The sequence below is a fragment of the Gossypium raimondii genome, chromosome 2 (genome assembly GCF_025698545.1).
Source record: "Gossypium raimondii isolate GPD5lz chromosome 2, ASM2569854v1, whole genome shotgun sequence".
NCBI lineage: Eukaryota > Viridiplantae > Streptophyta > Magnoliopsida > Malvales > Malvaceae > Gossypium > Gossypium raimondii.
Window position 1 is genome coordinate 5275178 of NC_068566.1, and position 57030 is coordinate 5332207.

At 32.1% G+C, this 57030-nt stretch overlaps 1 protein-coding gene and 1 long non-coding RNA gene across 3 annotated transcripts in view; one reads left to right on the forward strand and one right to left on the reverse strand.

Moving 5' to 3' along the window:
- LOC105787829 (mitochondrial uncoupling protein 5) overlaps positions 1 to 2337 on the reverse strand; it is a 4912-nt gene extending 2575 nt beyond the window's left edge. Inside the window, exon 1 of one of the 2 annotated variants that reach the window (XR_008191927.1) lies at positions 1051 to 2334. Coding sequence is in view for 1 of the 2 variants with exons in the window: in XM_012614389.2 (XP_012469843.2) it covers positions 1051 to 1992 (942 nt within the window). In the remaining variant the exon portion in view is untranslated. Of the gene's footprint in view, positions 1 to 1050 lie in introns of both variants that reach the window. The other variant, XM_012614389.2, reaches the window with a different exon arrangement.
- Positions 2338 to 32820: 30483 nt separating this feature from the next.
- On the forward strand, positions 32821 to 34312 carry LOC128034615 (uncharacterized). Its single transcript, XR_008190718.1, has 3 exons — positions 32821 to 33114; positions 33896 to 34025; positions 34127 to 34312. It is a non-coding gene; the product is annotated as an uncharacterized LOC128034615 (long non-coding RNA).
- The last annotated feature ends 22718 nt before the right edge of the window (positions 34313 to 57030 follow it).

A 57030-nucleotide genomic window follows, 5' to 3' on the forward strand; every position in this document is an offset into this window, starting at 1 on the left:
AAAAATGATAAAAATAAAATAAATAAAAGTTAAAAATTATTAAATTTTAATAAAATATAATTTTTATAATTTATTAATTAGAAATAAATTTATAAAAATAGTAAAAAATTATAAAATATAGAAAAAAATTATAAAAATTATGAAGTCGTAATAAAATTATAAAAAAGGTAAAGAAATATAAAATTTATAAAAAAGTTATAAAAGTTATCATACCAAAAGAAGCATTTTATAATTTTTCTATAAATTTTATTGATTTTTTTATCATTTTTCGCCACATGTCACGTTGTGTTGCGACACGTGATGGCTTTAACTAAAAAAAATTAGAAGTCGTTAACTTTAACGGTCAACAGTTAAAGCTAATGGTTAAAGGAACTTTTTGATGCATTTTATAGTTTTTTTAATGGTTTTTACAAAATTTACAATTTTTTTATGATTTTTTTACAATTTTTTATATTTTTTTCTAATTTTTAATAAATTATATTTTATTAAAATTTCATAATTTTATAAATTTTATTGATTTTTATAGTTAATGGTCGTAGGGTCATTTTAATTCATTTTGACAGTTTAAGTAACTAATTAAGTGCAAATAAAAAGTAAAAATTGAATTTTAAAAGAATTTGAAGACATTTGTTATACATTTTAAAATTCAAATACTCAATTAAATATAAAAAAATGGTTTATTTTTAATTGAAGGACTTTCGAAATAAAATTTAAACTCAAACAAAGAAGGAATGAGACATAGATTAAAAGTGAAAGTGTTATGTTGGTTAAAAACAAATATATAGTTCCATTCATTCACGTCTTCCCATAACTTAAATTGGAAGAAATAGAATAAATTGAAAGTATTGAGTGGTGCATTGGAATTATTTGGTGATATAATAGAGAAAATAATATATGATGATGAAAATTGCAGATTTCAAAATTTTCTTACAATCTGAAGCAAAGACACAAACTCTTGCTTCCAGATTCCATGGAAAACTTTATTATTTCATTCTACTTAAAACATTGTCGTCGTAAAATAGTTTAGAAATTCTTAAGCAACTTTCGTACCTGTTCCAACGTAACGAAAAGCACCACCGTGAACGGCCCTTGTCTGGAGATGGTAGGTATAAACCCTTTATACAAAGCCATCGGCCCTTCCGCCTTCACTGTTTTCATAGCACAATCCAAAGCTCCGGTATACGGTGGCCTTTGACCAGGCACCACCTTCATGTTCATTACCCTTGTCTTGATTACGTCAACGGGATTCGATACCACCGCCGCCACAAATCCAGCCGAGAAACTCGCCACCACGTGTGTACAGAGCCCATCTTTCATCCACCCTTTTGCCAAAATCGTTTCTTTGATTTGATCGTAGGAAGCCAACTGCGACGCCGTCACCAGCATGGCTCGGTTCACCGTCATCGATGAGCCACGCCACAAGGAAGTAATGCCTTCTTGTTTGGTCATGCGAGCGAGGGCGTCAACGACGCTGGTGTAGTTACGGCGTTGAGATAAAGGGAGGCGTCCGTCAGCTTGCATACGAACCATTGCAACATCGGCTGGGTTCCCGACGGCAGCGCCGATACCCCCGGCTATTAACCCAGCGAGGATTTTGCTGGCGAGAGGCATGGTATTCGTTTCCTTATCGGTCCATTTATGCTTCAGGATGTCATAGATTCCCATCCGGGTGGTGGAATAAAGGGTCTGGCGGAGTACGGTGGCGGAAACACCTGAGAAAAGAGCTCTGAAGCCTTCGGTTTTAAAGATCCGAATCCCAGTAGCCAGAGGTCCAATACGCGCCGCCGTGGCTTGTCTGAGGCGTACAGTAGAGGAGGGGGTGCTGTTGGTCTGGAAAGCTAAAGAAGGGCGGAGATTTTGAGCAGCCGCGTTAGGGCCCTGGGCTTCACCTTGAAGCTGCATTCGAACTTTGATTAAATCCAGTGGGTGGGTTGAACAACCAGCGACAATTGATGCAATGCCTCCTTCAATGAAACTTTTGACTCCTCCCATTTTTTTTAAAAATTCTCTCAAAAACAAAAATCTAAAAACTTTCAAAGAATGAACAAAATTGATCAAGAAAAAAAAAAAAAGGTCTGAAATATAACTAAAGACTCCAAATGGAATTAGGGTTCATATCACTAGAAACCAGGAAATGGGAATGAAGATCAAATGCTAATGAACAAGAGTGAGGAACGGTAGGCCTTTGAGACATATGCTGGGGAGATTTACAAGCTTCTTTTTTTGGTAAATATAGCAAAGCAAATGTATGGATGATTTATTTGCCATATGAGGGAATGAGTATTTATAGCAGCGCACGAGCTTGGTCGCGTGGGGGATTCACCCAATGCCAATTCTTCATCGCTTAATCAATAGTGGTTTTTTTTTTTTTTTTCCTTTAATTTTGCTTTCCATCCTTTGTTTATAGTTCAATAATTAAATCCAATAAATAAGACTGTCAAAATAATTTTATTAAATTGGAATATTTATTATTTTTAATATTTTTAAATTTAAAAAAATTATTTATGTGACCAATAATTACATAAGTGGAAAACAAAATAAACAAATAAAAATGTTCAATCTAGAGCTACAAGGTTTCCAGTTTTGAATATGGACACTACACCAAAATAGGTTTTTAGCGGCGTTTTTTTAAGCCTTTAGCGGCGCTTATCAGTGCCACTAAAAGTATTAGCGACGCTTCCTAAAGCGCCGCTAAAATTGCCGCTATTGACAACGCCACTAACATTTGCGGCGTTTATCTTTAAAAACGCCGCTAAAGGTCATGTTCTTTAGCGGCGCTTTATACACAAACGCCGCTAAAGATCATGTTCTTTAGCGGCGCTTTATACACAAACGCCGCTAAAGATCATGTTCTTTAGCGCTTTTTGCACAAACGCCGCTAAAGCTCATGTTCTTTTGCGGTGCTTTTTACATAAACGCCGCTAAAGTTCATGTTCTTTAGCGGCGTTTTTTACACAAACGCCGCTAAAGATCATGTTCTTTAGCGGCAATTTTTCACAAACGCCGCTATTTGTTTGGTTGCTTTTAGCGGCGCTTTTTTAAAAAACGCCACTAAATTTGGGGTTTTTGAAAAATTAATTTTTTTCAGCCCTCCTGTAGCAACAAATCAAAAGTAATCAAATCTAAACCAGCCAATAGCAATAAATATTTATATAATATTTCAAATTAAACGAATATTATAATATTAATATCAATATTTTATTATTTTCACAAAAATGCTAAAATGATAAAATATTTATACAATACACTATGACGACGGAGGTTGGGAGTCTTGAAACATCTTCATCATACTCTGTCGTTGTTGGAGTTCGTCGTACTTTCTTACTCGCTCTGCTTCTCTCGCCGCACCTCTGCTTCTCTGGATGCCGATCGACTTTAAGTTGTCATTGGAGTTCTTCATATTTCTTTTGAACCTCTGCTTCTCTCGCTGCCGCATCTGCTTTAAGTTGTAGCTGGAGTTCTTCATATTTCTTTTGAACCTCAACTGTGGTCGCTTGCATCTGAGCCATCTGGTCTTTTAACCTCTGAACTTCAGCTTGAGCCTGACTCCCTGAAGGCATGTATTGCTGCGAGCTGGATCCAAAATATTGTGTTAGGCTAACAAAAGATCCTTGAAATCGAACCCGGCCATACCTTTCAGGACCCATAACTTCAGTAATAATCCGGTTATCAATGTCTTCAAGATGAACAGAACTATCACTAGAAGCAATCACTTCGTACTCTGCCTTTTTATTCTTTAGTTTCTCCTAATAAATAAATCACATATTTAAGAACACAATATATATGAAAAAAACAAATGCAACACAAGTTAACAATAGTAGCATTACAAGCAATGAATTAAACTATTAGAAAATCGTATTAAGTAAACGTACCATTATTTCTGCAGCTTCAGGAGTCATAGGAGATCCATCTTTCTTCTTATGTGTAATCTCAAAAAGTTGAAGGCTTCCAACTTTTTGATCGGACGACTGCTTCCTACAATATAGTAGTAAAAATATTATTTAATGGAAAGTAACACATATTTGACAAGATTAAAAATTAAAATACCTCACCTCAACTACACAAGCAAAACTTTTCGACCTTACTGTAATGCGTGAATTTTGTTTCTCCTCTTGTTTTTTCCAACCCGTTCACGATCCTACGTTATGAAATTATTAGTACGTAAATAGTAAATACAATAAACCAAAATAATTACAAGAGTTTAGAAGTACATCATACCTCGCCTTTCTTCGAATGCCAAAATCTAATCGCATCTTCCCATTGGTACCTCGGCATACCCGTGGGACATTTTGCAATTTCTCATCGAGGTTGTTTTACCTTATAATAATCTCTCTTAAAGTACTTTTATGGTCTCTCCATCTTTTTCCCAATGCCTTCTTTACATAGGCATCCGAGACCTTTAAGGCAAACCTCGCCTACAAAAAACACAAGAAAGTAAATATAAGTGAAACTAATTCCCAAGTATTTCAGATGACATTAACGTTTTGTTACCTTAATATTATCGAGGGCTTGATTTTTGTTACTATCGAGAATTTGATGCCATGACTCGTAGTTGATAGGCAACATATTTGCATTTCGTGCTAAAATGCCCAAGTATCCTGCTAATAGTCGAGCTTCTGTTCCAACAGGCTGACCAAAACTGTTTCTGCATACTTTGACACGCTCGACTGGATCTAACTAGTACAACTCGCTAAGTAGCGTACGACCTCGACCTCTGCGCGTCCCACCATTTTCAGCTGAAAAATGATATATTATAATATAAGATTTTAAAAAATAAACCAACTACAAGTCAACACGTATGTAAATTAAATGTAAATTACTTTGAACTTCTGTAGGATCGTCGGGTATAATCGGAACATTCGAAGATCCAATTCCTGTCTGTTCTTCACTATTTGTTTCTACCGAGTTTGGAGCATTTTGAACAATGCTTACCTCTCGCATTTTTCTTCTAGGCATTTTTTCTGCAATACATATAAAATGGTTGAAAACTTAGTAACTAATTACAATAATAACAGCGAATATAAAATAGTTGAAATATTTAATAAGATCAAGATTTAAATTATGATATTACATATAATTAAACAATCGTATATTCTTACTACATCATTATTCGTAAATATCTTCATCTGTATCCTGGTGAACCCATTGAAATTGCGTACTAGTACTAGGGATATTTTCATTTAAGTGTTGTTCCGGAAAGGGAAAAGTTTCTGATCTATCATCGATATTATCTCTACTTCCACTGCTCATGTCAAACAAGTCTCTAGGGATGTTACGAAGTACAACGTACCAACCCTCGTCGGTTGGATCTTTTGAGTAAAAAACTTGTCTGACTTGATATGAGAATACATACGGCTCATCTATCAGTTCTTGTCCTGTGTGAATCAATCGAGCGAAGTTGACCATTGTAAAACCAAATTGATCTTGCTTAATTCCACGAGCAGTATTAACATCGGCCCAATCACCTCGAAATAAGACAACTTTCCATTTGCCGTAGTAATCTAACTTAATTATGTCAGTAAGAAGTCCGAAATATTCCACATTTCCCTCGACAGAATTATTGTCCCTAGCACTAGCATAGATTGTAATTGAGGAATTAACACCTATTCCATAATTTTGCGTTCTCCTCAATCTCTCGTGATATTTGGTATGAAATCTGAATCCGTTGATGAGGAACGCACTATAGGAAAGCCATTTAACTTTTTCATTGACATTCTTCCCACTCCAAACCTATTGAATGGAAAGTAAACTGAGTAATTAAAAATGTAATGAGAAAACATTATTATTTTTAAATGAAGCCCTCCAATTACATACCGTTTGGCTTAACCATTCATGAAAAGTTTCTGTGAACAACTTATTGATATCTCGATGTTGTGTTCTTCGGGAGTGCGAACGGATCTCAATATTTGTTTGTACTCACTATGTTAAAAAAATGTTCACTTTGTTAAAAGATAAACAATTTTGGATTGATGAATATTTATCAAATTTCTACAACTTACTTCCGTAATGGTTCCATTGATTCATGGTGAAACAGAACATATCGATGTGCTTGTACCCACGATAAATCATCTAATTCTGCAATATCAACTTTGCCGATTGGTTCTCCAAAACTTTGGAACAGATAAGTATCGGCAGAGTTATGTTCCGTGAGTCCAGCATTTCTACTTGGTCTGTTCAACCTTGTTTCAACATTTTCCAAATATCTTGAACAAAAGGTCATACATTCTTCTGCCAAGTAGCCTTCAGCAATCGATCCTTCTGGATAACGCTTGTTGCGGCAATAAGACTTTAATTTGGATAGGAACCTAAACACAATACACAAATTTTCAAAAGTTGTAACTAAAACAACTATAGGTGAATGAGGAAAAATTTTAAAAATAAATTAAGACCTTTCTATGGGATACATCCATCGATAGAAAACGGGTCCGCTGAGAATTGCTTCATACGGGAGATGGATTATTAAGTGAACCATAATAGTGAAGAAGGAAGGTGGGAAGATTTTCTCCAAGTTGCATAAAGTCAAAGCAGCTCGATCTTTTACCTTCTGAAGTTCTTGAACATCCAAAAATTTGTCACAAATGGCTTTCATTATATTGGATAGTTCAATTATACAAGACGTTACCTTCTTCGACATACAACATCGTAGAGCAACTGGCAGTAAATCTTGCATCAAGATGTGATAGTCATGTGATTTTAGCGAATATAGTCTTCGATCTTTAACACTAACACATCGAGATATATTTGATGCATACGCATCTGGAACCTTTATATCCTTCAACACCATGCAAAATAGTTCTTTCTCTGTCTTGGACATTGAGAAAATTGAAGGCGGCAACCGATATTTCCCATTCGGAAGTGGATTCGGATGAAGATCAGGTCGAATTCCCATCTGAACTAAATCAAGTCGACTCTGAAGATTGTCTTTTGATTTTCCGTCTACATTTAAAATTGTACCGACAACGTTCTCGCAGACATTTTTCTCAATATGCATAACATCAAGATTGTGTCGTAATAGGTGGTGCTCCCAATAAGGCAACTCAAAAAAAATACTTCTTTTTTTCCACAAGTCCGCCTCATTAGGATCATCCTCTTCATCGGATTCATCATCAGTTTCATCATTTGATCTTTTATTTCTTTGCGTGTTTGCCGGTTGGTTCATCTTCCCATAACTAAAATTCATATCTTCCAACATTAACAAGATTTCAGATCCAGTTGTCTGCGAAGGAGCTTCTCTGAACTCTTGATGATCAAATCTGAACTTTGAAATCTAAATCTATGATCTTCCGGTAACCACCGACGATGCCCCATGTAAGAGAACTTCTTACCATTGTATAACCATTGAGAACATGTTTGTGCAGCACAACAAGGACATGCATAACGACCCTTGGTACTCCAACCGGATAAATTAGCATAAGCGGGGAAGTCATTAATGGTCCACATCAAAGCTGCACGTAAATTAAAGTTCTCCTTTCTGAGGACATCGTATGTCTCAACACCAGCCCATAATTGTTTTAACTTTTCAATAAGAGGCTGTAAATAAATGTCGATATCATTCCCGGGTCCTTTCTCTCCAGGGATAATCATAGATAAGATAAGAGAAGATTGCTTCATGCAAATCCACGAGGCATATTAAGGAACAAGCACTCTTGGCCAAGTCTTCGCACGCAGTGCTCATGATCTTGTAAGGATTAAATCCATCAGATGCTAGCCCAAGCCTCACACTCATAGGATCGTTTGCAAAGCTTGGAAATTTATTGTCAAATGATTTCCAAGCTAAAGAATCTGTCGGATGCCTTAGTAATCCATCATCAGTTCGTCCATCATGGTGCCACGTCATAGACTCCGCTGTCTTCGACGACATGAAAAGCCTTTGAAGCCTCGGTATCAGCAGAAAATACCGTAAAATCTTTACTGGCTTCTTTCTTGACTGTGCATCATTTTCATCGTCATTATCATCCTCTTTGTTTTTATTTATCCAACGGGATTGGCCGCATACATGACAGAACTGTTGGTTTCTCCGATCGCCCCAATACAACATACAGTCATTCGGGCAACTATGGATTTTGGTGTACCCAAGGCCTAAACTTTTATCATTTTCTTCATATCTTTGCATGATCGAGGGATTTTTGCAAACGGAAACATATCTCTCAAAAACTCTAACAGCATTGTTAAAGAGTTCCCGGTCCACCCTCCCAAACATTTTAACTGAAAAAGACGAATACAGAAAGACATTTTTGAGAATTTTGATCCCTCATACAGTTCTTCGTTCATGTCATTAAGTAGTGCGTAGAACTTCACCGCTTCTCCATTCGGCTCTTCATGAGGTACACTTCTTCTCTATTCGGTAAAAGCATTTCCACCGAGATTACAATCATCAGATGCCACAAAGTCGGCTGGGAATGACTGCAAACCATGATTATGCATATTAAATGTATCCCGCAACATCCCTTCCATGTCATCCCCTCTTAAAGACTGATGGTAATGCTTACCATCATAAGATACATCCATCCTTGAAGAGAAGTACTAGGCGGGCATTCTCCATGAAAAAGCCATTGTTTATAACCCCGAACAAAACCATCAACAATTAGATGCTCGTATACAACTTCATGATAATGCCAGTTTATGTTCACACACTTCTTACACGGGCAAAGAATCATGTTCTCTTGGCTTGCATATTGAAATGCAAAATTTAGAAAAGTCTGTACTCCATTTCGATAACCGTCGCTTACCCTTGACAAATTCATCCAAGAGCGATCCATTTCTTAATTATGTATGTCTGACATTGATAATAAATTGCACGGGTTTAGGATTTAGGAATAAGTGTAATTAAGGTATGTACGTTATTATTTAAGTTAAGGTATAATATATATCACGGTAACTTATATAAGTTATGTATTTAACTTATTTGAGTTCCACCACATAAGGGATATTTATGAAAGTTATGTAAGTTATGTATTAAGTAAATTATGTAAGTTATGTATTATGTAAATTATGTAAGTTATGTATTAAGTAGGTTATGTAAGTTATGTAAGTTTTGTGTATTATGTAACTTTTTAATTTATGTAGGTTATGTATTGTTATATAAGTTATTATGTAGGTTATTATGTAAGTCATTATGTTGGTTATGTAAGTTGTGGATTGATGAATATTTATGTATGTAAGTTATGATATGATTGATAAATTTAAGTTATATAAGTTGTGTATTATCACGTAAGTTATTATGTAGGATATTATGTAAGTTAGGTAAGTTTTGTAAGTTATTATGTAGGATATTAAGTAAGTTAGGATATTATGTAGGATATATAATTTTAAAATTATATGGATTAAAACTATATATAAATATTAATAAGTTATGTAAGTTATGTATTATAAATTTAAATTTTGTAAATTATGAATTATGTAAATTATGTAAAATACGTAAGTTATGAAATTTGAACTTTAAAAAATTAAATATTTTAAAAATTTGTGATTAAAATAAAATAAAATATTTAAAATATAACTTTAAATACAATTTATTTAATTAGGTAAATTAAAAATAAAAGAGAATAAACCAAAATATATTTTTCCTAATTAAAATAGCATAAAATAAAATAAAAAGAAACTGAAAAAGGAAAACATATAAATATTTTAATAGCTTGGACCAATTTATTTATCCATGTTAATATTAGTTACACATTTAAAATGGGATTTTGGAAATGAATTACTTGAGAAATGGAAGAAGATTTAAGCAGGTATCATAATTGATATGAATGAAAGTTAAATGTGAAAAGAAATTAGTTGGAAAAGGATACTGTCAATTTTATACAATTATGTAATTTAATTATTTATTTTATTTGGGTCCTCTGAATCCTATCAAGATGGCGATCTTTGTAATTAACGGCAATGGTGATGGCAGGACACATGAAAACATTATATTTAGATTCCTTTAGTAAAAGTATCATCAATTAGTCCCTATACATTAATATACAAAATCTATACAAAATAAAATCAAATATTCCACATTATACTACTGTCTAAATTTGCTCCATTATCTGAGACATTTTTTCTAAAAATATTTATGGATTTGGGTGAATTAATTAAATGTGCATTCTTTCTTTAAATAAATTAAATAGAGACATTTAAAATAGATGAAAGATTTTTAATTAAAAAAGAAGCGGCAGCAGCAGCATGCACCACCATAATACCACCATATCAATTAGCCCCAATATTTGAAAGGAAATCCAGCAATTAAATCTATACATAATCGGAGCCCCAAAAGATTAAATTTTCAGAAATCATCATGATAAAACTATTATTGATTAAAATTTTGAACTAAAAGGTACCTTAATAATTTCAACAACCTGGTCTACTCCACTCTCACTAGCAAACAGAGGCTGCAGTCAGAAAAATGGTATTTGTTAAGTAATTTAAAGGGAAAATGCATATAAATAAGCAAATAAATTTTGCAACGAATCATGTACCTGCCCAAGCAATATTAATTCAGGTGTATTCGGTTGCACCAAATATTAATTCAGTGCTCGATAGTACCTAGAACGAGATGTAAGATTATAAAATTAGGACCAAATATTATGTAAGTCATTGAGCCAAATATAAAACTTTATCAATATCACTACCATATATTAATTGAAGATTAAATGGCGCTTCAGTTGAACCAATATAGTTGCGGAGAAGCGAGCAAGAATGGCGATTAAATGCAAGAGAGGGTCACGACAATTCCACAAGTCGAATATATACAAGAATAAAAATAATATAGAGGATAAAACTTAGTCAAATCTAAGGGTGAAAACTACTAAGATAAAACTTTGGCTTTAGCATATGAACCAAAATAGTATTTGTTTTCGTTAGTTCGATTGCATCAACAACAACAAATTCAATAATAATTCCCATTAACATATAAAATAGACATACATACGAATGGCTCTAGTTTTATGATATACTTAGACCTACACATGTTAAATAACAATAACAAATAACAAATAACAATAACAATGAGAAATAACAATAACAAATAAACAGTTCTACGATTTCCAAAATACAAAATACAATTAGAATATATAAACAAAAGTTTTTAAAAGATGGAATCCAAATTCATAGTTTATCATTATGGCAACCCAAAGCCGCACTCCTGCAGTAACTGTTGACTGTTCTTTTTTATAAATAGAACCAACAATTTCCTTAAACATCAGCAAAATAATTACATTAAAGCAGAAAGCAAGGCACCATGCTCTCACTACTTAAACCTTTCTTATTTGTCATTTTACCAAAAATTAAATATAAAAGGGTTGACTTTTGTCCACAAAAGCTTATAAGTGTTTCTAAGGTGTTTTTAAAATTAAAAAAAAATCAAATTACAATTCAATTTTTAAGTCGTAAAAGTATTAGGTTTTTGATAAAATTTACGCAAAATTGATCTACGTCTTAACCTGCTCTAAAGTTATAATATTAGATGAACTATATTTTTCAATGCAATAAAAATAAACTTTTAATATGAAAGGATTGTTGTAGATAATAATTTAATTAAGTACAACATTTAACTAAATAACTGCAACCAATATTTATAACAGAGAAGGGATTATTATAATGATAATACTAATTCAACAAAAATTTTAATTTAAAATTCTATACTACCGGGAAAAAGAAGGAAGAACACTTACACCCCAAAATCGAGAATACGCAAGGGGTCGAATGCTCTTGCAGGAACCAGAATAGAGTAACGGCGTTGTTCCTGTCTTGTATGCGACGCAGTTCCAACACCTTCGGGTTAAAGAATCGAGCTTTACGGTGGATTGGGAGCTTCAATTTTGAAAGGAAACAGTTTCAGTTTGGGAGAAAATGGAAGTAGCATGGACGAACCGGATAAGAAATAATGGGATTTGGGAATTGGGGGTTTGGATCACAATGGGATTACAAGTTTCGGGATTGGGGAAAAAATTTGGAGAAGAATATCCTAGGGAAATTTAGGGAAAACAGCGAAAGGAAATTGGGGAACTGCAGTCGATCGGGGAAATCTCACATGGGGGAAAGTAAAGGAATTCGGGGTTAATAAAACGATGCCGTTTAGGTTAGTTTAATTAAATTTTGTGGCGTTTCTTAATAAGCGCCACTAAAGCATAGGAAAAAAACGGCACCGTTTAGAAAACTATTAAAACCTATTTGTGGCGTTTTCTGCTAAAGCGCCACTAAAGCATAGTCCTTTTACGGCGTTTTACAAAAAATGCCACTAAAATTTTGCATCAAAACGTACCGTTTCGTAGTATCAAGCACAAATTTTACGGCGCAATATAAAAAAACGCCACTAATTTCTATCCTTTTGCGGCGTTTTGTAAAAACGCCACTAAGAACACAGATCAAAACGCAGTGTTTTGCCATTTCTGAAACAAAGTTGCGGCGTATTTTATAAACGCCACTAGTAACAAAAAAATAAAACGTCATCGTTTTGCATACTGTGACATATTTGTGGCGTTTTTTACTAAAACGCCACTAATGCATAAACACTAAAATAAAATCAATTCCACATGTCATTTTAATTATTTCTAAAAAAAGGGAAATTATAAAAATACGTATATAAATTGGTTTTTCTGTAGAAATTCAAATAATTCCTTGTGAAATCTAAAAATTTCTCATTTTACTGGAAAAAACTAAAAGTAATCCCAAGAAAGGAAAAGAAATGAAAATGTTTTCATTTTAAACTTAAACTTAAACTTAAACTAGATTCAGTATACATATATAAATACAAAACAACTTTTAAAATCACTCTCCATATATTCAAACAAGCAGTGAACTTTCAAAATCGGGGAAATCTGACATGGGGGAAACTAAAGGAAATTCGGGGTTAATAAAACGACGCCGTTTATTTTAGTTTTAATTAAATTTTGTGGCGTTTCTTAATAAGCGCCACTAAAAGCATAGGAAAAAACGGCACCGTTTGAGAAACTATTAAAACCTATTTGTGGCGTTTTCTGCTAAATCGCCACTAAAGCATAGTCCTTTTACGGCGTTTTACAAGAAACGTCACTAAAATTTTGCATCAAAACGTACCGTTTTGCAGTATCAGGCACAAATTTTGTGGCGCAATTTAAAAAAATGCCACTAATTTCTATCCTTTTGCGGCGTTTGGTAGAAAACACCACTAAGAACACAGATCAAAACGCAACATTTTGCCATTTCTGAAACAAAATTGCGGCGTTTTTTATAAACGCCACTAGAAACACAAAATAAAACATCATCGTTTTGTATACTGTGACATATTTGTGGCATTTTTTACTAAAACGCCACTAATGCATAAACACTAAAATAAAATGAATTTTTGTCATTTTTTATAAACCTTAAACCGTTAGAGCCATAAACAATAAGACACTAACAATTAAAAACAATACCATAAACCAAACCCTAAATCGTAAACCCTAAATCCAAATAACAAACATTAACCACTGAACCTAAAATACTAAACATTAAATGTACCCTAACACCCTAAACTTTAAACCATAAATATATATTATAAGTTACAATTAAAAGTAATTAAAAAGAATCTTATTGCTTGTTTGAACCCTAAAATAACTTTATATTTTTTATCAAAATCCCTAACCCTTAAACCCTAATACCCTAACCGGCCCTTAAAACCATAATTAAACACTAAGACTCTGACTATAAAAACTAAACTCCAAACAACAATCTTTAAAACACTAAATCACAAACCCAATATAACAAACCCTAAACCATAAACTTAAAATTATAGTAAACATTAAACCTTAAACTATAAAACCCTTAAACTACATACTATAGTCCTTAAACCACCAATTAAACCCTAAACCCCAAAATTTTTAATCAATATTAAGTACTGCTTCCACAATTTTTTATAAACATATATAACCTTTTACATTAATATATATATCTATGTATATACATGTACATCATGTTTATAAACATATATAAGCTTTTACATTAATATATTTTTTTGAAATTTTTAAGGGTTTAGGGTTTTAAGAATTATAAATTTAGGGTTAAAGGGTTTTGAGAAAGCCATATGGCCGGCGTCGATTTTAACAGCTTAATGGTAACTTAAATGAAAACTTCTAATTTTAATTAATATAAATAAATCAATTAAATAATAAATAGGTAAATAATTTTTTGCGGCGCTTTTTAAAAAATGCCACTAAATGAAGAGCATTAGCGGCGTTTTTTAAAAAAGCACCGCTAAAGGCCTGAGAATTAGCAGTGCATCCATAAAAACGCCGCTAAATCCCAGAATATTAGCGGCGCATAAATAAAAACACCGCTAAAGCCCAGAACATTAGCGGCGCTTACATAAAAACGCCGCTAAAGCACAGAACATTAGCGGCACTTCCATAAAATCGCCGCTAAAGCCCACGAAAAGTCAGAAAACGGCGTCGTTGGGTTTCGATTTTTGCGGCATTTTTTTGAAAAACGCCACTAATTATATTTTTTGCGGCGTTTTATCTAAAGCGCCGTTAATTCTCGATTTTTAGCGGCGTTTTCTCTCTAAACGCCGCAAAATGTGCCGCTAAAAGCCTATTTTAGTGTAGTGGGAGTTATAAAGTTCTTTAATAATATTTTTAGAGAAAAAGAGGGGAAGTTGGTAGGTTTTTTTTTTCTTACATAACTTTTTAAGAAATTTTAAATTGACCACCTCTGTAAAAAAAATTTTAAATGTAATATAATAAAAAGAAATTTAAAATTCTATTACAGTAGCATCCATTCAACTTGAATTATTAAATCAAAATAGTAGAGAGATTAAAATATTGAAATTAAAAGTAAATAAATTAAATTTTAAGTATAAAATAAGTATAGGGATTGGGAAAATTCTTTATTTAACGTAGGCTCAAGCCTGCCATAAGTCTACTAGGTACAGGTGGATCCGAGGACAAAACAAGAAGTTTCGTTTAAAATTGATGGACTATGTGACCATGGTGGTGTTGAGCTGAGTTTAGGTTGTGCCAAATTATTGTATTTAGATTAATTTTTTAAGTTTGGGTCGAGTTTGATTTTAAAAATAAGTTTACTTTTTTTCTTAACCAAGTTTAATTCAATTTAAGAAAGGTAATTTTACGTCCGATCTAACTCGTTTATATTTGATTTTTTAAAATATAATACATTAAATGCACTAAAAAGGCTAAAATAAAATTTTCTAACACAATAAAAATATTAATATTAAAACCACTACCATAAATATATTAAATATTTTATTATATTAAAAAATAAATAAAATAAATGTTTTATTGTATTAAATATAATATTTAAAATTTTTATATTTTGGGTTGGGTTATTTCGTTGGGTAATTTTTTTTTTGGTACTGGGATTAATTGTTATTGGGTTAGTGATTTAAAATAAATATAAATATAATTATTATTTAACATATATAATTAATATAATTTTTTTATAATATAATATAATATTCGGGCTAGGCTCAGGCCAAAAATCTTGCTCAAGGCCTGACCCATATAAAAAATGGGTCTTAAATTTTACTCAACTCTATTTTTTAGGTCTCATATTTTGTCCAAACCCTCTCATTTTTTGGGCGAGATTTTGGACCTAGGTTGGTGGCCCAACCCATGAGTAAGTCTAGTATGAACCGTTTTCATTTTTGGTTTTTTATATATACACACGTATATGCCTTGTAAATATTTTTCTGGTATTGTTGATTTATATTTATTGTATTAATGTTGGTAAAAGTACAACGAAGACCTTGGTAGTAGGAGTCGGATTGCATTTTGCCCCTCTACTTAAAAAATGGGCAATTAGTCCATGTACATCAGATCAAATAGTAAACTAATCATTCTATTAAAAATTTCATCTATTCCTACTGTTAAAAACTAGTCCCTATGCATCTAAATAAGGTACACGTGGCATGCAGTATTTAACAATGGAAATTGATGAAAATTTTAACAAAAAGGATCAATTTGCTTTTTGATCTAATGTACAGGGACTAATTTTGTAACAAACCAGTTTCCAATGGTGTCGAAAAATGAGGTTTTGAGACCTTATTTCCACAAATCTACGGAGTTGTTATAAAAATATATTGAAACTCGGTTAAGCAATTTAGCCGAAAAATTGATTAATTAAGGCTCAGGGACTAAATTATAAAAGTCCAATCACTATACAGAGTTTTAATTAAAAAAAAGGCTTGAGAACCTAGATAACAATTATCTAAGGGACTAAAATGATTAGTAAACCAATTTGAAATAGATGTTAATGGAATGTGACAATGGATTTTGTAACACCCCAAAAATCGGGTTAGAAGAAATTGGGTTTTGAAATCAAAAGTGGTCATCCCTCATTTTTGAGTTTAAACTTTGGAAATTTTTGTTAAGGAAATTGTTCTGGTTCAGTGGTTAAGTATTCTAGTTCTGTGTGTGAGGTTCTGGGTTAGAATCCTATTTCTGGAAATTTGGTTATTTTGCTTAAACCCTTACTCTGGAATTGTGGTTTATAAGTTAATTGTGTGCAATTAATATAAAAAATGAGCCTATTGGTTAAGTGGTAAGGCCTTAGCTTACCCTTTGGCCTTGTGTTCAAGTCTCAGTAAAAGTTATGGAGATGTTTTTATTGAATTGCCTTATGGGATAGTTTATTTTAGTTAAAATTTCCCCAAAACAAAAACTTCCTTTACTGTTCATGGTTCTCATTTTGTTTTTTATTTTATTTTATTTTCTAACGTTACTTTTGGCTTCTTTCTGCACTGTTTCAAGTTTATTTCTTTTTGCTATGTTACATTACGTTGATTCTATACGAGATATGACTTCTCATTTTAGTTTAATTCGTTGGCTGGTAAGTTTGATTTAAGTTCTGGTGTTGAAAGTTCTTCAACGTAACTTCAATTTTAGAATGTTAGTTTTTAGCGATTTGACTGTGAGTTAACTTTTTGTTGGACAATTGCTTGTTGTTTAGAGACGAGAAATCATTTTTGTTGCTCCTACATCGAGTCCGTATTAGGTGGGTGCCAAAACCCTTTTTTTTGCATTTTCAGTCGTCGAGAAACGAGACTGTCGATGCCACATAGCCAAGGACATGGGCGTGTGCCCAGGCCGTGTGAGTCACACGGGTAAGGACATGGGTGTGTGCCCAAGTCGTGTGAGCCTCACGGGTAAGGACATGGATGTGTGCCCAGGCCATGTGAGCCACATGGGCAAGGACATGTGCATGTGTTCAGGTCGTGTAACTCACTATTTATGTTTTAGAACCACACGGTCAGGGACATGGGCATGTGCCCAGGTCGTATGAGCCACACGGGCAAGGACATGGGCGTATGGCCAGGCTGTGTGGCATATGAATAGGATCCAAATCTTATTTTAGAGGCCATGAGTGTTGCCCAACACAAGCACTGACCTCCACAATGTATTTATGATTTAAATTTATTCGTAAGAGGACTATCTGATGCTCTAAGACTGATATATGGATAATATATGTAGTATCTGAACATGTTAGACTGATGATGAACAACTTGTGATCTGTACGTGTATCTGTTATGTTTCAACCTAAGTGAGTAGGATCCATCAGAACGTAGTGTGCTATTGTCAATGTGTGTGAATTATCAGGTATGATCCGTATTCTATTAAGTTTGTTGGTACGCCTTTGCATTACTCTGTTGATGAAGAATATGCGATATCTGAACATGTTAGACAGATTGTTACTGATTCTGTTTTATAATCATACACGTGACTTCATGACAAATCTGATATGACCTGTTATGGTTCAAAAAGTCTATTTTACAAAACATGGATTCTCATGGTTACTGATTCTGTTATTGAAAGACAATGCTCATTAGTCTAATTCTACATATACATGCCATGATACAATGTATGAGACTTGGGTTGATATTAAAGGAGGAAGTTTGTACTTGCAATTAATGATTTGTGTAATTAGTGGCTTGACCACATATATTTGATTAGTAGTTTAACTGCATATTGATAAGCCATCATTGTCGGGCAACCAGAGGTGGCGGGTCATCGTTGCTGGGCAACCTGGGATGACTTTATTAGTGTGTTATGGATGGATGAGTTCGGGGGAGAACTCTATTTTGGTGTGTAACAAAGTTTGAAAATACTGTTTTTGATAAATCTGCATTCTGATTTGTTTGAAAAATACTGCATTTGCATAAACATACATGCTCTATTTTGCTATATTATATTCTGCTCTACTCTGTTCCATCCTACTCTGCGCCGTTCTATTCTGTTTTATTTTGTTCTACTCTGCTCTGTACCATTCAGTTTTATTCTACTATATTATGTTTTTCTTTGATCCGTTGTACTACCTTTGATTAAATCTCTGTAAGACTCTAGAATTGTTCGTACTAGTTATACAACTATCCTTAAGTTCTTTGATTTGCTACAAATTATGTAGTATGCTCTGCCTATTTGTATTGAGTCTGGTTATACGCAGTGATTGGTAACTCGCCCTTTGTCTTACCTTTATCTGTTCAAGAAAACATCAGTTTTAGGGTTAGACGATGTACGAGAGTTTAGATTTCTTGCACTGTAATAAATGTGATTTGATCTTTTGGGTTTGTAAATTGTCTTTGGGTTTGCCTTGTTTTCCTTTTGATAATCTCGTCCGTATTAGTTAATTTCTAACATGAAACTATAAAATCACTTAAACCGACAAAAATGAATTTCTGGTTTTCAAAGTTAAAATCTCGAAAAGAAATAAGTTTTCAATGCATTGGTGTAACTCATCCAAGTTCGACCTAAACTTCTAGGCCTGGTTTGTGGTGTTACAGATTTCACTTAAACTAAATTAATAGCTAAAAATGAATTAATTAATGACTTAATTAAAATAAAGTAAGGTTAATAAACCATTAATCTACATATATATAACAAAATTTATGGAAGATGATAAAAGCTCATCTTCTTCCCAAAAGTTGATCGTCCATTAAAGGTGAAAAAGAAAGGAAACACCATTTTTGAGTTAATATTCGACCACTAATTGTAAGTAAGTCCCTAAGTTACTTTTTTTAGTTTTATTAGATTTGTGATCATGTAAGCTTAATTTAGATAGTCAATGTATCAATTTTTTAATTTTGAAATTTTGATAAGTGTCATTATTGAGAAATTGAAGAATTAGGCTTGAAATTGATATAAATTAAGCTTAGATTATGAAAAGGACTAAATTGTAAAGTTTAATAAGCTTAGTTGTTAATTTTGTTACGTTAGAGACCAAATTGAATAAAATGAAAATCTATTATGAAATTATGGTAGGAATAGAAAGTATAGGGTCTCTAAATAAATGTGAAATCGGATTTTAATCCAAAGGTATATATCAAATGTTACACTTGTCCCAAATGTGGGGACTAAATTAAATAAAATGCAAAATATGCTTGACTTTGTATTCAAATGTGAATTGGATAACAATTGATATTGCTTATCTATTGTATGATTGTACGTAGCTAAAGACGACGTTAAATCGTCGAGAGGAAAAGGAAAAAAAGAGTTTTCGACGAGTGACGCGAGATTTCGATTTGTACCTTTATGATTCGGGATCAATTTATTTTCTTGCTATAAATGTTAATTATATGGTTTAGTATCAAGGTGAGTATATAATGGTCGTATGAATTGATTCGTTAAGATTGATATGGAAAAGTGAGATAGTAGAAATTAAAATCCAATAAATAACACGGTCAAAATAATTTTATTAAATTAGAATATTTATTATTTTTAAATTAAAAAATTATTTATGTGACCAATAATTACATAAGTGGAAAGCAAAATAAACAAATAAAATGTTCAATCTAGAGCTACAAAGTTTCCGATTTGAATATGGAGTTATAAGGTTTCTAAATCTAAATCATAGATTATAAAGTTGTTGAATAATATTTTTAGAGAAAGAGTGAAAGTTGGTAGTTTTTTTTTCTTACATAACTTTTAAGAAATTTTAAATTGACCACCTCAGTAATTTTTAATTAAAAATGTCACATAAAATTTATTTTTAAAATTCTATCACATCGTATCCATTGAACTTTAACTATTAAATCAAAATAGTAGAGAGATTAAACTCTTAAAATTAAAAATAGATAGATTAAATTTTAAGTATGATGTAACAGCCCGATTTTGACCCTAATCGGAATAGTGGTTTCGGGACCACAAATCTGATTCTGAAAAATATTTTAATATTATTTTATGTGTTAATTATGTGTGAATTTACATGTGTGAAAGTTTTGTGAAATAATTTTATTATTTGTGTGTTTAATTTGAGAAAATGGCTTAATTGCGTAAAGTGAAAATTCGACGGTTAAATATGAAAGTGCTTAATTGTTGTTGTCTTTATAAAATGGAGGTTTTATGTGGCAATTAGGCCATTTTAATGATAGTGGGCGGCAATGGTCAAAAGTAGCCTTAAATTATATGTTTTATATATTTATTATTATAGGTTAATTTAATAAAATAATAAAATGTTAATATATGTTAAAATAAAACAAAAATAAGCCATTATCATCATCTTTTTACACCGAAACTAAAGAAAGAAAAATAGAAGAAAGCTTGGCTAGGTTTCGGCACTTGTTCATCTTGATTAAGGTTAGTTTTTGTTTCGATTATTGATAATTTTTACGTTTTTAAGATCGTTGCTTCATGTTCTTCAAAACCCATGCTTCAATTTTGTGAATTGATGATGATTTTGAAAAGTGCAATTGATGAATGTTTGAGTTTTATGATATTAGTTGATGAAATATGAAATATATGTGTTAGATTAACATGTTTTGTCTTTGAATTTTTGGTGAATTTGAGTAATTAGCGCAAAATTGTGAAAATAAATTTTTAGGGACTAAAATGCAAAATAAATGAAACGTGTGGACTTGTATGAAGACTATGAACATTCGGCCCTAGCATGATGTGTGCAAATTTTGTGTATTTTGTGTTTTATGCAATAGGGACTACATTGCAAAAAGTGTAAAATGCCAGGGGCAAAATGGTAATTTATCCATTTATGTGTTTTTGGATAAAATTGAATGATTTGATGATTAAAAGGGTTAAATTTGAATATGTTTAGATCGAGAACCGAAGAAAACGGAATTAGACCGGGGGAAGTCAAAAGTAGTCGATTAGTTGATTTCATCCATCGATATCTGAGGTAAGTCAATAAGCATTTAAATGTTGTTGAATTCAAGAATATATAAATGATATGTGATAAATTGAATTATTTGATTTGTTATATGCCTTGGCCGAATGTGAATGTTGAGATAGAGATTTTGTTTCGAGTTCGATTCGATCGATAATCATTGTCTAAAACCCCGTACGAACCCTAGGAATAGATAGGATACTTATGTCATGACATAGGTTGTCGATATGTGTTTCCGTGTAAGACCACGTCTGGGACGTTGCCATCGATTTGTGTTTATGTGTAAGACCCTGTCCGGGACAGTGGCATTGATATGCGATTACATGTAAGACCACGTCTGGGCCGTTGGCATTGTACGAGTGTTCTAACTATCCGCGTATCCTTTTTAATTCCGAACGGTTCAACGGGCAATGTTAAGTGAAGACGAAATGAGAAATCGAATTAAAAGGGCTCAGGTATGTACTTATATCAAGTTATGAAAATAAGGTAAGTTAGTTATTAAGTTGATTATATAAATGTTAAAGTTATAAATGTGAACTATGTGTATACATATGTGGTTGTGTATATTTGACCAAATGTAGTATATGTGATTTTAATATTGAGATTTGAGTAAGTTCATGTTTATGTGTACAATTAGCCATATGGTATGTGTGTGATAGATCTAAATGATAACCTTGCACTAGAGAATATGTATATTCAGTTTTGGTTAACTTGGTGATAATGTATATTTTTGCTTATGACTTACTAAGCTCCAAATAGCTTACTGTGTGTGTAACACCCTAACACGTATCCTTCTCCAGAATAGGGTTATAGAGTATTACCGGAGTTTACAAATTAATTTTCAAACATTTCATTTCATCAAGCATTCATATTTATGACCAATTAAAATCGAAACATTTATGAGCTAACATTAACCAATTTAACTTATACAAGTCATTATAACCAGAATCAAATCATCCAAAATTACCAATAGAACCAATGGATAATGTGATATATCTCCAACAAGCTTCCAACCCAATCGAGCTTCCGGTAATCATTTAAATGCATCAAATAATTATACATATTACCAATAATAATTTGATTCCAATAATAAAACACACACACATATATATAATATTCATTACCAAATAGCAGTCACTTCAATTAAAATTATATAGAATATAGCTCATATGAGCTCACTGGACTAAATTGCAGAAATACCAAAATTCAAGGACATTTTGGAAATTTTCTATTTTTCTCATATTTCCACCCAATATTGTTCTAAATTTCATTCAATTTTGTAATTTAGATAAATAACCAATCCATTTCATGCAATTTGGTCACTTTTTGACATTTTACAAATTTACCCTTAAAGTTTCACATTTGTTCAATTTAGTCCCTGGACCTAAAACATGTAAATTGGTCATTTTTAATGAAAACTCATGCTATATAAATAATCATATATTTTCCTCCTCCTCATCTCCATTCCACATCCTTAATGTATATAACATGCTTATAGGTAACATTATCTATAATTTCACCATTTACTTATATATATTCATTCGAGTTGTCTACTTAAATCATAGTCACTAAATTATTTATATCTTGAGATACAGAACTGCAAATTAAGATCCGTAAATTTTATCTGAAACTAGACTCACATATGTTCTTGCCATAAAATTTTTAGAATTTTTGGCTTAGCCAATAAGTACAGTTTATTCTTTAAAGTCATCCTTATTCTCCTATCTAACAGTTCCGGCCCTTCTTCACTAAAAATTAATTATCTCCTCGTACAGAATTCTAATGATGTTCCTGTTTGTTTCTATTGAAAATTGAATAATTAAGGATTTAAAATATAAATTTAAGCCTCTAATTATTTTTCTCCAATTTTGATGATTTCCAAAGTCGATCTGGGAACCCGAAATCATTCGACATTGTCTCACAAAATTTATTATATCTCATGATTTAAAATTCTATTGCTTACACCGTTTCTTCTATAAGAAACTAGACTCAATAAGATTTAATTTCATATTTTATTAATCCCTAATTATATTTCCACAATTTATGGTTATTTTTCAAAGTTAACCTCTCTGCTCTGTACAAAAGCTGTTTTAGTGCAAAATATTGATTACTAAGTTTATAACACTCTTATTTTCCTTCTCTACACTATTTGTCATCACTTTCTCTTATTTTCTCTTCACTAACATATCAAGAATATAAAACCTTATATAATGAAACCCTACATTAACATCAATTTCATACTTTTCAATAATATCAAACTCAAAATATATTGAAATCTTGATGCTCTTACCTTGCTCAATTGATTTCAATCTTTAACTTGATTTTCTCTCTCCTCCAGCCTCTATTTCTTGAATCTAACTTGATATTATAGCTCCCCATAGTCTCCTTGTTATCTTTCTCTCTTGATGGATATGGAAATTCTTTTGACTTTTAGGTGAAAATGGTAATTTTTTTTGAAGGAGGGACCAAATTGTAAAGAAAGCAAAATTTCTTTCTTTCTCTCTTCTCCTCACGTTGGATGCATGGAAGATGATGGGTTGGTTGGTTTTTTTTTCCATCTTTCTTTCCACATATATATACTAAACAATAAAATAATATTTAAAAATCAAATTAAAATATTAATAAACTATTATTTATTTATTTATTTATTTAATCTAAAATATCTCCAACATCATCATTATCTTCTAGATTTCTTTCTCTTCTAAATGACCATTTTGCCCTGTATGATCTTTTAAAATTCCATCCTTGAGTCATCACTTAATTTGGTAAAATTACAATTTAGTCCCTCAAAATTCTTCACCTTTTTCAATTTGGTCCTAATCCATCCATTTTTCTTAGTTTCTAGATCATTCCACCCTTAAAATATTTACACCTTTGGTCCTTCAACTTTTTTGTATTTACACTTTAACCCCTCAAATTTTGAATATTTACTCTTGACCCACAAAACTTTTCTCACTTTTGCGATTTAATCATTTCTTGAATTAATATGTCATAATATACTTCCCAATGTTGACATAACTCAATATTACTCTTTTTATCACTTTATTTCCTTATTTTACTATACCAAGGATAATATTTTACTGTAGAAATTTTCAAAATATTACATTTGTGGTCCCAAAACCACTGTTCCGACTAGGCCCAATTTCAGGCTGTTACAGTGTGTGTTTGTATTCGTTTAACTCTGTTTTATAGATTTTTGAAGTCATTACGAACTCAGGGATCGTCAGCAAAGCCGATCACACTATCGGCATTTTCTTTCGATATTTTACTAAGTTGTTTTCAAGTATATGGCATGTATAGCATAGTCGAAACGTTGATTTTGGTACAAATATGTATATGCAATTAATAGTCATGCGAAAATGGCTTATCTCTTTTTGTTTGAGTTTGGTATTGATGCATATGGTAAAATGATTAAAAATGGAGATTTTGCTTATTCATATTTGGATGTGGTTTAAGTTTATATTAGGTATATAATTGTTATGCATATGGTGTTGGATAGATTCGGTTATGAGATAAACTAAATACCAAATTTATATATATATATTAGATGATATTAAGTTGAATGTGTGTGTGGATTGGTATTAGTAAGTATGTCATAATTGTATGGAGTGATTGGTTTTGGTATTATATAGGTTCGGTTATGGTATATAGGTAAAGAGTTAAGTTTGGCCTTTATGCTTTTGATAAATTGGCTTGAAATGATATTGTTAATTATGTATATTCACTATGGTATGAGTTCTTGATTATGTGCTTATTGAAATCGGTTTTAATAAAGTGGACTTAGTTTATTCTATATGAAACATAGTAGCTATGTTTATGTTTGTATGTATGATCTCGGTCAAGATAAGTTTATGTTTAATTTGTTTAATATGTTTTGATAATGAGTGATAAATTCAGTCATGATTTATGGTAAGTATAAGTCTTATAGTGCAGTCTCGAAAATGTTAAGTCATTAGCTAAGTTATTTGATAGGTAATAGTTGGTATATATATTCACCTTATGGGTAGTTACAAAATTTGGCTATAATGTGCTTGTGTATTTGGATATGTGATGTATTAAAATGGTTAAATTTATGGATTGGTTATGTTGCATATTTGGATATACTATTTGATTAAATTAGGTTCGGTCATAGTATTATATAAATGTACTATTGATTGAATAATTTATATGCAACGAATTGAATATGCTTATGTTAACTATGTAGTGATTATGAAAAATGGATGGTTGAATATGCCTAGATTATTTGAGTTTGGTTGTGATGGTAAATTATGCAACTTTGTTTTGTTTTGAATGGTTCAGTATAGACAATTAGAATTGACTATTAAGCATATAAATTTGGTATACTATGAATTGTACTGGTGATTTTAAATGTTTAATGTGACCATAGTGCTTGGCGCATGACATAGTGATAGCAAAAGTATATACGGCCATATTATAATGTTGCTTAGGTGATTAAATTTTTTTTAAGTTGTATTCATACTACTTGAATTTGACAAGTATGGAACATGTTCTATTGTTTAGATATAAGTTTGAAATGAATAAATTAATAATTTTGAATAGTGCTGATTTGTATATTATGATTAGCAATATAATTGATATGTGAATATTTAAGTTTGATAATGTTATAAAAGTATAGTTATCCTTTGGTGCATAAAGAGTGTTTAATGATTGTGATAAATCATACTACGTCCGGTAATGCCTTGTAACCCTAATCTAGCGATGGATACAGTTTATGGGTGTTACGTATGAAATGAGTATAGGGGTTGGGAAAAAATTAGACCTTTCTTTATTTATTTAATGTATGCTCAAGCCTACCACGAGTCTACCGAGTATAGTTGGGTCTGAGGACCAAACAAGAAGTTTCATTTAAAATTGAAATGTAAGGACTAAGTGATCATGGTGGAGCCGAGGTTGGGCCAATCCAATCTATTTAGATCATTTCTTTAAGTTAAAATAAGCTTACTTTTTATTTTGTCTAAATCAAGTTCAATTTAAGAAAGATAAATCATGTGAAAACCCTAGGGTGAAAACAAAAGCACGGTTATGTAAAGGCTCGTGTTGGGCCATACTGCTGTGTCACATGCCCATGTGTACCCTTCCAAGCTGTGTCCATTTAAAATCCAAAAATAAAAATTGCCCAAGTTTCACACGGCCTTAGACACACTTGTGTGTCCAGGTCATGTGGTCACTTTTATCCCGTGTGAAGCTTCGAAATAAAAATAAAAATACACCCAATATCCACACGGCCTAGGACACGCCCGTGTGTCCAAACTGTGCAACTCACACGGTCGTGTGTCAGGCCGGGTGTGATGATCCTTTACTGCTCCCACGCCTGTGTGAGAGGCTCTGTAGGTCACACGATCTACCATAAGCCCCTGTGCTAGGCCGTGTGTCACACGCGACCATGTCTCCGAACCTTGTAACTCTCTATTGTCGTGTATGTCGAAATAAAATTGGAAAAATTAGCTCCAGTATCCACACAGCCTAGGACACGCCCGTGTGTCCAGACCGTGTGTCCCACATAGTCATGTCTCCAGGTCGTGTGACCCTTTTTTTAAAATTTTTTTAAGTAATAAAAATAAAAATGAATGTAATTCTTTTGAAGTTTTTTTTCAAGAAAGTAAAATAAATAATACAAAAATACTCGGGTTGCCTCCCGAGAAGCGCTTATTTAGAATCTAAGCTCGACTTCCATTTTTAAGCTCAGTATTTAAAGTGGATCTTGGGGCCGGAGCTCTTCTTTCTCGATATCATTTTTACCACCAAAATAAGGTTTGAGATGAACACTGTTTACCTTAAACATGTTGAATTCAGAATGTGTTACCTCAACTGTACCGTATGGAAAAATGATTTTTACCACAAATGGGTTAGACCCTCTTAACTTAAATTCTGAAGGAAAAATTCGTGGATTCGATTTGTCTAATAGTACTTTGTCCCCAACTTTGAATTGGTTCATTCTTTTTTACATGCACATCATGGTGTTGCTTTGTTATTTCATTTGCTTTATTGGTTTCTCATCAACCTTTGTTCGCCATTTATCTAGTTCGTCGAGCTATACCATTCACTCTTCACTTGTCCCTCGAGTTCTATCACTTTGAATAAAATATGGCTCCAACACCTTTTCATGAGGGATTTCCTGCAAAGAACATTGAGCCACATGATTACTAACATTAACAGAACAATTAGAGTCATCTCGCTCATTAGGGACTCACAAAATCACATGCTTGAAGAGTAATATTTTCATCACCTACACAAAGCACAAGTTCACCAGTACTCACATCAATAACAGTTCTAGCAAAGGCTAAAAAGGGTCGACCTAAGATCATAGGTACCTCAATATCCTCATTCATGTGCATTACAACAAAATCAACAGGGAATATGAATTTATTGACTTTCCCAAGTACATCCTCAATAATACCCCTAGGATATCTAATTGATCTATCCGCTAATTGAATACTCATCTTAATGGATTTAGATTCCCCAAGACCAAATTGCTTGAACATCTTATAAGGCATGACATTTATACTAGCCCCCAAATCAGCCAAAACTTTTCAACATTTAAACTACCAATGAGACAAGGAATAGTAAAACTCCCTGAATCTTTAAGTTTGTTGGGTAGTTTGTTTTGGAGAATTGTCGAGTAAACTGCATTGAGCTCCATAGTCGACAAGTCATCTAACTTCCTTTTATTAATAGCTCCTTTAAGAATTTTACATACTTTGGCATCCGTGAAAGGGTTTCAACAAACAGTAAGTTTGTAACGCCCCAAAATTTTAATTTTGGGTATTGTGAATGTGGAATACAAACATCTGTCAGCTTTAGTGGTTATGTGTTTTGGGAGTGTTTGAGAGGTCCCAAGTTCAAGCCAAGACTTGGGCAAATTTTGGTTTTTTTATGAATAAGCCCTATCTTTGGTCAGTAGGCTTTTAAGTAAAAGTTGGCAAATAATTAACAGAATGGGCCTGCTGGTCTGGTGGATAAGTGGAGTGTTAATGTGAGGGAGGTCATAGGTTCGAATCTTTGGGATGGCAAAGGTTGTATTTTTGCTTCTATTTTCGGCAAAAGATGTACTGAATTGGGTTTCTGAGTGGTGGATGTGTAGTGGGAAGTGAGGGAGCGATTTTAGGAGTGAATTAGGGGATTATGGGGAAGAATATCCAAAATATGATCACTTTTTCCTTTTTCGAAAAAAAAGACACTACACCAAAACAGGCTTTTAGCGGCATTTTTAGTGGCGTTTGTACAAAAAATGCTGCTAAAAATCGAGCATTAGCGACGCTTTCCAAAAAACGCCGCTAAAGATCGAGCATTAGCAGCGCTTCCCTAGAAGCGCCGCTAAAAATGATCATTAGCGGCGTTTTTTGGAAAATTGCCGCAAAAAACCTAAGCCCAACGGCATCGTTTTCTGACCTTTAGGGTTTTTAGCAGCGTTTTTGAAAAAGCACCGCTAAAGATCGGGATTTTAGCGGCATTTTTTAAAAAGCGCAGCTAATGCCCTGGTCTTTAGCGGCGTTTTTGGAGAAGCGCCGCTAATGCTCAGAGATTTAGCGGCGTTTTTGAAAAATCACCGCTAATGTTCAGAGCTTTAGCAGCATTTTTGGAGAAGCGACGCTAATGCTCAGATCTTTAGCGGCGTTTTTGGAAAAGCGCCGCTAGTGCTCAGATCTTTAGCGGCGTTTTTGAAAAAGCGCCGCTAATGCTCGAGCTTTTAGCGGCGTTTTTGAAAAAGCGCCGCTAAAATATTTTATCTGATTATTTACTATTTAATTTTTTATAAATTAATTAAAATTCAATTTATTTTTAATTGAATATTTTTTAAAAATGGATAAATTTGAAATAATCAGACGTAGAAATAATTTGAAATAAATAACTTAGAAAAATATTTGTTAAAAATATAAAAATTAAAATAACTTAGAAAAATATTTGAAATAAATAAATGGAATTAGAGATTATGGATTAGGGATTCTGGTTTATGGGTTGTAATTTAGGGGTTAGGGGTTAGAGATTAAGAGTTAGGGATTTAGGGTTTATAGATTCAGTGTCAGGTTAGGCTTTAGGGTTTAGATTAATCAGTGTGTTTTAATTTATATTAAATAAGATTTAGGGGTTAGAGGTTAGGGATTTGGGTTAGGATTTAGGGTTTTGATTAATTAATATTTTTAATTTGTATATTAAATAAGGTTTAGGGGTTAGTAGTTAGGGTTAGGGGTTAGAGGTTAAGAGTTATGATTTAGGGTTTGGAGACTCGGGGTTAGGTTAGGTTTTAAGGTTTAGATTAATTAGTATTTTTTAACTTATATATTAATTAAGTTCTTATATAATTGTAAAAGAGGGGTTAGGGGTTAAAGGTTAAGGATTAGGGGTTAAGGGTTATGGATAGGTAACTATCTATTTTTGATAGGACCAAATTATAACCAATAAAAATGAAATACAAAAACTAAAATCATTCCACATCGAACATCTAGCAAAATAGTTATATTTTAGTTAGGAAGAAATATCTCTAATAAAATGGAGATTAGATCGAAAATTAATAATATAAAATCAAGATTAACGTCTTAATCTTTAATAGAAATTTGATATGTGAGAGATTAATTGCTTACATTGGATAATTCTAACTTAATAATTAATTACTGACCATTTAATATTTTTTCTTATTAAAATTATGATATTTATTTTGAGAGTACTTAGTTTTTTATAAAATTTAATTTAAAAATAAGAAATATTTTATAAAATGACTTAACTAATAATTTTTAACAGATAAAATAAAAGATTTTTAGTAGAGCAAAGTAACTCGTTTTGTTTAAAATAAAATAATTTTTTAAAAGATAAAAAAAACAATAGCGGCGTTTGTAAAAATCATTTTAAAATGGCACCATTTTACCCCAAATTCCCCCCTCCCCGTGAAATCCCTAATCTTCCCATGGCCATACCCGTTCCCTTTCTATTCACCAAGTCCTTTCTCCTATTACCCTTTCCCCTTCTCCCTTTCTCTCTTTCCTCTTCACCTAACCTTATCAAAGGAACCCAGCTTTCCATCTCGCTACCATACGACGATGTTTTGAACTCCTTCTTCACTGTTTTCTCTACTTCCCCTTCTTCTTCTGCTCTCCAATGGCTACCCCGCCGCAAACGTTTAACAAAAAACACCCTTTTGGTTATACCCAATGCCAGTATATCCACGCACGTTATGTCTTTTTAATTTGTAACCAAGACTATCAAGGTCCCTGAAGGCTTCGATTATGAGCTTTACAATAGGAACGACATCAACAGGATTTTGGGTACTAAGGATTCTTCTATCTCTTTCAAGGATTCTGCTTGTAGGTGCTTTGGGTACATGGTCTCCAAGAAGAAATACATCTATACCATTGATGATGACTGCTTTGTAAGCTCAACCCTCATCTCTTCCCTCTTCTATTTTTGTTTTTGAATTTTGGGTTTTGGTGGGTTTCTCCAAAAGTCTTCATTTTAAAGATCCGGGTTTGATCCAACTTTTTAATCCTGTTTTACTTTTGTTTTTAAGTCTCGTGTAGAGCTTCACAGGAGACCTTGTATATGACACTTGTTTAATATATTGCTAATTAGTTTAAATTCTTGGTAGATCCCAAAAGATGTAAATTATGTATGATCGCAATCAACTTACTTTTCTTTGAATAAAAATGTCGCAAGTTAAAAGTTGTTTATGTTACCTCTGTTTTCTTGATATATATAACTTCCGTTCCTTTCTTGAGTCTGTATGGACTTTATAGTTCGAATTTGTGTGTTAAGAATTGAGTTATTCTCTTGTTTCTAATGTTTGTAGGTTTCTTGTGGTTCTCCTTGTAGCATCTTGCTCATTTGTTGTTATTAGTGGTTTCTGTTCTTCAACTTTAGGTAATGTATTTGAATATTAATTTACAAATGATTGTGGAAAGTTTATGGTAAATGATATGTTAGCGTAGTGAAGCTTTTTTATGTACAACTTTTGTTGCAAAATCTTTTATGCCTTGATTATATTTCTTAAAAATTTACCTCTTGATGTATGGATGTTTAGATCTTGACTTTGATTTTGGAATTTTGCATTTTTTGCTCTTTTGGTCACTTTAAAAAGTGTTTTCTTTAATGTAGTTTCCTATCTTTTATTTGCTATTTGGATCTGCAATTACATAACATCTTTTGATCTCATGTTCCATGTTATGTTTTCAACTCAATTCTGCTTTGGTTTGTCCAAAATTTAGTCATTTACCAATTTAATATAAGCCTTAGTTGCCTTTCCTAATAATGTTATGAAACATAGTGTTTTCTTCTTTTTTTATTGTCTTTCATGTTTGATTTGTAAATCTTGAAATGTTGGTCGATTTTTGGATGCATATTATGTGTGTCTAATTGCTTTAGAGATGATTTTAGGGCTTATATTGAAGACATATGGCATTTCAGTTGGTAAGTTTAAGGGCTAAAAAAATAAAAAAATTAAATGGAGAGCTAAAACAACTTTGTTATAAAATTGGAGGCCAAAAAATCATTGGACCAAATAGAAATCATTATTCTGCAATTATATAATTGGTTTTGATGCGAACATATATGTTTCACAAGTAAATATTTAGGGATGGGATACTTGTATTTTAAGCTGAAAAGTCATTAATAGGTTGAATAAATCGCTTATAATTTTGTTCAATTTTTTCTTGAATTTTGGTGAACTCCTTTAGTAATTATTTGGGGCTTGTTATGTTACTTAATTGGTATTGAGTAGATATGGATATTCTCTGAGATTTTTTTTTTTGCATCATAGCCTTTTTTATGATGTTTGCCTTGTGTTTACAAAATTTTGTATTTTGTTTTCTACCAAGTTTTTTTTCGTCTTTGCCTAATTTGTCGAACTTCTAGCATTAGTGAAGTTTTTATTCAAATTACTTGTGTGCTATCATAGGTGCTATTGGTGGGGTTTACAAGGAGCTACGTCGGGCATGGAGGATGCCAAAGAGCAAATTGTACAGAGTCCAAAATTCCACGCTACCATCTCAAGATGATGTTGTGTTCTTATATTGGTTCATTGTGGAATATTTGATTGGTTAAAGATCTTAGCCACATCTGATTAAAATTTTATTCTCTCGAGTTCTATAGTTGCTTTTGATTTACTTATTTCATTTTATGCTAATACTTGTTCTTGGATTTACTTATTTCATTTTATTTGTATTTTAAGCGATGTCGATTTTCTGCATTGTAATGTGAAAATCCTTCGTCCTGGAAGAGATACCTCGATGCACAAGATCAAATACTGAGATTTTATCACGTTAGCAATCGAAATTATTATTTAAGCTTCCTTTATTTGCCTTCTTTTATCATTTTTTCATGTTTTTTAGCTTCAAGATTAATTAGCTAAGAATTTGAAACTATTGAGCTTCATTAAGTGAGATTAGTTCATCGTAGCAGATTAGTTGCTACTTTTGCTAACTCTTTGCTAACTATTTTTACTCAAGATCTTGAAGCAAAGAGAAGAAGTGTGTATGGAAAATATTCTTATTGCTAGCTTTTACTTCACATGAGTTTTCGGATAATGCCATAGTGGGTGCATTGAAAATGAAGGTCGTGCCTTTATTTTCAATTGTTTTATTCCCCAGAACTTAGTTTAGTCGGTATTAGTTTTTATTTGTATTGGGTAGTTTGACGGTGGTTTTCATTGTAATGTAGAGGATGTTTTGTCTTTTGGGGATGAAGATATGGTTTGATTGATCGGAAAATGAAGAATTTCGGAATTTGTGAGGTTCGTCTTGAGGACATGAAGGAACCCCTCATGAAGCTCTTATTTTGGCGCTTGGCTATTTGGGTGTCCGAGATCTTTTTCTTATTGAGAATGTTTGCACATCTCTGCGATCTGTAGTTCAGAATGATCCTATTTTATGGAGGGATATTCTCATAAATCCACCACTGAATGAGAAGATTACGGATGATGTTCTTTTACAAATAACTGGTAGAGGCCAAGGTAGCTTGCAATGCTTGGGCCTGGTTGATTGCTAAAGGATTACTGATGAAGGTCTTAAGCGTGTCGTTGAAAATAATCCAAAGCTAATCAAGGTAATTTATTTGCCCATACCCTTATGCTTAAATATGTTGGTTGGTCTTCATTTGGGTTAATCATATTATATCTAATAATTATATAAACTGGAATATGATGGATCATGCATTGATGGTATAGTATGATTTAATATCTTCTTATATTATAGCAGAGTGAAATTGCTATTTGCTCTCTGATTTTGGTTTTATGTGATGATGATTGTTTCCTATAGATTGATTCAAAGAAATTATCAACATTATGAATCTAAATCTTAGCGGGAGTTATATGAACTGGAATATGACTGAATATGCGTATTTCAACAGAGGGATATAGGTAGGTATAAATCTAAATCCCTGTTCCCTACGGTATAAATCTAAATTATAGGCAGGTATAAATCTAAATTACCTTTTTCCTAATAGAGGCATGTAGAAGAGGAGGATTTGATTTACTATGCTCAGATGTTTTATGCTCAAGTAACACGTTTAGGTCCAATGCATTTCTTGAGTTGCTTAAACCGGAGCTATCTTTGCATTAAATATTTTAGCTTCTATTTTGCTAATATAAGAGACCAATTAACTGTGACTTGTTGTTTTATTTCTTTCTATTTATCTTCATAGTTTCATCGTTGTTCTATTTCTACATATTTTCCTATGTTCTTTCCATATAATTTTCATATTTGTTGTAGTGGAGTGGGTATCAATCCCAATCTTTATCCAATTACAAGATTTAATTTGTAAGAGTTAATAAACATAATTTTATTTTCTTATCTACCTGTATCTGAATGATGTTTTATGAAAATAGCCATGCTTCCAATAATGTGTTAGATGGGCTGAACATGTTTGATGGAACTGATGGTCATTACTTCCACACCGCGTCAAGGGGTCACCACTCGGTGTGGGATTCTCGCCTTTTTAATTATGGAAGCTGGGAAGTATGTACTTCTACCTAAACATTTCTTAATGAATAGCTTGTTTAAAGATTTTGGCTTCCTCCCTTCCAGTTGTAAATATTATTTCTTAATTGTTGCTTTAGGTACTGAGGTATCTACTTTCAAATGCAAGATGGTGGCTGGAGGAGTATAAGTTTGATGGGTATAGATTTGATGGTGTGACTTCAATGATGTACAAGATTTCCTTGATTAAGTAAATGTATTATTTATTTGATTAAGAAAATGCATTGTATGTTTTATTACCTTGCATATGTATTATTTATTTTAGTTTTGATTCTAAATTTTATTTTTACTTAAGAGTTCTAACTTTTGGATTTTAATTGTGTTATTAATTTATTATTTTAAATTCTAAATTTAAATTCATTAATTTTTATATTTAGTTTTAAAGTTAAAATTTTCGTAGAAAATTTAATTTAAATAATATTTTTATTTATTCTTCAAACATAATATGATATTTATCATAGAAATAAATATTATTTAAAAAATTATTTTTTTCAAAAGATATGTTTTTAGCAGCGTTTGTGTGAAAAGCGTCACTAAAGGTTTGTTCTATAGCAGCGTTTGTGGGAAAAAGCGCCGCTAAAGGTCTTTATCTATAGCAGCGTTTGTGGAACAAGCACCGCTAAAAGTCCTGATCTATAACGGCGTTTTGTGTGGTTGCGCCGCTAAAGGTCCTAATCTATAGCGACGTTTGTGAAAAAGTGCCGCTAAAGGTCCTGATCTATAGCGGCGTTTGTGGGAAAACACCGCTAAAGGTCTTGATCTATAGCGGCATTTATTTCAAAAAAACGTCGCTAAAGTTAGCGACACTGTCATTAGCGGCGTTTTTTGAGGCACTTCTGAAAGCGCCGCTAAAGGCCTAAAAAAGCGCCGCTAAAAGTCTGTTTTGGTGTAGTAAGAGAGTCGTTTTTCTCTCTATCTTTCTAACGTTTTCTCTCCCCCATCTCTACCGAATTTTTTTTCTTTTTTGCTTCTTACTCGATTATCTTTTCTTTTCTTTCCTCTACTGTTGAAATTCCCTTGTTCCCCTTAAACCATTCTTTCCTCTTGATTTCGTAGCGTTAAGCAGCACTTGTGCAAATTCAGTAAGTTGTTGGTTATCATTTTAAGGGATTATTTTTTGTTCAATAGTCTAATTCCGGGGTGTTGGCAGCAGCATTTCGCGAGGACTAAGGCTCTCCTCGTGATTTTCGTAAACGTATTGATTTAAAGTTTTTGAGGCTTTGGAGTGCTCCGGGACTATTTTAGCATCAAACAAAACCAGGTGTGTACCCGAAACACAAAAATAAGGGATTCGGCGAAAAGCTGAAATTGCTTGCTGTTTGGACAATATCAGTAGGATAAATTTGAAAAATCACCATAAATTATAGAAATTGAATTAGAGGATGAAAAAATATGGAATTAAAGATATTTGAGTCTATTTTCTCATAGAAGAAACGAAGTAAGCAAAATAATTTCATATTATGAGATATTTGAATTTTAGTGAGAAAGGGTCAGAATGATTTTGGAATCCCCTATCCTGACTTTGGAAAATTATTAAAAATTATATAAAATAATTATAGGCATAATTTATATGTTTAAAATCCTGAATGAGTCTACTTTCAAGAGAAACAAACAAGAGCAACATCTGAATTCTGTACGATAAGATAATTAATTTTTAGTGTAGAAAGGTCGAATCTGTCAGACAGCAGAACAGGAGAAACTTTAAAGAATAAACTGTACTTATTGGCTAAAACAATAATTCTGAAAAAAATTTGGTAAGAAGATACGTGAGTCTGGTTTCAAGAAAAATTTGCAGATCTTAATTCGGAATTCTGTAGCTTAAGATACAAATAATTTAGTAACAGTGACTAAAGTAGACAACTTTGAAGGATCATATGAGTAAATAGTGGAAACACATATGAATAATTAACTAGCACGGATTACATTAAAATGGATCACGAGGCCAAGGCCAATTTGGGTCATATGGGCCCACACGGGCGAACATCATGGGCTTGTAGGCCCATTTTCACTGTTTGACTGATAAGGTTGCACGGGTCACCTAAGTCGACTGTGAACCTACTGTAGGGTCGGTAAGCTTACCTAGACCCCTAATTAACTGAAATGACTGTATAACTGATATGATTAAGCCTGATGATGTCCCACTGATTTGATACTGTATGCCCTGTTTACATGCATGATATTATGTTATAGCATGTCATATTTGTATATTGCATTGCATTGGGTTGGGGATTATAATGTTCGGAGGAAGTGTACCGAAAGGCCTCGAGCCTAATTTACTGGCAGCTCAGCTGTAAACTACTGTCTAGTGCTGCATTCGGTACTACATGGAGTGTAAGGATGAGTGGGTTGATTATATCCCCACATGGAGTGTAGGGTTGGACAAAGATGGTGTGTAGAGGCTGGATGGGTAGGATTTTTGTGACTGCATATTTGTTACTGCTACTGATATTGTGATGGGCTAAAGCCCTACTGCTTGACTGTTTTTGTACTGAGATAGGCTAAGGCCTAAATTGGACTAATACTGATATTGATATTGATACTGAAAAGGGCTTAAGCCCAAACTGTGATTATCTGTTTGTTGTCTGTTTATTTGTATGGGGATTACACACTGAGTTTACGTAAACTCACCCCTTCTGTTTAATCTGTACAGGTAATCCCCAAATTTAGGCGAATCAGTGCGACGGAGGACTCAGTGGTGGCCACACGACTTCTTTTACATTGTTTATTACCTATTTATGATTTTACTTTTATTTGGGAGTATTTTGCTGTAATTATGGCCTTTACGAATTTTTGTTTAAATTTAGTTTTTAATCGGTTTTATGATTTAAATCTTCTAGTGTTAGGTAAAACTCAGGTTTTCAAATAAAATTAACGTTTTATAAAAAAAACCATTAATACGTAAACTGTTTAAAAGCTTTCGCAATAAGAAAACATTTTGAAATTGAATAATGATTTGTAAATGAATAATGTTTTGGAAACGAACGACACAATTTGAAATTAACATAAGATAATGAAAAAAATGGTTAAATAGAAAAGGGGATTTAGCGACGACATATTTTTCGAAAAGCACTACCTTGTGACATCGTCAGATTCAGCCATAACGTCTAGGTCGGGTATGGGGTGTTACAAAGTTAATATGCAATTTTTTAAGAGATCAAGAAATTTACCATATTGTTCTTTTGCGTGGTCTCTCTTCAATCCTATTGGATAAGTTATTCGTGGTTTGTATTCTCTAATTACCGGTTTATGCTCTTTCTTACCTTCCTCAACCTCATCACTTTTCACAACAGTTTTTGGCTTCGACTTCTTTTCAGGCTCAACTAACCCTTTCACGTTTCGAACAGTGATTGGGTGGATTTGCTCCTTTGGGTTAGTTTCAGTGTTGCTAGGTAACCTGTCTTGTGGTCTTTCCAAAACAAGTTTGGCAAGCTATCCAATTTGATTTTTAAGTCCTTGAATCGATGCTTGCTGATTTTTCAAAGCCATCTCAGTGTTTTGAAATTAAGTTTCCGACACCGAAAAAATTTGGCTAACATCTCCTCAAGGTTTGGTTTCTTCTTTTGCTGATAAGGCTGTTGAAAACCTAGACGAGGTTGTGACATTTGATTCCCTTAAAAAGCCTAAGAAAAATTTGGATGGTTCCTCCAACCTGCATTATAGTTATTGCTATATGAGTTATTTTGAGGTCTAGAATTGTTACCCATAAAGTTGATTAGCTTATGTTCCATGCTAGGGTTTAGTGGCGTGTTTTGAGGTCTAGAATTGTTACCCATAAAGTTGAAAGCACCACAAAAAAACCAAAGCCCAACGACGCCGTTTTTTGAGCTTTCGGGGATTTAGTGGCGTTTTTAAGTAAGCGCCGCTAATGTTCAGGCCTTTAGCGGCATTTTTGAGAAAGTGCCGCAACAAAAACTAAGCCGAACTACACTGTTTTCTGACAATTCGTGGGCTTTAGCGGCGTTTTAAGAATGCGCCGCTAATGCTTAGGGCTTTAGCGGCGTTTTTGTTGAAGCGTCGCAAAAAACCTAAGCCCAACGGCGTCGTTTTCTAAACTTTTAGGGCTTTAGCGGCGTTTGTAAAAAGCGTCGCAAAACCTTTTATCTGTTATTTACTATTTAATTTGTTTATTCATAGTAATTAAAATTCAATTTATTTTTAATTGAATATTTGTTAAAATGGAAAAATTAAAATAGTATTATTTAAAATAATTTTAAAAATTTTTAGGTACATCATTGATTAATTTTTAATTTATATATTAAATAATTTCATATGTAATTGTAAAAGATATGATAGTATTAAACATAAAATATTTAATTAATTATCATTATAGTTTAGGGTTTAATATATATGGTTTAGGGTATATGGTTAATTTAGGATTTAAGGCCTGTTTAAGAGTTACAATTTTAACGTATAGATTATGGAATTAGGGATTATGGATTATGGATTCTGGTTTAAGGGTTGTAATTTAGGGGTTAGAGATTAAGAGTTAGGGATTTAAGGTTTATGGATTTGGTGTTAGGTTAGGATTTAGGGTTTAGATTAATTAGTGTGTTTTAATTTTTATGAAATAAGGTTTAAGGGTTAGGGGTTAAGGATTCGGGTTAGGATTTAGGGTTTTGATTAATTAATATTTTTAATTTGTATATTAAATAAGGTTTAGGGTTAGTAGTTAGGGGTTAGTGGTTTGGGGTTAAGGGTTAAAAGTTAAGAGTTAGTGATTTAGGGTTTAGAGATTCAGGATCAGGTTAGGCCTGTTGGGAACTTTAGTGGCGCTGCAAAATTTTTATTTTATTTTAGGGTTTACGTTATAGAATATATGATTTAATGTCTATGGTTTAGAGTTTTAGGGATTACAGTTTAATGTTTATTATTTTGGGTTAATAGTTTATGTGTTAGAGTTTGGGTTTAAGGATACTGTTTAAAAAATTGAAAAACATTTAGATTTTACTAAAGATTCATGCAATTTAATATATGAACATAAAACATATGTTTTGTATACAGTAACATTGGCAACACAGTTTCCCAAAAATATGGTTTAGGAATATTACGGTTTGGGATTTGGGGTTTAGGGTTTGGGGTTTGGTTTTTGAGGTTTAAGGTTTAGAATTTATGATTTAAGCAGGTTTTATGGTATAGTACGTAGTGGGGGTTGGATTTTGGGATTTGGTTGTTGTTGTTTGTAGTTTTTGGGTTAACTACACCAAAACAGGTTTAGGGTTACGGGTCACGAGTTTAGGGTTTAATTTTGGATTTTTTAGAATATAAATCTAAATAAGATAAATATAAGTTATCATTTTAATATATATATATATATATATATGAAAATGGGTTAAATCCCAAAAGGGTACATTAAGAATGATTTAATGTTAAATTGTATACGTACATGAACTTATTGATATAATTTGATCGAAATCTTGTAAAATAATAAGACAATTATTGATATAATTAACATCATTTTTATTTATATATTGCATACATAAATATTTATATTTATTCAACATAAAAATAGATTGGTGGATTTATTTTTACAACGCAATTTATTTTTTTAAATGTATTATTCTCTCCTTTTTTATTATTAATTTTTCCATTTTATAACATTGGTTTTAATTTTGGATCAATTTAACTTCAATCTTGGATTACACTAATTTGACAACTCACGTGGTAGTATATTTGTATTCTATTATTAGCGTAGATATAATTTAAAATAAATTATAAATATTTTTAAATTTTGTTGAAATTTTAAATATTTTTTGTTATGAAAGGCTTTAGCGACGTTTATATAAAAACGCCGGAAAAAGTATTTTAACGTTAAGTAAAACGGCGTCGTTTCCTGTGGGACTTGCAGCAGCATTAGCGGCGTTTATCCATAAATGCCACAAAATCCTGTAACTGGAAGTGGAACGGAGTCGTTTTGTTCTTCTCTAGTAGTGGCGCTTTAAAACAAACGCCGCAAGGTTGTATTAGGAGTTAACAAAACTGCGCTGTTTTACGTTGCTATTAGTGGCGCTTTACATCAAACGCCGCAAAATTGTAATTTTGTTTAATGAAATGTTGTCGTTTTGTCTATGGTATTAGTGGCGTTTTTATGAAAAGGCCACAAGCTTGAGTTAACTGTTGGGGAAACGACTTCGTTTGAGCTTATAGTTAGTGGCGCTTTACTCAAAACACCGCAAAATTGTTCTAACGTTTATAGAAACGCTGCCGTTTTGTAAATGTTATTAGTGGCGTTTTTGCGAAAACGCCACGGGTTTGAGGTAAGTGTTGATGAAGCGACTGCGTTTTGATTTATAGTTTGTGGAGCTTCGGTTAAAACGCCGCAAAAATGTTTTAACATTTATTGATACGAGTCCGTTTTGCTGTATTATTAGTGGCGTTTATTCAAAAACTCCACAGGTGTGAGCTATTTGTTGATGAAACGGCTTCGTTTTGACTTTTAGTTAGTGGCGCTTATTTATAAACGCCGCAAATGGATAATTTTTTATACTCGATTCTCCATTACTTATCCCTCAACTCATTCTCCCCCAAATCCCTAAAATTTCCCCTAATCCCTAACAGCTCCCCAAACCCGACCACCTGCTACTCTGCCTTCTTCTGTGCTGCATCACATTCTCCGTCCGTCTCCGGTGCCGCAACCATCGGTAAGTTCGAGTACTTCGTTCTTTTTCTTCAAGACTGTATCTTTGTTGCTTCTCCATTACTGTTGTTTTGACTCCTTTCTTTCAGGTACCCACGCTTTCAAGCTTCCAACTTTCCCCGAAGCTCCAAGGCTAAAACCGAGGAGAAGACGCTACGGTTACTAATTTGGGATTCCATATTCAGTTTTGGCCAATACCCTTTCCAAGGTATAAAGCTCTCAGTATTAATTTCATCATTTTATTTCAAGCTTTGTGAGGTTAGTTTTGATATGGGTTTAGGGTTATTCGACTCGTTCATGCTCAAAATTTGGTCCTTTTTGAGTAAATTAGTTGATGCTTTTGATTAGTTTGATAGTGGGTACCATACCATGTGTTTCTTTTATGTGAAACACTGCTTTGCTCCTTTGGATTTGGAACTGGTAGACTATTGTTCGCCTTGTTGAGTAAATTTATTTGTTTTAAAAACTTTTCATTGGGAAAAATCTGTTGAAGTAATAGAAAAAATCAAGTTGGAGAAAAAATGCAATAATTTTTATTTTGTTTTTTTTTCATATGTTCATGAGAAATCAACTGTCAAGGGAAAGTAACTCCCCGAAAGAAAATTAGTTTACAAGAAAATAAATAAAACTTGACATACCAAACATTATCTTAAGTTTTTTAATCAAAATTATAACAACTGTCAATGGAGTCATAGCCTTACTGTTTATTTGGTATTTGGTATTTGGCAATCAAAAATGCAATAATAGACATATTATTATCTCAAGGGTTGAAGTATTTGGTACTAATTTCTTTATCACAAGCGATAATAGAGTCATAGCCTTCTTGTTATTTTTTTCCTATTTATTTGGTACTAATTTACTTATGTTTTCCTTTTTATTTTTTTATTTTGCAGTAGTTTGCTTCGAAATCGAGGAAATTGAGGTATTTATTCCTATGTTTCCCACCTTTGTTTTCTTAAAAAACACCTCCAAATGTTTCAATTTTGGATTATGTTATATTTTAGCTTTATACTTTAATTATTATTTTGAGTTTTAAAAGGAATTTTAATTAAGATTTTTTTAAGTTGTGGGTATCGGTTTTAATTATCATTTTTGATTTATATGTTGCTAGCTCAATTTGCATGTTACTTTGCAAAATTTTTCCATAACTGCAAATGATTACTTTGCAAAATTATGAGTGTAATTCTTGTGCGTATTTTTACCCAAGCAAAAACAATTACGCAAATGATTAAAATTCTTAAATCACTTTATATATCCGAGTAATTGAATAAATTATGGGCGAATAGTGGATTCGGTTTAAAGTGAACAAATTATCGATTTTCAATTTTATGTAAATTAATAAATTATCGACGTTAGTTCTCATTCATGCGATTGAATGTTAATGTTTAATAATCTATGATTATTCAATAAATTGATCGATTAATTGATTGAATGTCAATGAATTATCAATTTTGTAAGTTAATTGATTGAATGTTGCTTAAATTGATTATATAATGACTTGTCAATGAATTATTACTTGATTGCATGTTTAATATAAATAACTTATTAATATATATATTTTAAAGTTAAAATATATTTTCAATATTTATTATATTTTAATATATTTTTACAATTTAATTTAACTTATTACTAATATATATATAATATATAATTTTTAAAATTTAAATCTTACATTACTTAAATATTTTTTAAGTATATTTTACATGACTTACATTACATACTAAAACATATTTTTACTAAAATTTACTTTAATATATTACTTGAATATATTACTTAAATAAATTACTTAAATACATTACTTACTAAAATTTGGTTAAATTTCTTACTTAAATATATTACTTGAATATATTACTTAAATAAATTACTTAAATACATTACTTACTAAAATTTGGTTAAATTTCTTACTTAAATATGTTACTTAAATACATTACTTACTAAAATTTGTTTAAATTTATTACCTAAATATGTTACTTAAATACATTACTTACTAAATTTTGGTTAAATTTATTACTTAAATATGTTACTTAAATACATTACTTACTAAAATTTGTTTAAATTTATTACTTAAATATGTTACTTAAATACATTACTTACTAAAATTTAAGTATATATTAAATTACTTACATAACTTGTTAAAATATATTATAATTTTAAAATAATTATAAATAAGATACATAAAAGTGATATACTTACATCATACATATCTTACATAACCAAAATTTGTATGTACAAGAGCTTACATAACTTATTAATATTTATATAAACTTTATAAACTTACATAACTATCACATAAACTTATATGTAAACTTACATAATACATAACTTATATGTAAACTTACATATAATACATAACTTATAAAAATTTTATATAAACTTACATAATACATTACTTACATATTAACTTACATAACTTATTAATATTTATATAAACTTACATAACTATCACATAAACTTATATGTAAACTTACATAATACATAACTTACATGTTAACTTACATAATACATAACTTATAAAAATTTTATATAAACTTACATAACACATTACTTACATATTAACTTACATAAGTTATCTACAAGCTTATATATAAACTTGCATAACTTACATAATAACATAACAACTTACATAATACATAGCATACATAACTTACATAACTTACATAATACAAAACTTACATAACTTACATAATACAAAACTTACATAACTTACATAACCTACATAATACATTTAACTTACATAACTTACATAATACATAATAACTTACAACTTAAATAACATACATTACTTTGATAACTTACATAACTTACATAATACACAACTTACATAGCTTACTTAATACATAACTTACATAACTTATACACGTACATAACTTACATAATTTACTTAATACATAAATTACTTAATACATAAATATATATCATATGATATACTTACATAACTCATTTATACTTACCACTGAACAACTTACCCTTGTAATTTCTGGTGAAAATCAGACTTCAAGAAATAAGAAATGGACCGGTCTTGGATGAATTTGTCAAGGGTAAGCTACGGTTATTGAAATGGAGTATAGACTTTTCTAAATTTTGCATTTCAATATGCAAGCCAAGAGAACATGATTCTTTGCCCGTGTAAGAAGTGTGTCAACATAAACTGGTATTATCGTGAAGTTGTATACGAGTATCTAATTGTTGATGGGTTTGTTCGGGGTTATAAACAATAGTTTTTTCATGGAGAATGCCCGCCTAGTACTTCCTCTTCAAGGATGGATGTATCTTATGATAATCTTGCTTACCATCGATCGTTAGAGGGATGACATGGAAGGATGTTGCGGAAGCATTTAATATTCACAATCATGGTTTACAGTCGTTCCCAGCTGACTTTGTGGCATCTGATGATTGTAATCTCAGTGGAAATGCTTTTACCGAACCCGGAACAAGTGTACATCATGAAGAGCCGAATGGAGAAGCGGCGAAGTTCTACGCACTACTTAATGACATGAACGAAGAACTGTATGAGGGATCAAAATTCTCAAAATTGTTTTTCTGTATTCATCTTTTTCAGTTAAAATGTTTGGGAGGATGGACCGGGAACTCTTTGACAATGCTATTAGAGTTTTTGAGAGAGATGTTTCCATTTGCAAAAATCCCTCAATCATGCAAGGATATGAAGAAAATGATAAAAGATTTAGGTCTTGGGTACACCAAAATCCATAGTTTCCCGAATGACTGTATGTTGTATTGGGCCGATTGGAGAAACCAACAGTGCTGTCATATGTGCAGCCAATCACGTTGGATAAATGGAAATACAGAAGATGGGAACGACGATGAAAATGATGCACAACCAAGAAAGAAGCCAGTCAAGATTTTACGGTATTTTCCACTGATACCAAGGCTTCAAAGGCTTTTCATGTCGTCGAAGATAGCGGAGTCTATGACATGGCACCATGATGGATGAACCGATGATGGATTATTAAGGCATCCAGCAGATTCTTTAGCTTGGAAATCATTTGACAATAAATTTCCAAGCTTTGCAAGCGATCCTAGGAGTGTGAGGCTTGGCTTAGCATCTGATGGATTTAATCCTTACAAGATCATGAGTACTATATACAGTACTTGGCCAGTAGTGCTTGTTCCTTACAATCTGCCTCCGTGGATTTGCATGAAGCAATCTTCCCTTATCTTATCTATGATTATCCCTGGAGAGAAAGGGCCCGGGAATGATATCGACATTTATTTACAGCCACTTATTGAAGAGTTAAAACAATTATGGGCTGGTGTCGAGACATACGATGTGCTAAGAAAGGAGAACTTTAATTTACGTGCAGCTTTGATGTGGACTATTAATGACTTCCCCGCTTATGCCAATTTATCCGGTTGGCGTGCCAAGGGTCGTTATGCGTGTCCTTATTGTGCTGCACAAACATGTTCGCAATGGTTATACAATGGGAAGAAGTTCTCTTACATGAGGCACCATCGGTGGTTACCAGAAAATCATAGATTTAGATTTCAGAGTTCAGCATTTGACGGTACTGAAGAGTTCAGAGAAGCTCCTTCGCAGACAAATGGACCTGAAATCTTGTTAATGTTGGAAGATATGAATTTCAGTTATGGGAAGATGAACCAACCGGCAAACACGCAAAGAAATAAAAGATCAAATGATGAAGCTGATGATGACTCCGATGAAGAAGATGATCCTAATGAGGCGGACTTGTGGAAAAAAAGAAGTATTTTTTTGAGTTGCCTTATTGGGAGCACCACCTATTACGACACAATCTTGATGTTATGCATATTGAGAAAAATGTTTGCGAGAACGTTGTCGGTACAATTTTGAATGTAGACGAAAAATCAAAAGACAATCTTCAGAGTCGACTTGATTTAGTTCAGATGGGAATTCGACCTGGTCTTCATCCGAATCCACTTCCGAATGTGAAATATCGGTTGCCGCCTTCAATTTTCTCAATGTCCAAGACGGAGAAAGAACTGTTTTGCATGGTGTTGAAGGATATAAAGGTTCTAGATGCGTATGCATCAAATATATCTCGATGTGTTAGTGTTAAAGATCGAAGATTATATTCGCTAAAATCACATGACTATCACATCTTGATGCAAGATTTACTGCTAGTTGCTCTACGATGTTGTATGTCCAAGAAGGTGACGTCCTGTATAATTGAACTATCTAATATAATGAAAGTCATTTGTGGCAAATTTTTGGATGTTCAAGAACTTCAGAAGGTACAGGATCGAGCCGCTTTGACTTTATGCAACATGGAGAAAATCTTTCCACCTTCCTTCTTCACCATTATGGTTCACTTGATAATCCATCTCCCGCACGAAACAATTCTTGGCGGACCCGTTTTCTATCGATGGATGTATCCCATAAAAAGGTGTTAATTAAAATTTTTAAAATTTTCCTTCATTCACCTCTATGCCTTTAGTTGCAACTTTTGATAATGTTGTATATTGTGTTTAGGTTCCTATCCAAATTAAAGTCTTACTACCGCAACAAGCGATATCCAGAAGGATCGATTGCTGAAGGCTACTTGGCAAAGGAATATATGACCTTCTGCTCAAGATATTTGGAAGATGTTGAAACAAGGTTGAATAGACCAAATAGGAATGCTGGACTCACGGACCATAACTTTGTCGATACTTATTTGTTCCAAAGTTTTGGAGAACCAATCGGCAAAGTTGAAATTGCAGAATTAGATCATTTATCGTGGGTACAAGTACATCGATATGTTCTGTTTCACCATGAATCAATGGAACCTTTACGGAAGTAAGTTCTACAAATTTGATAAATATTTATCAAACTAAAAATTGTTTATCTTCTAACAAAGTGAACATTTTTTTAACATAGTGAGTACAAACAAATATTGAGATCTCGTTCACGCTTTCAAAGAACACAACATCGAGATATCAATAAGTTGTTTACAGAATCTTTTTATGAATGGTTAAGCCAAATGGTATACAGTTGGAGCTTCCGCTTACAAATAATAATGTTTTCTCATAACATTTTTAATTACTCAGTTTACTTTCCATTCAATAGGTTTGGAGTGGGAAGAACGTAAACGACGAAGTTAAATGGCTCTCCCAAGGTCCAAATCGAGTGGTTAAAAGATATAGTGCATTTCTCATCAACAGATTCAGATTTCATACAAAATATCGCGAGAGGTTGAGGAGAACGCAAAATTGTGGAATAGTTGTTAAATCCTCAATTACAAGTTATGCTAGTGCTAGAGACAATAATCACCGAGGAAATGTGGAATATTTGGACTTCTTCGACATAATTGAGTTGGATTACTACGGCAAATGGAAAGTTGTCTTATTTCGAGGTGATTGGGCGATGTTAATCTTGCTCGTGGAATTAAGCAAGATCAATTTGGTTTTACAATGGTGAACTTATGGATTGATTCACACAGGACAACAAGCGATAGATGAGTCGTATGTATTCTCATCTCAAGTCAAACAAGTTTTTTACTCAAAAGATCCAACTGATGAGGGTTGGTACGTTGTACTCCGTAACATCCCTAGAGACTTGTTTGACATGGGCAGTGGAAGTAGAGATAACATCGACGACAGATCAGAAACTTTGCCCTTTCCAGAACAAAACTTAAACGATAATATCCCTAGTACTAGTGCATAATTTCAATGGGTTCGTCAGGATATGGATGAAGATATTTATGAATAATGATGTAGTAAGATTTTACGATTGTTTAATTATATGTAAAATCATAATTTAAATCTTGGTCTTATTATATATTTCAACTATTTTATGTGTGTTGTTATTGTTGTAATTAGTTATTAAGTTTTCAACTATTTTATGTTTATTGCAGATAAAATGCCTAGAAGAAAATTTTCAAGGGGAAGCATTGTTCAAAATGATCCAAACTCGACAAAAACAAATAGTACTGAACAACAGACAGCAATTGGATCTTCAAATGTTCCGATTACACCTGAGGATCCTACAGAAGTTCAAAGTAATTTTACATTTAATTTACATGCGTGTTGACTTATAATTGATTTATTTTTCAAATTCTTATATTATAATATACCATTTGCAGCTGAAAATGGTGGTGTGCGCAGAGGTCGAGGACGTACTCTACTTACAGATTTATACGAGTTAGATCCAGTCGAGCGTGTCAAGTTATGCAGAAAAAGTTTTGGTCAGCCTGTTGGATTAGAAGCTCGACTTTTAGCAGGATACATGGGCATTTTAGCACGAAATGCGAATATGTTGCCTATCAACTACGAGTCATGGCATCAAATGCCCGATAGCAACAAAAACCAAGCCCTCGATAATATTAAGGTAACAAAATGTTAATGTCATCTGTAATGCTTGGGAAATAGTTTCATTTATATTTACTTTATTAACTTGTGTTTTTTGTAGGGGAAGTTTGCTTTAGAGGTCTCCGATGCTTATGTAAAGAAGGCATTGGGAAAAAGATGGAGAGACCACAAAAGTACTTTGAAGAAATGTTATTACAAGACAAAAACAACCCTTGATGAGAAATTGCAAAATGTCCCGCCGGGTATGCTGAGGTACCAATGGGAAGATGCGGTTAGATTTTGGCATTCGAAGAAAGGCGAGGTATGACGTACTTCTAAACTATTTTAATTATTTTGGTTTATAATATTTACTATTTATGTACTAAAAATTTCATAACGTAGGATCGTGAACGAGTTGGAAAAAGCAGCAGGCAGAAACAAAAATTCACTCACACAACCGGGTCGAGAAGTTTTGCATGTGTAGCTGAGGCGAAGGTATTTTTAATTTTTTAATATTGACAAATATTTATAACTTTCCATTAAATAATATTTTACTACTATATTTTAGGAGCGAAGTCGTCCGGTCAAAAGTTGGGCGCCTTCAACTTTTGAAATTACACATAGGAAGAAAGATGGATCTGCTATGACTCCTAAAGCTGGTGAAATTATGGTACGTTTACTTAATACGATTTGACTTGTTTAGTTATTTATAGTGTTTATTTTCTAATGGTTTAATTCATTGCTTGTAATGCGATTATTATTATGTTGCATTTGTTTTTTTAATATATATTGCGTTCCTAACTATGTGATTTATTTATTAGGAAAAACTAAAGGATAAAAAGGCGGAGTACGAAGCGATTGCTTCTAGTGATAGTTCTGTTCATCTAGAAGACATTGATAACCGGATTATTGTTGAAGTTTTGGGTCTTGAAAGGTATGATCGGGTACGATTTCAAGGATCTTTTGTTAGTCCAACCCAATATTTTGGATCTAGCTCATGACAATACATGGCTTGAAGTCGGGCTTAAGTCAAGTTCGAGGTTAAAAGACCAGATGGCTCGGATGCAAGCGACCACATCCGAGGTTCAAAGGAAATATGAAGAACTTGGTACAACTTAAAGCGAGGCTGCAACGAGGGAAGCAGAGGTGCAATGAGAGAAGCGAGAGGCTGCAGCAGCAGAAGCGACAAGAGAAGTAGAGGTTCAAAAGAAATATGAAGAACTCCAGCTACAACTTAAAGCAGATGCGGCATCGAGAGAAGCAGAGCAGAGCAAAAAGTACGACGAACTTCAAAAGCAGCTTCAAATTATGATGAAGATGTTTCAGCAGTCGCAACTTCCGCCGTCATAGTGTATTGCATAAATATTTTTATCATTTTAACTTTTAACATTTTTGTAAAGAAAAGTATGAATTCACTTTTATTTATTGATAATAATATTATTTTATTCGTTTAATTTGAAATATTATATAATTTTATTGTTTTTGGTTGGTTTAGATCTGGTTGTTTTTGATTTTTTGTTACAGGAGGGCTGATAAAATGGAAAATTTTATTCTAAAAAAATCCCAAAATTAGTGGCGTTTTTTATAAAAGCGCCGCTAAAGAACATTACTTTCCGCAACGTTCATGATGAAAGCGCCACTAAAGAACATTATCTTTAGCGGCATTTTTCTTTAAGCGCCGCTAAATAACATTATCTTTAGCGGCGATTTTTTGTAACCGCCGCTAAAGAACATGATCTTTAGCGGCGTCTTTTTTTTAAGCGCCGCTAAAGAACATGATCTTTAATAGCGTTTTTTTCTGTAAACGCTGCAAAAGTTAGCGACGTTGTCGTTAGCGGCATTTTTTGCGTTAGTGGCGCTAAAAAGCGCCGCTAAAAGCCTAAAAAACGCCGCTAAAAACCTGTTCTAGTATAGTGTTACTTGGTGGCATATATCCAAAAAGAGATAGCTTGAGAATTTTCAACATATTCTATCATTGATAAGTTCGATCTTATGAAAAAGTGGAAGGTACAATTTAGTATGTATTGAGAAATAGGATTAAGGCCAAGTTTTTTTAATTTAATTTTAGGAATTATAATGATATTTATGAATTTTTTAGTATAGTATTAGTTATTCTTTATTGCATATTGGAAAGAAATATTTAATTTTATATAGTGTGAATTTTTATTTTAATATTTTTATAGTTAAATTGTCCATGCTTTATAAAAAAATTAAATTGATTTGCTTGATAAGAAAAAAAGTATCCGAAAAGAATTGACACTTTTTACATTAAAAAATATTGTTCAGATTTAAAAGTTTCGCCCATCTAAAGTAAAATCATGAATCTGTTCCTAGTCATGATTATATAAAATATTACAAAAATCATATGAAGAAGTTGAGCAAACTACATAAAGTATTATTAACACTAAAAATAAAAATAAAATTTTATTTGTATTGATAATTAGCTACGAAAGATATTCGTTACTGTAAAAACTTGAGTATTTTTTAGCCCTACTTTATCAAAAACACTTCAGATTCTGGACTATTTTCACCGATCTATCTTTTCCTTGTATTGGATAAAGTTTTGAAATATTTATTAAAATATGAAAAATATTACACACAAATATTATTAAAATGTGATAAATCAAGTAGAACAAGAACCAAACCTTGTTAAGTTTCTTCCTTTTCATTGCTGGTAAATCGATCACTGTGAATAGTAAACTAATTTTAATGCTAACAACATTGGAAACATATTTCATTAATGTAAAATAAACTGAAACAGAATATAGTTGGATGTAAAGAGATGAAATTACTGAAAATATAAATTTCGATTATGATAAAAAATTTTAAAACCTATCCTACTTAACGTGTTGGTTCTTTTTACTCAAATTAAAAGCAACATTTTTTTTTTTTAAAGATTTACCCTTGAAGATTACATGCATTATATTTTAATAGCATAGTATTTTGAAGCTGTATTGTTTGGTATGGGTATTTAATATTTTCAGGTCTAGAATTTACTGCAAAATTTGATAAAAGGGAATTTGAAGGGAGAAATGGTAAGCTGACTGGTGGCCTTTGGGTTGGGTCAGTTTATGGGCCCACTCTACATAAAAATTGACCGTCCCCTGATAAATTCGAACTCTCGCGGTTTACGGAGTATAAGCTTTTTAGGGTTGATAAGATCTCTGCATGAAATGCAATGTGTTTATGGGAAGACAGTTATTAGGTAAAAAGGATTGGATGAAGTTTTTAGTTGGAATACAAATAAGATATGAAAAAGAAAAAGAAAAGGGAATTGAGACATTACTGAGCACTTATATGAAAAAAATGGTGCTTTCTGGCTTGCAAAAACTAATTTTAGGATTGCATTATTCCCAATTCTTTAAATTTTATTATATTTTATAGATTTCAAATCTGATAGCACTTTACACTTCAGTATTAAATCATGATAAAAACAAATTTTATAAAAAAAAGAGGCAGTAAACTAATCCTTAAAAAGAGCGCAAGGCAGTGAACCTGCAGAGGAATAAAGAATGAGAATTCCTTTACATTCAAAAAAGGGAATGGAAGTGGTGCGCTTTTGTCTGGCCAAGATGCTAGGAGACTAGTGTGGACCGCCCATGCCCCAGTTGCTACCATCTACCTACACTTTGGCTGAATCAATTTTAAATTAAAATGGATCTTTTATAATCTAATTATTATATTTGGTCTCTAACTAAATGTGAAATCAGAGTTATTTTTAAATAAGAGATAACTTATACTAATTTCTTTTTAGAATTATGAAGCGATTTGTTGCAAACGGAGCAGTCTTTCATTCCTTTCTTATTTATGTATAGTGGGGGAGAGAGAGAATCGGAGCAGGGTGAGAGATGGTGGGAAAAAGATGGTAAATGACGGATTGGTTAATTCTATAACTCAAAATGGTTAGTGGTAATTGATTTATTATTATTATTATTAAAGTTTAATAACTGAATTAAAAGTTGAGTGACTATTTTGTTATTAAAACTAAAATTGAGTGATTGTTAGTATAATTTATCCTATTCTTTTTATTCACAAAATTTAAATCCAAAATCTAGGATTTGAAATTATTAATTTTTAAGTAAGTTTTTCTATAATAAAAAGTAAATGATGAATTTATTTTATTTTATTTTATTTGTTAACATTATCCTTTTTATCCTTAATATTTCAAAATTACATTCATCAAACAATTTAATCGTATAATATACTAAATAAATTTGTTATTTAATTATTTAATTTATTGAAGTCTTGGTGTCGAAACCACTTTTAAATTTTGAAAAAAAAATTGGGAATCGACTTTGAAAATGAAAATGGGAGTTGCCACCGATCATTTATTGAGGTGTGATTGGCTCACCTTAAAAATGATTTTGGTCTGCGAAATTTGAGAAAACAGGTTTGGGAGTCAGTTACGCACGAGGAAGGGTTAGCACCCTCGTAACGCCCAAAATTGGTACCGAATTGATTGTTTAATGTCTTAGTGTCGAAATTTTGAAAAGATTTTAAAGTACGATTCTTTTAACTTGAATAAATTGAATAATAAAACACTCTTATTTCAAAGAAATAAAATGTCACACCCAGTGAGTTAGGGCGCAACATTTTAATCTTCAAAATTAAGTTTATCTTTTGACTTTTAAAACCCATGCATGTTGAGAAGGATATTTGGTTATTTGGGTCAAATGAAAAAATCAAAACCCAGTAAGTTAGGGTTCAATTTCCCAAAATTCCTAAATACTGCATATTGCCTTTATTTTTAGAAGAATCCTCGTCTCGAGAAAATAACATGTCATATCCAATGCATTAGGACACAACGTATTGAATTCCCGAGAATAAGCTTTTATGTGTTTTGATTAAAGAAAATTTGATTATTTAGATTCAACGAGAAAAATTAAAACCCAATACGTTAGGGCTCAATTCTCACGAGGATTCCAAATTTCGAGTATCACGTTATTTTGAAGGCCTTTTCGAATAAAAATGCTCTCGATTTTTAAACCATATTGAATGTAACTTTTTAAGAAAATAAAGCGCGATGGAATTTCAATGTACAATGCGAAGTAACAACTCGTAAGCCCAAAATATATACTAATGAACACGAATAATCAATCAATACAAATAATTGATACAATGCATATAAGAGTAAAAATCTCACATCATATATTATGCTAACATTCAAAGCCTAATGAATCAAAGGTCAATCAAAGCACCAAACAAATTAACACATATGAAATTGTACAAGCTTTTTAAAATAACTTAAGAAATATGAAAGAAGGAAATTATAATTAATGAATTATTCAGTATATAAAGAAAAATCTAAAATGAATAATACATGTATAAAGTTTAAAATAAACTAAGCATATAGTAAAATACGGTTTAAAAATAGGTATAGAAAACAATTTAAATAAGTGATAAAAAACAAAAAATAGTATGTGAAAACGAGTTTAAAAAAACTAACATAAATCAATTTAAAGCAAGTGGTATAGAACAAATTTAAAATTTATGTATAAAGCAACTAAAAATAAAATCATATATAAATAACTTAAAATAAATCGTTTGCAAAGTAGATTAAAATAACATATAATGCATTAAATATGATATATAAAATAGGAATTTTTAAAAATAAATCTGTATAAGCCCAAATGTGCCCGGCCCGTTAAAGGAAAAAACCAACCAATAACACCCAGGCCCAAACTAACAAACAAGCACTTGGCCCAAACCCTAAACCCAACAGCTAGTAGCCCCATCAGCCTAAAACAAAAAACCTATCTTCTCTGCCGTCGCCGCAAGCCGCAACCACCCCTCCGCAAGCGTCGCACATCACGCCAGTTGCTCCTACACGTCGCGCTTGCTGCTCCGCGCATGTCGCACGCACTCAACAGCCACCAAACCTGTGAAAAAGAGGCGTACAAACACAACAAAAGGCAGAAGAATAGCAAAAATCGGGGACAATGCCAAACAGAATGATCTTTTGTGATTTTTGTTTTTTTCTCTCTTTTCTATTTCGGCTATTTAAAGTCGTGAAAGGTCAGTGTAAAGGGGGGAATGCAGTGTAAAAAACCAAAAAATAGAGGGGAAAATAGAAAAAGAACATTAAAAGTACAGATCTTTTGTTTTTCAAGGTGAAATCGGGATTCTTTGTTTTTTTCCTCGCTATTTTCTGTTCTTTTTGTTTCTATTTTATTTTATTTATTAAAAAGAAAAGGAAATAGCATAAAAAAAAAGGGAGCGCTTACACAGTGGCCGGCTCATTCGTGATCGAGCTGGCCGCGCGAATGGCGGCGCGACGGGGTTTGGGTGCGAAACCTTAGCAGAGCAAAAGGGGGGGAGCCTTTTTTTTTTCTTTTCAATCTGCTGAAATGTTTTTTTTATAAAAAATCTCTTTTAATATGATCAAAAGCAGCACCGCTTTTCCCAAGCTGACTTCATGGTGACCCAACCCGAAGGGAGGATCTGCAGCTCTCGACGTCAGTGGGAAATTTATAATTGGTCCCTCCTTTTGCAAAGGCTTTGATTAAACTGTTTTGCTCTTTTTTTTAAATTAGGCCGCATATTTTATTTTTGGTTCAAATTGGTCCTTATTGTCTGCAAGACCGCTTGGGAAGGATTATTTCCATTTGGGCCCCTCATATAATGCGTGCGTTCAAATTGGTCCTCGTTCAATTTTAATTTCATTTTTTGGTTTTTTGTAATTTTTTTAATTTTTTGAATTTTTAAAATTATCACTATATAATTTATTATCATTTATTATTGTTTCTCTATGTATGCACGCATTTTAATATATAGTATATATACATATTTCTTTATAATATATATATTCTTAAAACTTATATAAATACATGCATTTTACATACGTTTTATATTTTTTTATTTTATCTCTTTTAACTTTTATATATTTTATATTATATATATATTTATACATTTGTTTTATTCTGTAAATATATACATACCCTCATACTTTCATTTTTTACATTATTTTATTCCTATAGTTTTTGCATTCATATATATTCATATATACATATACATATTTTAATACATGCATAATTTATATATATATATATATATATATATATATTTTCCTTTTTTGTTTTCATAGCCTTTATAAATAAGTATATATGTATGTACACTTATATTTTACAATACATATGTATTTTCCTTATTTTGTAGATATACGTACTTTCTTTGAAATCTACATGCATATTGTTGGAGATTATTATAAGTTCTGTTGTACATGTTTTTTTACATGCATACACTTGTATATGTATGTTAAATATATGCATACACATTTTTCAAATTTACTTGTATATTGTGCTTGTGTTTACATATTTTGTAAGTACATGTATATATATATTTTAAATTAACATATTTGTTTCATATTGTACATTAATTTTAACATACCCTTTGGAAAATAAATCTTGGTTTTTTTTCGATATACCAAAATCATTTTTTTCTTGATTTAAAGGTTTTTTTTTGAATAAAAGCATTATTTGAGGGAAATTGAGCCCTAACGTATTGGGTTCTGATTTTCTTTGTTAATCTTAAATGACCGAGAATATTCTTTATTCAAAATGCATGAGCATAAAAATCATTTTTGGGAACTTAACTTGTTGTGTCCTAACGTATTGGGTGTGGCCTGTTACTTTCTCGAAATGAAGATTTTCGCATAAAATAAAAGTGATATTCAAAGTTCGGGGATTATGAGGAATCGTACCCTAACGTATTGGGACTCGATTTCTTTACATGACTTGAACAATTGGTTATCCTTTTGCAAATTTCATCATTCAAGCTTATTTTAAAATTTTTTTTAACTTTCGACACTAAGATATCAAATAATCAATTTGGTACCAATTTTGGGCGTTACGAGGGTGCTAACCCTTCCTCGTGCGTAACTGACTCCCGGACTCGTTTTCTCAAAATTCGTAGGCCAAAATATTTTTTAAGGTGGGCCGATCACACCTTAATAAAAGGATCGGTGGCGACTCCAGTTTTATTTTTAAAAGTCGACAACTAATTTTTTTTTGTTTTCGAAAAACGGTTTCGACAAAATTGATTTAAGGATAATCAAATTTTGAAATAACCTATAAAAAAATAATTTAAACTAAATAATATATATTAAAAGGCAATTTAAACTAAATAATGTATATATATATTAAAATAGGTGCTATATACAAAAGCTTAAAATATGTAAATAAAGTAATAAAAATGAAAATGAAAATAGTTTAAAATATAAAATGTATTAAAACAATTTAAATAAAGGTTAAAAATCGAATTGAAACTACAACAAAAGATGGGGTATAAATAATAATAACGAAAAGAGGCCAAAGACCATGCTGTAACACATGTATTACATGGGGGGCCCGATTGGGAAATATCTCGCTTCCCCAAAACGCGGCGTTGCAAACTGGATCAAATCGAAACAAAAATGAAATAAAAGATTAAATTTAAAAAGGAAACAAAATAAAAAGGTATCGAATTGCAATACTGTTACAAAGTGGGGGGGTCATGGTTGCAAATAACCCTCCCCTGCCAAAACACGCGGGCAGCATTTGGATCGGGTCATCGGCATAAGTTTATCTGACCGCTTTAGAGCCACCGACAGTGCTCTAAATAAAGGTCGTTTTCCCCACTTTAAATAGCCTCTTCTTTTAACCCTAAAACTAGATACCAGAGGACTCACCCCCTTTCTCCTTGCGCCGTTCTTAAAAGTTGAAGACGTTCAAACGACCTTCGACCCTAGCCTGTTCTCCGATGGCGACGAAGAGGGCTAAGATCGCGTTACCAGGTACGTCCCTCCCTTCATTTCTATTGTTTCTCTTTTAAACAACGATTGATGAACCTAAAAAACTAGAAAAAGAAAGCAACGAAAAGAATCAAGTAACCAGCGAAGAAAATAGAAAAGAACAAAAACCCCGAAAATCACCTTTCTTTGTTTTGATTTTTCTGTATTCTCAATTTTTTCTCTATTGAAATGCGTATCTCCTTCATTTACAAATTGAAAAATGGCTTTTATATAGCCGAATCGAAAAAAAGAAAAAGGAAAAAAACATTTCTCTCTGCTATTTCTATTTTTCTCCTTTTCCTAATTTTTGCTAGTATTTG